Below are 72,089 nucleotides of genomic sequence, written 5' to 3'. Positions count from 1 at the left end.
AAATCGCTGCGGCACGTACGTAACGGAGAGAGACCGGCTCGGGCGCGATCGGATGCAACGGGGTAGTTGATCAGTGCTCTGCCGGTACATGTCTGAAAGTGTGAAGAACACATAAAACATAAAAGTTCCTCTGCCTGCCACTGTAATTAATAACCGTACGTGTTGTCTTAGGGGAACCACGTAATTCTCTTTCCGGGATGCGCGTACGTGCGTGTCGGCAAAGGTGACGAGTGCGTGCCACAGCTCCACGCAATAGTCCCCAACCAAACAGCCTCGTCGTCGTCGTCGATCCTTTCTTTTTTGGCAACCGGAAAGCGCCAGCTCGCACGGAAAAGACGTAGTTCGTACGACGAGCTTGCCGCGTAAGATCGACAGGCATACGTGCTGGGGCGGCCGCGGAAACAATGTGCCTGCCGTGCATACGTGCTACCTGCTACGGGTTAATCACCGCGTGCCCGGCTGGCCTAGATATTTGGAACACGTGATATAAAAAGCGCAGGAATATAAAAGTATAGGAGTACAGTACTATATCCACCTGCACAACTGTTCAAAGCGTCGTGTCCTGGACAAGTTGTGCTAGCAATTTTTGTTAGGGACACCTCATCAGTTTGTCAAATGTGGTTCCCAGTGAATCACATGGTACATAACGTGGTTGACATCGTTGCAAAAATTGAAATGCAAGTCTCACTACATTACAAAATACATGGTTCGACCAGGAATAGACTCAATTTTTTTGACGCGGTGTGGTGTACAACTATTGTACTCCCTCCGTATCAAAATGCAACACGCCTTTTGACACCATGACAGTGCAAAAAAACACGATTTCCCTTATACGTGATTTTATTTTAAATATGAAAGTTGTCGGAGACCTATTAGGAAACTACCCATGGAGGCATGGAGCACCCCTTGCCCATACATTTGTAAGATCCGAGGACCATCTGTTTAATGAATGGTCGAAAAGCTTACCGTGCAATTATGTTGGCACTATAAGAATATTCAAACAGATCGTCAACTCACCATTTCATTGGTGTAATCTCGACCCAATGAAGTCTCCTTTTTACTTTTTTTACGAGGAGACTGAATGAAGCCTATGATCAACCAAAGTCCGCCCAACTTCCCTATCTGGATAGAGAACTCATTTCATAAGTAGACACGGCTAACAAAAAAAAAGTGCACATGTGCATATCTTCAAATTAATAATCAATAAACTACAACTCCATCCGCAACTTTGGTCAGTGAATTAGGTACTCCTAGCACAGTTGTAGTATATCTTGAAATATCAAAGTCAACATCCATTGTTCTCCTGTGACGACTTATGCTATCAATAATTTTCAAAGGCAATTATTTCTATCAATTTCTAGTCTCCATCCTGGCTTTTGGCTCCTGTAGGGAGAAAAGCAGGAGACAGATATGCACAGCAGGGCCGAACCCTACAACTGAGCGGCAGAATCAATATGCATGCATTGATGCATACGCACACCTTTCTTTATCGGTTTACCAGAGAAGTCAAGAAAGCTGTTCCACTAATTGCTCTGGGCTTTCTTCCCTCCAATAGCTAACCTCGATGGATCGTCTGCTGGTACACGGACATCACGCATCACGTAGTAGTACCTTGTGGAACTTGATTTCCCTTAATTTATCACAACATCACGCATGAACATGAAAGAAAAGAGAGAAACGGCTGGTACACGGACATCTTTTACTTTCTGTGGCTTATTTTCCTCTTATAATTTATGACAACGTCAACCGTGAACATGAACGAAAAGAGAGAAACGGCCAGCACGCAAACATCATGTTGCTGTCTTGCTGATCGACGGTGCTGTTGGTGCTGTTCTCTTGCCGTGGTGGTTATGTTGGCCATGCTGTGGTGCGGAGGGGATCAGTATGGTTTGGGGTGTGGTTTTCGTGGAGATTTTTGAGGCCGCGTCTCCTTTTTTCGGACCTCTTCCTCCTCCTCCTCATCCTCCTCCCCCCTTGCCGGCGGGGACCACCGTGGCACTTCTCCTCTCGAACGAACGTAACTAATCCCATTACAAGGCTAGCTAGCTTGGCAGCAGCTATATATAACCACCCCCCGTCCGTTGCCATTGTTTCCTTGCACCCCATCACCGGCAACAACTTCATTCCCCTCGACTCGACACCATCGTCTTCCCTCCCCTCCTGCTCCCTCCCATCAATTGTTGCTAGTTGTAGGCTATAGCTTGGTGGATCATTTCACTCCAGCTACAGTAGTGTCTTCTTTATCGATCCTATAGTGATCGTTGTGTGTGTGAGGTTCACCCATCGACCATGAGCATCGCTGTGAACGGGCAGTCGGTGGTGCCGCCGGGGTTCCGGTTCCACCCGACGGAGGAGGAGCTGCTCACCTACTACCTCGCCAAGAAGGTGGCCTTGCAGCGCATCGACCTCGACGTCATCCGCGACATCGACCTCAACAAGCTCGAGCCATGGGACATCCAAGGTTTGTGAATTCCTTCCCTTTTCCATTGCGAGAAGTAGAATAGTAGTAGTGCACAATGCATGCATGTGATCGGAGTAGCGCTCAGGACTCATGGATGGTGAACTAATTTGCCATGGAAAAACGCATGCATGCAGAGCGCTGTCGGATCGGAACTGGCCCGCAGAATGACTGGTATCTGTTCAGCCACAAGGACAAGAAGTACCCCACGGGGACGCGCACCAACCGCGCCACCGCCGCCGGGTTCTGGAAGGCCACCGGCCGGGACAAGGCCATCTACTCCGCCGCCGGCTCCGGCCGCATCGGCATGCGCAAGACGCTCGTCTTCTACAAGGGCCGCGCCCCGCGTGGCCACAAGTCCGACTGGATCATGCACGAGTACCGCCTCGACGACGCCATCGCACCTGCCCCTGCGACCAACCCCGTCTTTGCTCCCGGCGACGCAAGTTCCTACTACTCCGGCATCTCATCCCCGGTACGTGTACTGTACCGCCTAGTCCACACCTCTACTACTGCAGCACGTTGCGACTGCATGCACGGTGACCGGCCGGGGCCGACAGGGATGGAGATAGCTCGCTAGTGGTGCACTGCAATCGTGCGACTAACGTACGTACTGTGCACACACATATGCGACTGTAGACGACCCACAAGGTCTAGTGAAGATTATGTCCGGGTGGTGGTTGGAAATGGGAACACACATGACATGATGCAATGGGTTAATTTCCTTTCGATGGGTCTGCGTCACGGAAAGGGTGGATCATAGTAGTGGGTACTGGGTAGTAGGTTCAGCACTTGCGAGCAGACGATAAGTTAAAATTTAAATAGCGGTGGCAGCTCAGCCAGAAGTTATAAAAAATTATGGAGCTAAGTCCCATTTAGCCTTCCTTTTAAATCATAATTTTTTTAAAAAAATAAGAACACAATCAGGTGTCATATATGTCTGCTACTACCGAGTGAGCCTTTTCTATGGTCAAACCCTACGCGCGTGCATGCATGCATTTTTTTTCTCGATAAAGGGCGTACCTGCATGCTTTCGGTAGACCTTTTGAGCTGCCTAGTCGATTGAAAATGCATGGATATATTTGAGATCCATCGACAAAAATCTTTTGACCTGGCTTTCGGTGGTAGGAGTACCTTCCATCGAAAATTTAACACCATGCATAATTAGCCTAGCTATTCTAATTACGATAAAAAATAATCGCGTGTAATTATGCACGTCGTGGTGCACTTGCCTTGCCTTCGCTGTTTGTAAGGCCAACTTCAGGGCACGACCCCAAACGAACGTCCGTTTAATCCGGATTTTTTCTGTTTGAGTAAGGCAATGGGGTCATGTCTGGGCCATTTCTGTAATGCGGTGGCCATGCGCCCAACGCGCGGACGCATTCCGGCCGCATCTCGTCCGTGTATAATTTTCTTTTGTAAGCACATATCTTTTTTTTATCATTGATTTTTGATACATGAAAATACATCACCAAATTTTGACTAAAAAGCAAGACCAGAGAAAATAAGAACCACACGAATACATTTTAGAAGATATCCAACTTCCATAACTGTTCCTGTAAGTTGGATTAGTGCTTTCTCGATGCATTCATTGTTGATTTGCGGAGGCTCGATCTTGCGTGTAAAGAAGTAGACATTGCTTCCTCGCATCTAGTCTCATATCTAGCCTCTATTCTAGCAACAAGTGTACTAGTCTCATCTCTAGCCTCTATTCTAGCTAAAAGTGCACGAACATCTACTAAATTGCGCTCTATCAATATATCGATGTAGTCTTCTACCCAGTACCAAAACTTGCATTCATTCTACACAAATCCTAGAACACAACCAAAACTAAAGTAGCACATACCCCAACGGTTGAGCACTTGATGAACACCCATCCGGAATGTTTCGTCGTTGTAGACATGCGGCGCAAGACCTTCTTTGGGCAGTCGTCGCACGTAATGAGTGGCAACGGTGCGCCGACGAGATTTTGGGCCAGCATTGAGCCCGGCCAACCGCCATTCAGGTATCTGCTGGCGGACCGCCGACGGTGTAGATCTGAGCGGCTAGAGGTGGAGTCAGTACCTGCCCGCCAGTCCATGGCGCGGCGTGGCCTCCCACAGCCGGGAGAGCTCAAGCCCGACCGGATCCGCTCCAAATCCGGCCGCCGGATGCGCAAATCAGGTGACCGTGGTTGGATAGACCGCTATACAGCTTCATCTATAATTTTTATGGCTGAGCAAGCGCGCGTCCGAGCTGCACAGCTGCAATGGCAGCGGCGGCGGTGGCGATGACGAGGGGCAAAAGTGGAGGGGGTGCGGCTGGAGAGGGAGGGGGCGGATAGAAAGAGGGATCCCTGTGCCATCGACGGGCGGGCCAGGGGAGGACACGCGCACACGGCCCGCCCGTCCGTGCGCTGTCCGTTTTACTTTAAAACGGTCCAAACTTGGGCTGGAAATGGGTCAAAAGCGGACATAAAACGTCAAAAGTTCGTTTGCGTCCGCTAGGTGGACCATTTGGTTTGTTTGTTTTACCCACGCACCCGGAGAGAATGGGGTCGCGCGCGCTGAAGTCGGCCTAAGCGACCGATCGATCTGATTGTAAATCAACTGACGGTGTTATCCGTATGATATGCGTAGGTTCGCGGCGTGGCCGGGGTCCAGTCACCGTCGGCACAGGAGGACGGGTGGGTCATCTGCAGGGTGTTCAGGAAGAAGAATATCGTCGTGCAGCACCAGAACGGCGGCGGCGCAGCGTCCAACAAGCTGGTCGGCGCCGGTGCCATGGAGTGCAGCCAGAGCAACTCCTCGTCGATGGTGACCGCCGCCGGCGACAAGGCCAAGGCGCAGATGCACCAGCAGCAGCAGCTGCCACACAGCAACGACGCGCTCGACCATATCCTCAGCTACATGGGCCGCTCATCCATGGCATCGTGCAGGCAGGAGACCAAGCCCACCAACCCATCATCGTCAGCGCTGGACCACCTGATCAACAGCGCGTGCCACGGCGACAGCAGCACCCTGTACGACAAGTTCATGAAGCTCCCGCCGCTCGAGCACGTCATCCCCGGCGGGCTCCTGCCGGCGCCGACCGAGTACGGCGGCGACTGGGACGCTCTTGACCGGGTGGCGGCGTACGAGCTCAACGGCCTCTCTGACGCCGCGACGGCCAAGACCACCAACGGCATGTCCTACATCGTGGACGATCTCGGTGGCGCCACGGCCAACTCCGGCAGTGGCACCCTACACGCTTCCTCCGTCACCGGGGCTGGCGATGGTGACCTGTGGAGCCTGGCGCGGTCGGTGTCATCGCTACACGCCGACTTGACGATAACCTGTTTTAACGCTGTCGGGTGCTAACACTGTCCTAGCCCAAACTTGCTTATTTTTTATAAGAACATTTTTTTTTTGCATATAGAGCTTATTCAATCGCACGCACTACAGGAGTGCCCAGATTATATATAACGAGATGCAGAGTGAATATGTCCAAAGAAATGTTGCCATACTACAACAGAAAAAGTAAAAGTAGATAAATAACCTAAGATGGAGGAGATCCTATCCAAAGACTACACAACCATCCATGATTGCGGAACACCTCCCTTTACTGAAGCCTTCTTCATCAACTTTGCTGCAATAATGACGATGTGGGGATAGTGCTCCTTGGACTATGGGTTGAAAACAATAGCTATGTGACATCTGCTCTCTGCCATTCTTCAATACAAATATCTCATGAGTTGTCTAAGACTACCAACAGTGGGACTAACATAATAGATGATAACATCACATATATCTAGACAAAACAGATGATGTGGCGAGTAATTAATGAGGAAAGAGGGGCATGCGGTAACATAGCTAGTTACTGTAACATCACACATGCTAAGACAAGATGAGTATATACAACCAAATAAATGAAGTGTTGCATGACACCACACATATGTTACTCCCCACTATAGAGGTAGTAACATAAACTAGAAACATATGCATGTTACTAGTCTAAGTTACTACCCATTGTGACTAGTCTAACATGATTGTGATCAATATGATGTAATTCTCGATGTGTTTGTCGTGGTGTGATGAATTTCTACTTTATTCCCAGAATATATATATAGATTATTTATCGGTTTGTTTTGGTTGTTTGCTGCATGATTATATCTGTGCACGCTCTCCTATCTATTAGTCTTGCACTAGCCATGTTTAGATAAATGATCTCCAAGAGGAAGTTCTTTATGTTGGTTGGGTTTAACCTTGTACTCCCTTCGTTTCAAAATAAGTGTCATGATTCTAGTTCAAATCTGAATTAAAACTACTACACTTATTTTGGAACAGTGAGAGTAATAGTCTATGTCAGTGATAGAAAGATAAAAAAAGGCGTGCAGTGTATTATTGCCACTAAGGATAAAAATATATCTGCCTAGTTATCTCGGTGATGAGCAAGAGATAAAAATAATATACTATCAAGATTATGTCACCTTGCTTGATGCAATGCTTTGTTTTATTACTTAATAATTTAAAATATATGATGTATTTTGGTTTGAAGTGGAGTACTAGTTATAGATGAAGCTGTATAGCGGTCTATGGATACAAGGACGTAATGCCTATATGCTGACATGTATGATCAAACATAAAAATTGTAATAATTGATACACAACTATAATTTATTTACCTTGTCTATGCTATTTGGAGAGGAGATACTAGTGAAATTATGGATTGCAGTCATTTATTCCTCATAAATTCAACTCTATATTCAGGTTGTACTATTATTTTAATATTTTTATTTTTTTCCTACTTGTCATATAAAAATCTATTTCATACACACAATACATTTTTTTTTTGTGATTATACACACGATACATTAATTCTTGTAAGTAGCAAGGTTAGTGAGAATGAAAACCTCACTAGACTACTCATAGGAGAATACCACGGGTTGATATCTTCGTTGTCAATACCGAGAGAGGATTCTTTCGATACTACAAACCCTTGATATTTAGGGCCTAACAATTATTCTTTTGTTGGTACTAGATTATTAGCGAGAGATGTCATGAATCAATCAACGAGTCGCTTCCACTATCTACCATGAACTAAACCTCTCCGCACCTAGGCTCCCCCCTTCCGCAAACACAATTACTCTTGATGTTATTTAGTTGCACTATTATTTCACACATTTCTTTATTCTCCTTTACAAAAACTCTATTTCTTCACCACATTTCAAGTTTTGTAGGTACCATCCTAATAAAGCCACTCGAGACCTCGAGTGTGATCGAAGCAGTTAGAGCATCTCCAACAGGCGCGCTACGCGCGGCGTGCTAAAAACTCACTTACAGCGCGCGGATGGCCTGTTTTTGCGCGGCGGGGTGCGTTAGCTCCAGTGTCCGCTACAAATTTTAGCGCGCACGAGCCGCTCCAGCAGCCACTGCAAAAAATTGTGTGCGCGCTTTCGCACAAACAACATATGCACTCCAAACTAATATAAAATCAAATGCATAGATAAAATAGATAAAGAATCAATACATAGATATTTCACAATGCGTACATAGTTCATCATAGATAAAAAAACTAGTCCAACACGATAAAAACTACTACGGTGTAACTAGATAAAAACTATGGTGCAAATAGAACCTACTCCGAGTCGTCCTCATCATTCTCGCTGGTGTCGTCCGAGGTATCGAGCCACGCGTCTTCCCAACGAGGATCGTCTGAGTCAAAGAACGACTCCCCACCCGCGCTAACGAGATCGCATTGCGCCTCCGCGAGTGCCTTCCGCCGACGCCTGTCTGCCCGCTCCGCGCGGCGCCTTGCCGTCCTCTCCGCCCAGAAGGCATTCTCGTCGGTGACGTCCTGCGGGTAGCGCTGGCGCCACTCTGCCATGGCTCGCTCGTCCTCCTCGGCGATGAGGAGGCGGGGCTGCGGTGGTGGCGCGTTGGTGGCGGGACGAGGAAGCGGCAGAGGAAGCAGAGGAAGCGGGGACAGAGCGCGTGGCAATGTGGATAGCGATGGGAGACCGCGTGGCTGGCGCAACAATTTATAGGCGCGCCGAAAGAGGTGGGCCAAATCTAGTGCGCGGCCTTCCGCTTTTTCCCCGCGCGCAGTCGTTTTCCGCGCGCCCGAGTTTCCTGCCTCCGCTGGAGCGCACGAAAACGTCCCCTGCATGCTAAAATGGTAGTTTACCGCGCACGCGGGGTTATTGTCGCCGCTGTTGGAGATGCTATTGCCGTAACACACGCCTTCACTTGTCATTGGGCCAATATACAGTTGGTGTATGTTGAGTGCAGAAAAAGTTCCAATGTTAAACTATGAAGCAAATGACACTTCACCTTCAAAGCTGACCCGTTTTCTTTCGAAACCTCTTTCTGAGAGATGTTTCAGTTCCCGTGTAGTATACGGCACAACTTTTGCAAAAACATCTAAATTTTTAGTACAATCTTTAGGGGACATATGATGACACCCTGCTAGTTTGCATTATTTACGGACTTTGTTCGCTTTTTCTAGTATTAAGAAACTAATAAACTCCATGTTCGGGGTCAGAGTCTTGATATCCTGATGTTTGAAATTCTTATTCATTTCTTGGATAATGCCTAAACATATACTCCTTAACACAAATATGATTTTGAACCCGCTTTTGCCAACCTTTTCATGCACTTCTAGTCTAAATTTGAATTATATCTGTTAAATGCCTCAAAAATTACTTAATGACGTAAATATAAAAGAACTAACAGTAAAAAATGTCAAAAATTACATGCAATATGTAATGGAAACTTTGCCTTCAAACTCATTCCATTCCCTCCTGAAATCACGATTTTCCTAGGAGATGGTCGGGTTTCTAAGCAGCATGCATCACTACTTTTGCAAACTTTCACAAATGTTTTTCGCATATTATAGTGGTCATGTAATGGCACAATGCTAGGTTTCACTGTTTTTAAGACTCCGTTTGCATTTTTTAGAACTAAAAACCAATAAGCTCATTTTTTAGTGGTCGAGTTTTGGCACCCTAATGTTTGGAATTCCATTTCTTTTCTTAGATAAGGCCTAAAAATAGACTCATGAAAAAAAGCAACTTATTTTTGCCAATTTTTTTCATGCGCTTGTAGTTCAAATTTTAATTATACCGTTAAATGCCAAGAAATGCACTTAATGCCTTAAAAATAGGACTAAATTTTTTTATCTAAAACATCCCTAATTTTCCCCATATGGAGCATCTTACATTACGACAGTAACGCCAAAATTTGGTGTTTCTCAGGAACCATTTTCTATTTTAAGACACTAATTGCAGTTATATTATTTACGGGTGAATATTCAATTTTGAACTGCATGTACATAAAAGGTGGGCCATTTTAGGTACTCATATATATATATTCATGCCTCTGCGAGGCTCCTGGGGCCAGATAAAAACTAAGCTGAGGTACTCGGCTCTTATGTATGCCGTGTGCATCCGATGGGCACTCGGCTAATTTTATGGCTACCTGGTGCCCACTGGTTGACCATTGACATGGACGGAAGTTGAAGCCCTGGCACTCGGCTTACACAGCGCCGTTAACATGGCCAAGCCGTCAGTTGCCTTTTTCTTTTTTGCCGTGGGCTACTACTTTTTACTCGGCAATAATGTTGCATCTACATAAGTTATTAACGTAAACTTACGTTCTTTCCTCCCTCAACCAATCACCCTCCCCCTGATTTCATGGGGTGGGGTCCGAGCGGGTTTTTTCTTCCAATTAACTTGTGCCAAGCCAGCCCGCACGTAAAATTACGTTAGATGCTTCCGTAGATGTAGCAAAGCCGTTTTACTCGGTGTACCTCTTTACCGTGTCCATAACAAAGACCTTCCGTCTATGTTTATACACTGTACGGGTATAAGCAGAGTACGCATCGCCGGGTGTCACATTCGGCGAGTTGTTGATGAGGTGAAATTACTCATCGCCGAGTGGATTGCACACCCGGCTTATAAGCTTTTATTGTTGTGTTAATTTGCCGGTCAGAATGCAGGAGAGTTCTGTTACGCGAGTTTCTGTCGATATTAAATTGTACTTCCTCTATAAAGAAATTAATCATACTCATGAGCTCTATCTTCGCTTGCTTCTGAAGGCAGATGCTAATTGCAGAGCTGATGATCTCTGTGCCGACTTTCGACCACCAGCAGAGAGGTTTTCTACACACCACATCTGATAGCACATCATTAAACATGGATAATATGTTTTCCAATAGTTGGTTAGGTTTCCTTTGTCAAATGCACCTGTCTCTTGTCTGGTTGCCTGCACGACAGAAGCTTCAGGCCATTCTGGATCACCATACAGTTGAACTAAAGCTACACCTGACCTACACCCAGCAGGGGACGCTCCAAGCAACTCTACAACTGAAGACTCCTCCAGGCTAGAAAGAAGGCAAATTTTAACATGGTCCCTCTTACCTCCTTTTTTTACATGTGAGGTAAGAAGGTAAGAGTCAATCAAGCCATTCATTGATGAGATCAACGGCTAAGATCTAGAAAGAATGTTTCCTAGATCAGGAGCGACCTCCTATATCCTGTATGCATCAGATGAAGACCGTCCCCATATCGCTGGCAATCTTCCTGATCATACATTCTGTTTCTGATGGGTTCCTGCTCTGATTTGGTATGGTGGTACCTATATGTCGTTTGGTGCGCGTCAGTCCAGAATGGTCCTCCCAAATAGCCAAGCAGGACCAGAGAATTGACGGCTCAAACAGTTGATCTTTGCCTCTTTCTGATTTTGTTTTTTACGAGGATATTGCTTCTAGGCAGGGTAGCAAATCAATGCACCCATAGACAATTCTTTTTGTTGCAGGCAATAGTACAACAGTAGACCATGGTTTTATCTTTTTCCAGAAAGAAGTGGATTTACTCATACAGTTTGTCCTTCTTTTGCAGTCCAGATTTGATCTCTGCCAGTGCGGAATAAGGCTCCGAGTATCCACTCCAGCTCAATCATTCCAGGAACAGAGCTAGTGCGAGGCCTCGCCCACGCGACCTAAGATTCCTAGGACTAGTTACGAGCGTGGTGGGGTGTCTGGTGGTGCTAATGTAATGCGGATGATTAGACGCCCGATCTCCGACGGCAACATACATAGTGGCGGCTGTCAACGGTGCATGGAGAAGTGGTTCTACATAGAAAGGCGCCGGGTGCTGGCCGCCGTGATGATTAACGCAGTCGTGGTGGTCTTGGAGATCAATCACTCTGCAAAGCTGCTGCAGGCCATGGGGGTTATGGTGGAGGAAGAATCCTTGGCCTTTGGCCTTTTGATTGTGCATGATGATTATGTCTCCTTGTAGGCCACGCCCATGCATCCGTCTGCATATGCATGATGCCATCCTGATGCCAAAACTTTGTCATAACTCCATCACGCCATCTAGTTAAACTAGACTTGATAGTTTAAACCAAACTCCATCATGCCTGTGCTTTGTTTCTTTGGATTGTTGTTGCTGCTGTTGTAATATTATTTATGCTTATGCGATTAATTTGGCTAAGCAAATTACATGCATGATTCAATTCTTTTTGTTTGAAAAAGAAGCTAGGAGCCAGCTAGTCAAACGGCAAGTACGACGAGCAATATTGGGGATGGAAATCATCACATGGAATGGAACTATTTGAGGGGGGCTGGACAGTTCTCTTTACAATGCTAGCTACGGTTCAAGTACAATATAGTATAGGTGTAAAAGTAACGACCATCTCAAGTCAAGCTACCGATCGGATGAAGTACTACATCCTGGAGTATATTCACCTGACCTCGTGCTTTAGAATCGTCTTTCACCAAAGACTCATGCATGCTGGGGATCTTTGGCCTTTAGAATCTTCTTTACACCTATATTATTGGACTTGAGATGAACATCCTCCTGCGTCGCACGCCAGTCCGCCGTCCAAAGACCATTCTATAGCACTAAAGTCAGCTGGAGCACCCACCAATCTTTTATTTCAGCTCTACAAAGCTGCTCCCGGAATTGCTTCTCGCACGCTCTTCGGATGCCAGATGTTCTAGTAGAAAGCAGGCTGCGATGTTAACCTATTTCCAGGTGTGGACCGGGTGCTGATGTGGCACAACATTAGGCAGTTTTTTGTGCCACATGCCACTCCCCCATCCGTTGCAATTCTTGTGTGTTGGAAAATCTGGCAAGAAATGAACACTAAGGCCTTCAACTACAAATCATCAGTGTCCTCTGTGTCGGCGCAAACATCAGGGGGGGTTGAGCTTGGTTCATTTTCCTTCTGTGTTTTGAGCTCTTTTTACGTTAGATCTCGGCCAACATGTTTTATTCTGCTTAATCAATGAAAAGGCAAAGCTCCTGCCATGTGTCAATTCTAACAAATTGAAGTACCCGACCGACACAATAGTTTTTGTCTCCTCATGAATTTACAATTAGCTAATGAGTACCACAATCTATCGTGGATGGAAATCAACACATAGAACGGGGTGATTTTAGGGGCGAGTGCTTCTATTTGTATGCTCGATATAGGTGTAATGTATACATCATCTCAAGTCAAGCTACTCAAATGAAGTAATCCCAGAGGATTGGGTGCCTCCTAAATGCAAGATATTCACACGGCTTGCCCTTTGGAATCGTCTTTGGGCGTCGGACCGACTTGTGACAAGAGGATAGCCTCACCAACCATTATGCTAGGTCTGCAAAGACGCTCTCGAGATTGCTTCCTACATGCTCTATGAATCTCGACATTTCAATAGAATATGAGCCGCGACGCTAACCTATTTACTAGGCATGGATCAGTTGGCTATGTGGCATACAATTGGGCTGGTTTTAGGTGCTGTCCAGGCGTCCCCGCAAAAGGATAGCCTCCATCAGTTGTGATTCTCGCGCGTTGCAAAAGCTGAAAAGAAAGGGCCTTCAACTAAAAATCACCCATGCCCTCTGTGTTGGTGGAAAAAATCACAGAAGAAGGTCGGGCTTGGGTCATTGGGAAGCAAAGCATTTTGCACAAATCATGCCTCGGCATGCCTTTTTTTTCTGAACAATGAGGGGTTAGGAGCCTCTACTGCTGCTCTTTCAGTTAAAAAAAAGAATCAATGTAAATGCCCCATTCCAATTTTTAAAAATGAAGTACCCTACGGAATATTGTAAGTGGTCAATTAATTAACAGACTTTCTCTCTGCTCACCCAATTTCTGTTAGCTAATTAACTATCAACCGGAGAAGGAAAATTCTGCCACCTGGAAAGTATATATATATGGACATGTTGTATGACATGATATCTTTGAAGTGGACTAGATCTTTCTTCTGCTCTGAGTTATGAATAAATGAATATACAAAAGCAAATCCCTACGGCTTTGGAGCGGCCACGCACGTACAGACATTCTTGCTCTTCATCATCGCCCAAAAAGATGTGGATTTTCTTTCTCTTTTCTTTGTCTTTCCTCATTCCGGAGGAGCAGCTAGCAAAAAAGAAAGCAGAAGGAATTAAGGGACAGCAACCGGCGCTTGACAAGCGTACGTCCGTCGGCATCGGTGGCCGGTCATCGCGGACGGCAGTGCTAGCCGAGCATCGGGCGTACGCATCGCAACACGTACCGCTAGTGCCACACACATCAATCAGATAGATGGATGGATGGATGGCGAGATCGTATCCATCACCACACTCCAAACACCACCAAGAAATGGCCCGGGCAAGGCCAGCAAGGAGTGAGTGCCATGGAGTGTCGGAAAGCCATGGAGATCGACGATGGGCGAGCCGGCCCACTCACCCACTCGCTCGCACTGGCCAACGACAACTCCCCGTTGATTCGGTCATCATGCCTGTGCTGTGCTTTGTATGCATGGCCCCAATCCGCACACGCGCTGACACCATGCACGTAGCTTGAACATTCTCCATTGTCTGAATATTTTTCTCCCCACCAAATCAGTACGCTACTACTACGTGCGTATGTATCCATATCCATCAATTACCAGACCTGCTTTAATAGGTGATCTTGTCGTTGCTACGTCCATCGACCGACCAGTTAGTTAGTACTCCTTTCGTTTGGAAATACTTGTCATCAAAATGAATAGAAAGGAACATGTTGGTGACTTCCGGACGGAGGGAGTATTCTCATGATTATCCCGTAGAGAAGCTCACTAGCGAGGTAAAAAAAGCTAGGATATATCCCTCCATTAGAGAGTGATCACCGGCTATAATTGCGCCCCAGAAGAAGTGTGCACAACCTCCACTAATAATCAACCAAAGAGGCAGTCGATCGAGGCAGAGAGCGAGAGATGATCATGCGTGACAATTCAGTTTTAACGGTGCACGCACTAGCTAGCAGAGCCAATGCAAGCTCCCTCACTCTCAGCGTGAGTAAGTGAACATTTCACAGCAAGCTACCTAGGCAGCTAGCTGCTAGCTCAAGTGTAGCGAGTTAGCGACAACAAAAGAAACCAACACCAACAAACAGAAAAAAAAAATGGGTAGACTGTTGTTGCCGCTGGCGTCTAGAAGGTCCAAGTGTACGTGTGCCCATGGACACTCGGACACGCACCACGGCTAATTTTGACATCATCTCCTCTTTGTTTTCATCTTATTTTCTTCACTTCCCGTGAACGAGGGGACAAATAAGTAACACAAAACGGTACACAGTCCTCCGATGCTACGTATATATTCCCAGTTAGGCAACGCAAACGGATGTGATATGATATATAGATGCATGCATGGTTCCAAACGGTGAAAATAAAAACCGTGTCTTCCAGTAGGCCACTGAGCAACAACAATATTACATCAATCAGTATGCGCCGAGGCATGCCGACTACAGTAGAGCCGATGATCGTCCACCCACCCATCCCATCCCATCCGTGTCGAAAATTATTGTCTTTCCGCGTCGCCACGATAGACGAGCAGAAATGCACCGGCAGGCCGGTGCACTTTTCTGGTAAAAATGATGAGGAAGTTCCCTTCACTCAAATCGGTCGATCATCACATGCATACGCAACGCCCATCATATAGTTGGTTCATGGGGCCAATCGAGCGTGTTGCAGGTCGACACGCTCGGGTTGGGTCGGATTAGTTTAGATTAGATGAGATATCCAGCTGCACGTCGTCCGTCGAATCCATATATCCATCCATCCGTCTGTCTGTCTGCCGTGGTTGACTCGCTTCCATTTTTGGAGATAATTTAACTCATCCTTTGGTACACACGGTGACTCGACGACTTCTGCAGCAGCATTGCAACAACAGTGATGCATGCACGGGTCGATCGTGCGATGCACGGAGACACAGACACGGGCAGGGTAGGGTAGGTAGTAGGCGAGCGCCGTACGTGATAGGGCCGTTCTAGGGTGCAGCAGCTAGTAGGGCCGTTCCGAGGCCAGCGGCGGGACACATCAAGGCCGGCCGAATCGCTGCAGTACGATTTTACGTGACAGAGAGAGACCGGCTCGATCGGGCACGAACGAATGGAACGGGGTAGTTAGTTATCTTTGGGTACAGATCCGAAAGGGTGAAGAACACACAAAACATAACAGGCCCTCTGCCGCTGCAATAACCGTACGTGTTGTCTTAGGGGAGCCACGTAGTACGTAACTCTCTTTTCTGGATGCGCGTACCGTATGTGATCGGTTGGGTCGAGCCGAGCGCGTCGGCAAAGGTGACGAGCGGGGGGACACAGGAGTCGCGCGCGAATTGACGCGCCACGCATACCACACCTCCATGCAAGCTAGTAGTCTCCAACCAAACAGGGCCGGTCCTGAGATTTTGGAAGCCCAGGAAGAAACTAAAACTCGGGGCCCCATAGTATAACCGTGATATAACAATAAGTGGCTGGGTGTCCCGCGCATTTGAGCGCACTAGCCTTATATACTTTTGTAAACTAAATCTCATATGGTTGATTACTAACATTTTATGATTTTCGTGATACTAATAGACCATGACATTATACCGATAAAACAGAGAGCTCAAAATACTCCATGATGTAAAAGTCCACAAAACCAAAATTGCAGAACCTTACTTTACACACGCTTTTACAGATTCACCTTCTGAAGGGCCCTCCAAATTCGCCAAAAATTATATGATATATGGACTTCAACTATCAAAAGATCTCTTCATATGCAAAAAGTTGATTATCTATGAAGGAGATTAAACTATTGCCTTTGGTTATCACTGCTCTACAACTCACAAATTGTTTTGTTTGCACCTCATAGATTGATAGGGTCCATTCTGCCAAGAACCACACCAAAATCCCAGCTTAAGACAGTAAAACAAAGACAACATATCATCCGTGGTCTCTCCCCTCGATTTTGACATCATGCATGTTCCGGTACTCCTTTTCAAGTGTGTTCTGTAATTACGCTCCTTAACCACCGGGAATCTCCTACAACAACCAACCAAATGGTGCTAATAACCTATCATCAATCGCCATGTTTTTCTATCGGCGCTGCAACTCTCCATGTGAAGAATGCCTGCCATTAGGCTGGCCACAGTGGGAGTAACATCACACTTTTCAAGATAATTTTGCTTATGTGGCACATATTCAATGATGAGAGAGGTGATGGTGGTAACTTAGCTAGTTACTGTAACATCACACATATCAAGACAATATGAGTCTATAGGCTAATAAATGAACCATAACATGACAACACACATATGTTACTACCCACTTTGAAGGTAGTAACATAGCCTAGTAAAATATGAAGTTACTAGTCTAAGTTACTACCCATTGTGACTAGTCTTATTAAAGAGCACAAGCATACACAGAAAAAAGTTGAAAAGTGCAAAAGCTATGCGTCCATATGTAAATGTAATAAATTACTTAGTTCGCTGATACGCAATAATAATAAGGTATATATACCTCAGATCAGTTGGATCCGCGTTGTTGATGGTCTGATAGGCCACTCAACGATCTGGACTGAGGTGTATCAGTACGTCTACACTCGGTGATGAGCGGGTGGCACCGGAGATTGGAGAGCGGAGTTCGTCGGTGAAACGGGGATTCACGATCAGAACCCGGCGACGATCGGAACCCAGTAATTCACGATCAGAACCCTGTGGCAGATTGTGATCCTCATAGAGATCCGAATTCGCGGTTGGATCTTATATCTCGGCAGGGAATTATTAGAAAACCTAACAAACAGCCGCGCCTTCGAGGCTACGACTCGCTAAAGGGAACGAGGAGTTGAGGAACGAGCGGTTGCGTGCGTGGGCTCGCCGCTGCTTGCGTCTACACGTCCAACCCATGGCCTAGTTGGCTGCATAGATACCCATTACCACCCTGGGTGGGGCCCCCTACATCTCGGGGGCCCGGGGCGGCCGCCCTCTCTGCCCCCCTCAGTGCCGGCCCTGCAACCAAGCCGCGTCGTCGTCGTCGTCGTCGATCCTTTCCTTTTTGGCAATCGGAAAGCGCTTGTACGTACGACGAACTTGCCGGCCGCGTAAGCCACCCACCGGCAAGGCAGGGCAGTGCGTGGTCACCACCGTGGCCGCGCCCGCGCCCTCGCCCGACAGTCTCCGCGGGCACGGATCTGACGTGCGTGCGTGCGTGCATGCATGCCGACGCTCGCTCGCTGGAGCGCGGGGGGCAGGCATGCACGGCCGACTTGGGGCTATCGCGGGGCTTGCACCACGGAGAAGATCGATAGGCCGGCCTCGACGACTTGTCCCTGGCGCGACTTGTGCCTGCCGTGCAGACGTGCACGTACGGGTGAAGTAGGAAAGGACAGACGCGTGCACTGCCCAGCTGCTCATGCGCATTCCGTGTGTACGTGCAACGGGTTAATCACCGCGCGCCCAGCTAGCCAGCCTAGCTATTTGGAACGCGTGATATATAAAAAGCGCAGGAATATAAAAGCATAGGAGTACTATATCCTCCACCTGCACATCTGTTCAAAGCGTCGTGTCCTGGACAAGTTGTGCTAGCAATTTTGTTAGGGACATCTCATCAATTGGTCAAATGTGGTTCCAAGTGAATTATATGGTAGAAAACCGCAAACTCAATTTGGCTCCCAAAAATAATTTTGCAACTGTCAAAAAAATCAAGACAAAAATTTTATGTGATCTTAGTCACATCCAAATGCTACCTGCAAATTTTGAGACAAACATGTTAGGCATTTTGGCCTGTGCAAAAAAACAAAAACAAATTGAAAACCAAATGTCACTCACTTTTGTATTTTTCACCGACGAAACACTCCTGCTCCGTTTCGCATTAAATTTGTCAAGCATGCTTGCGACACTAACACAAACATCTACAAAAAGTTTTAGAATTTTTTGATCTTTTTACAATTTTTTTGAATTTAGTGTTCCGGTAGTAGCATATGCTCCCGGGAGCCAAAACGCCCTCCCAAAACAAAACATGCTTCACATTATCGCAAAAATTGAGATATAAGTCTCACCACATTACAAAATACACAATTCGACAAGGAATAAACTCAATTATTTTGACGCATAGTCGTGTGCAACTATTGTACTCCCTCCATATCAAAATACAAGACGCTTTTTAACACTATGACAGTGTAAAAAACATGATTTCACCTATACATGATTTTTTTTAATATGAAAGTTGCCGGAGACGCTCTGAGAAAACTACCCATGGAGGCATGGAGCCTCTTGTTCATACATTTGTAAGATCCGACGACCACTCGTTTAATTAATCATCGAAAAGCTTACCGTGCAATTATGTCGGCACTATAAGGATATGCAAACAGATCGTCAACTCACCATTTCATAGGTGTAATCTCGACCAAATGAGGTCTTTTTTTATAACTTTTTTACGAAGAGACTGAATGAAGTCTATAATCGACCAAACTCCCACCCGTCTTCCTTATCCGGATAGAAATCTCATTTCATAAGTAGACACGGCTAACAAAAAAAATGCACACATGCAGATCTTTAAATTAACAATCAATAAAGGGGTTTTTGACTTTTTGCCATCAATTACTTTACACTTTGACAATTTACCACTCCTTACATCGTAATTGATCTATTATCATTCTTTACATTGGACTTTGGTTTTTTGCCCTCTGTCAGATGGGTCCCCCATATAATAAACAAAATACCCATGCTCCCAGATTGACCAGGAACGGCTCATCCCCTTCCTCTCGCCGGCAGCAACACTAGAAGACCGCGGCGGCTACTCGACGGCGAGTCGCGCTCGGTGGTCCTCGATGGCCGACGGCCATGGTCGTCCGCGGCGACTCCATCCCGGCGAGGTGAGTCCTCTCTGTCCTGCTCCCCCTCCCGCGGCGGCTACATTCCGGCGTGTGTTCTGCCGCTGGCCACCACATTGCCGTGATGTGCCTTGACGCTGCTGCTTGTGCTCTGCAGCCGGCCCCGCGTTGCCGCTGCAGCTCCTCTGACCACCGCTGAAGGGACGCGTCGTACACCACAGCGCGGACGGGACGGGACGACCCTTCCCTTCGCCGCCTCCGGCAGCAGCAGCTCGTCCATGGTGCAAATTGCAGAAGCCGACGCCGTGCTCTACTCCGTCGGTCTGTCCACCTGCTTGTGCAGGTCGTCCCGCGCAGTCCTCGAGCCGCATGGCCTCCGCCTCCGTGCACGTATCCAGCAGCGAGGGCCGCCGGCCTTGTACTGCTGCTGCTCCGCTACGCGACGTCAAAATGCACCATGTGGATTAACAGCGCATGCAGCCACAGAGCCTGCAACTTTCTGTTCTTTTCTTTTTGTAACGTTCTTAGAGCCCACATCTTAATCCGTCTCTTCTTTGCATGGATGGATGCATAAGTATGAGCAACATCGAGTGATATTAAATTCAGAACATCAATTTGGACAATAGTTATTTAGTAATTCCTTACATTGTTCCCTCGCTGCTGCTCCTTTTGCTCTTGCTGCTTGTCGCTTTCGCTCGGCAATTTTGACTATTTTGACCTGTGGACGAAATCAATTCACAAAATGAACTGCCCGTGAAACTATTTCACAGCACTGACCCTTTTGTGTAGCGCCCGCCATGCAGGCGCCACACCCTACGGTGCAGCGCCCAGCTCGGGGGCGTTGCACGCCAGTCCACGTGGCAGTCCTTGGGCCCGCACCCAGCAGTGCAGCGCCTCCTAGCTAGGCGCCACACATGTAATGCGCAGCGCCTAGCGTTCGGGCGATGCACTGTGACTTATCCAGCGGCTGGGCCCCCCTCCCCCACACCCCCCACCCCACACACCCCAACCCGAGCTTTGCCCCCTCTCCCACTCTCTCCCCCTCTCAAATCCTCTCCCAAAACTTGCAAATTTGAAGAATTTGTTCGTGGATTTTGAAGTCATACCCTCCCTCAAGGTAATCTTCTCCGATCCCTTGTTTTGATCCAAGTAATGCTAGTTTGGGAAACCCTAGTTTTGTTTGGATCTAGAGATTTGCATGGAGATGTGAGATCTTTGTTTGCCAATTTCCTATGATTAGGCTTTGTTAGTATGTTAGGGTTATTCTTATGGGTGTTCTTATGTTGGTGCTAGGGTTATGGTTAGGGTTATTGTTAGGGTTATGGTTAGGGTTAGGGTTATGGTTATGGTTAGGGTTAGGGTTAGGGTTGTTGTTTGATATATATATATATATTAGGGTTTGTATTCCATGTTAATCCTTAAATTAGTACTCATGGAAGCAATGTTACGATGTGTTGTTTGAATGCTTATAGGGATGGGAAGAACATGTGTGTTTGTTCATCATGAGGACAAAGACGCCTTCTTGAAAGGCAATATTGAACCGGATCCGGATGAGCTAGATATGTTGTTTGATAGTAGTCCTAGCTATGCGGAGCTCTTGCAACAAGTGAGGAAAGATTTGAATTGGATGGACCCTAGTGATATCGTTGAGTTGGAGGGAAGGCATAATGTAGGTTTTGGAATGCACATCCGTTGGAAGACAATGCGTATCAACTCGGAGCAACGTTGGGTTGCATACAAGGAAACGGTGGCCGATTCACTTGACAAGGCTCTTGAGTTATTTGCAACGAAGAAGGTTGATTCAAATTTGCATTTGGACTTGAACCGGAAACCCTCCCCTTTGGTTGCTAGTAGCCCCCCACCCTTGAAGCGAGATGAAATTGTTGAACCTCTTTTGACCCAAGAAGTGAGGCCAACATTGAGCCCGTTTACAAACAACCAAGATGAAGCTTTGCAAGAGGACAATGATGAGTATGCAGACGATGACAATGAAGTTGATCTCCATGACAACAATGTGGGTGATCTTGACAAATATCATTTGCAAGAGACAATGGACCATTCCATCCCTTTTTCCCGTGCATATGCATCGGATTCGGATGACGAAGGTCCCGATGAACAAGTTGATGAGGAGGGGTTTACGGCGAAGGAGGCCGAAGCTTTCGAGAAGGTATACGGTCGGGATTACAAGACACCATTGTTCAAGGATGTTAGTCTCGCGGATGAAGCCGTTGTGGATGGTGGCAAATCTATATCTCTTGGGGTTAAGCCAAGCTCTCACCGTGATTTGGGAGACGACAAGAACCGGATTGGTAAAGGGTGTAAGTTCGAAACCTTCTTGGAATTGAAGATGTGGCTCGACAACTACTCGGTTACGCATTATCGTCCACACAAGGTGGTGCATTCGGACGTCAATGTGCGCTACACGGTTGCATGTGCATGTGAAGATGAAATATGTCCGTGGATTGTGCGTGCAAGACCATGGAAAGGAGGTCCCGCTTGGCACGTAGTGAGTTGTGTGCCAACTCACATGTGCCGAGGCAAAAGGGTGGATGGCAAGATTGTGTCCCAAGACCACAGACAACTCACGTCTGAGTTCATCGCTTACAGGCTCTCCAACTCAATATCCACACTTCCAACAATGAGCGTCCAACATGTCATTGACCTTGTGAAAGCCATCTTTCATTACAAGGTGAAGTACGGCAAGGCATGGAAGGCGAAGCAAGCCGCATTTAAGATGTTGTATGGTACTTGGGAGGAAGCATACAACCGAATCCCTAGGTTGTTGTTAGCCATGGCCGCCACAAACCCGGGCATGGTTCATGTTGTCGAGCCTCATGGGCACCAAACAACGGTTTATGAAGGAAAGAAAGTCCGAGTATTTGGCCGTGCATTTTGGGCGTTCGAGCAATGCGTGAGGGCTTTTGAACACTGTAGGCCGGTCATCTCCATTGATGGCACGTTCTTGACCGGACAATACAAGGGCACCTTGTTGGTTGCGATAACAAGTGATGCCAATAACCGGGTGTTGCCATTGGCATTTGCTTTGGTTGAGGCGGAGAACAATGACAACTGGGAGTGGTTTATGCGTCTTTTGAGGACGAAGGTGTTACCCGCTCAAAGGAAAATTTTTGTCATATCGGATCGGCATGCAGGAATTCTTAACGCACACTAGTAGAAAACGGGCCAATAGCACCGGTTTGTAAGGGCCTTTAGTGCCGGTTATGGAACCGGCACTAAGGTTTCGGCACTAAAGCCCCCCCCCCCTTTAGTACCGGTTCAGCACGAACCGGTGCTAAAGGGGAACCACGTGGCACGAGCCAGCTCCGGGGGCCGGGAGCCCTTTAGTATCGGTTGGTAACACCAACCGGTACTAAATGGTTGTGGGTTTTTGTTTTATTTTGTATTTTTCAATTAAATTTGTGTTATCAATTTAATTTAGGATTGTTTTACGTTATAATGAGTTGTAGTCGTCATCATCATCATCATCATCATCATCACATATTAATAAATAAATAAACTCTAGCTAGCTAAAAATCATCGTAGTCGTCTAATTACCACTATTTAATCATCATAGTTATTACCGCGCTATCTATCTAATCATCATCAACGCTGGCTAGCTTAAAGAGGAAACATTCACTTTGTAATAGAAGCAAAGATATCATCAAGTTCAACATAATCGTCACCAAGATCGAAGTTCAGGACACGGACATGAGACAAGTACTAATTAAGAGCATGAACTAGTAGCTACTGATCCTGCTGCTCCCTCTCAGGTAGAATAGCATAGAACATGTATAGCTCTCCTGATTCATCATACTGGAGCATGCAGATGAATCTGTCTCCTAATCTTGGGTTGCGCTTCACCTTACTGTCCCCTAGTACTTCTCTGCGATCGTTAACAATTTTGTCCAATCTTTCACTATTAAGCATTCTTCACTTTCAGAAATCCTGAATGCACTCATGTGCAATGTAGGAAATCTTGGTCGTAAGCTAACCATTGACATGCGACCTTTTGTCTCGATCCACTGAGGCACAACTGTCATCGGAAGTCCCTGTTGAACAACATCGTATAGTAATTAATATACTAAGCAATGAAAGTTTAGCTTCAAAAATAATGTATGCAAAAGATGCACTAATTAAGGACAAATATTTAAAATCCTACCATCTTTTGATTATAGATGTGACCGTAGTTCAATACGATCACCATTGGTCGCACGTTTTGAGTACTAACATTTCTAAGTTTAGGAAAAAAATTTGTCTTGACAGTATTAAGATCCTCAAGCCATGAAACATAATGACTTATCTCCTCACAGTTTAGTTGAGCCCCGGGGCAGTAGTAGGTCCTGTCTACTAAGCGCCGGACATGTTTGCTTGAACCGAAATAAGCTGACAATACAAATTAGTTGTCAACTATTTTTGAATAAACTGTATGAAAGACATAAACATATGCATGCATGGTTGAGAAAAACTCACCAAATGGTAAAACTGGAGGCGTTTGCACATCGACCCAGATGTCTATATTACCTTCAATATCATCTTCCGGACGAATATCAAAGGTGATAACCATATCAGGCTCAAATGCATAAGCCTTGCATAGTGCTTGCCAAGTTTTGCATTCAAAATGGGTGTATGTGTCTCCATTATATAATTTGACGTTGAAAGTATACCCATGCTCCGTCTTCAAGTAAACTCTCTTTACCTCGATATCATCTATAGCACTAAAACCTATCTTATCCAAGACAAAAATTCTTGCATGGCAGGGGATGCGCTATAGTAGAATAGTGAAAATTTAAAATTATTAGTTGAAGCAAATGAAGCATAAGTTTTGCAATCAAATAATAATTGACAAAGTGACTTACTGTATCAACTTCGAATGTCTCATCCAGCTTGATGCTGAAGCGCCTACCATCAACAAGGAAATTTTGGTCGCACAGGCCGCGCTGGTCTTCACAGTGTTCGCACAAAATAAAATCTTTTTCGTCGTCAGATGACATTTCCTATGTTCATATAGGTGAAACATTAAACACCTATATCTAGCCAAATATATATTCATCTAACATTTGACATTAATATATCTAACTATATATTCAATTGACATTACTATATATTTAACTTTTCTATCTAATTCATCTAACATTCGACATTAATCTAACATTTATATAAACTCAAAATATATAAAAAATTAAATAAACAGAAAAACTCATTAACAAATAATATTTTAATTAGATCATCAAATCTCAGATACCTAAATTTTTCTTACTAAATATAAACTAGTTATATTAATTATTGAACTAGTTCAAATCTCATATACCTAAATTTTTCTTACTAAAAATAAACTAGTTATATTAATTATTGAACTAGTTCAAATCTCATATACCTAAATTTTCTTACTAAAAATAAACTAGTTATATTAATTATTGAACTAGTTCAAATCTCATATACCTAAATTTTCTTACTAAAAATAAACTAGTTATATTAATTATTCAACTAGTTCTAATCTCCAGTTCGACAATTTTTCTATCTAGCTAATTCATCTAACATTCGACATTAATCTAACATTCGATCATCTAATTAACTTTTCTGAAAAACAGAAAATAAGAAAAAAAAATGTGTGTGTATGTGTGTGTATACGTATATGTGTGTACGTATGTGTCTATGTGTGTGTATGCGTGTGTGGTATATGCATGTGTGTGTGTGTGCATGCGCGCCGTCCCGTACGTACGAGCGGGGGCGCCGGTGTACGTGGCGGGGGCGGCGGCGTACGGGGCGGGGGCGCCGGCGTTCGGGGCGGCGGCGGGGACGGACGGCGCGCGGCGCGGCGGCCGGGTACGCGCGAGGAGAGAGTGAGATACGTACGGATGGCGGCGCGGGACGACGACGGGACTGCGTCGCGGGACGACGACGTACGGCGGCGCGCGGCGTTCGGGGCGGCGGCGGGGACGACGACGACGACGACGGGCGACGGGTGGCGACGACGGGAGCGGCGCGCGAGAGGTTGACGAAAAAAGTGGGGAGATGTAACTGAAATTTCGTAAGTGCTGTATATATAGGGTGAGCCTTTAGTACCGGTTGGAGCCACCAACCGGTACTAAAGGCCTACTTTGGCCAGGCAAAGAGGCGGGAAGAGCAGGCCTTTAGTACCGGTTGGTGGTTCCAACCGGTACTAAAGGGGGGGGGGGCCTTTAGTACCGGTTGGAGCCACCAACCGGTACTAAAGGCCTTGCGCTGCCACCCCAAAGTTTAGTCCCACCTCGCCCGGCGAGGGGCAGCCGCACTGGTTTATAAACCCAACCGCGGCTACCTTTTCGAACTCCTCTATATAGCAGGCTTCTAGGCCTAATTAATTAGGGCACGCTGCCCTGTGGGTCTGCTGGCCCTCCTGGGCCTGCATTTTGCACACCCTAGGTCTGGTAGACCCACAGGGCAGTGTGCCAACAAATTTGCTATATGGTTTTTTTTCTTTTCTGCATTACTTATTTTCTTTTATTTAATTTTGAGTAGTTTTTATATAGTTTTTTCTTTTCTGCATTATTTATTTTCTTCTATTTATTTTGAGTAATTTTTTGTATGGTTTTTTCATTTTCTGCATTATTTATTTTTGTATAGTCTGAAACCCTGATACTCGGAAAGAGTTTGTCCAATTTGTACACGAAGTGCGTCCAGTTTTTGCCGTGACCCTCTCTACTCTTTCGCGCATGCTATGCGGGTGATATGATGATACCATGTCAAGTTTCAACATTTTCAGGATTCATTTTGTAGTGATTTTCAATTTTACGGTCATTTAGCTCTCTTAACAATTAGGTAAATGACCGAAAAACAACAAATGATGTCAGAACATGTTCGAAATTGATGACGCCGCTTTAAATGCTGCATACTGAACACAAAAGAAGTCCGGAGTTTAAATAAGTTATTAAAAATAAAAAAGAGGTGCAATGCTGGTTAATTTGCTTCAAGCCATTCAGAATAGTGTAGACTGCACTGCACATAGCTCAGTGCAATCTATGCTATTCCGCAAGGCTTGAAGCTAATCAACATGTAGGTGAGCATTGCAACTCTTCGTCATTGTCTGTGCACTCACGGCTTATAAACCGCTCATACTGCCTCTCTCTTGGCGAAGATCACAAGATAGTTTGCATTACTTGTAAGTCCAGTTAACATGGATGCTTATGGTGCAAGAGCAACAACAAAAGTGAAAATTTGGCACAAATAAGTAGTTGTGTAACTAAAACAGGTAGGAGGAGAGATAGCTCTTTTGTCACAAAAAAAAGTTGTATCAAACCTTTTATGTCGGATCTAGAACAAACCAATCGGTATCGCCATCATACAGCCCAACCGTGGCTCGTGATGCATATATATGCATATCAAATGCACGGTTGGACGTATGATGGCGAATCCGAATGATTTGTATTCAGTCGATGAACTGGTAGATGTATGCAGTCGATGAACTGGTAGATGTATGTAGTCGATGAACTGAAAGACTTATGCAGGGAAGGCGAGAGGTGGGCTAGCTATATATAGGGTCATCTGGCTCACAAAGTGATTGTGGTAGTTTCGATCCAACGACTCACATGAGCTAGGAAGAAACACACCCTTGATCCAACGACTCGCAAGAGCTAGAAAGAAACACACGATCCGTGTGATTCTTCCTGATTGGTGGGATGCACATTAGTATCCACTCCGGACTCCGAAACCCTGATACTCGGAAAGAGTTTGTCCAGTTTGTACACGAAGTGCGTCCAGTTTTTGCCGTGACCCTCTCTACTCTTTCGCGCATGCTATGCGAGTGATATGATGATACCATGCCAAGTTTCAACATTTTCAGGATTCATTTTGTAGTGATTTTCAATTTCACGGTCATTTAGCTCTCTAAACAATTAGGTAAATGACCGAAAAACAACAAATGATGTCAGAACATGTTAGAAATTGATGACGTCGTTTTAAATGCTGCATATTGAACACAAAAGAAGTCCGGAGTTTAAATAAGTTATTAAAAATAAAAAAGAGGTGCAATGCTGGTTAATTTGCTTCAAGCCATTCGGAATAGTGTAGACTGCACTGCACATAGCTCAGTGCAATCTATGCTATTCCGCAAGGCTTGAAGCTAATCAACATGTAGGTGAGCATTGCAACTCTTCATCATTGTCTGTGCACTCACGGCTTATAAACCGCTCATACTGCCTCTCTCTTGGCGAGGTGGGACTAAAAACAGCTTGCCATAAACTCATTAGTACCGGTTCGTGGTAAGAACCGGCACTAAATGGTGATGGTGGGGCCATAGCCTGACCGCAGGCTGATACAGCCTCTTTAGTACCGGTTCGTGGCATGAACCGGTACTAAAGGTTCACCACGAACCGGTACTATTGATCGCCGCCACGAACCGGCACTAATGTACACATTAGTGCCGGCTCTAATTCAAACCGGCACTAATGTGCTTCACGTTTGACCCTTTTTCTACTAGTGGCAGTGGAGATTGACATTCCCGGGCATGCTCCGTTGCACCATCGATGGTGCATGAGGCACTTTTGTTCGAACTTCTATAGGGCATGTGGCCTTAAGGAGTTGGCCGATGATCTTCAAGATTGTTGTCTTGCTTTCTCCGAGAAGCGGTTCGCCACTTTGTTGAACAAATTGTTCGCACACAAAAAACTTGATCACGGGGGTCAAGACTTTATGAATAGGCACATTCCCCACCGGAACAAGTGGGCACGTGCTTTTGATGAAGATGGCCGAAGATACGGTCAAATGACAAGCAATATGGCCGAATGCTTCAATAGGGTGCTCAAAGGTGCACGTGGATTACCCATGACGGCAATAGTTCAATACACATTTGACAAGATGAATGCGTACTTTCTAAAGTACTCAATGGAAACTGATGCACAGATAGCGGGTGAGAACCCGCGCAAGTACAAGTACAAGTTCCCACCCAAGGTTGATGAATGGTTAGAATTTCAATCACGAAAGGCGGACTCAGAAGAAGCTATATTATATGACAACGAAGAGTGGAAGTATGAAGTGAAAGAGCCAGGAGGAACCACAAACGATGGCCGGCAACATGGAGGTCGGGCTTTGAAGGTGTCGTTAACACAATGTGATTGCTCTTGCGGGAGGCCATTGTTGCTTCATCTCCCATGCTCACATTTGTATACCGCCGGCCGCGTTAGAAATGTGGACATCAATCACCCACGCACCGTGAGGGAGTTGGAGTTCTCAATCATGACGGTCAAGAAAACATGGGCTCCCCGCTTTCACCCATACTTTGACCAATCACAATGGCCAGAGTACCATGGAGTTCAACTATGGCCGGATCCGGAGTTGAAGGTTGTTAAACGTGGTAGACGTAAAACAAAGCGTTTCCATATGTTCTTTTTTTTCATATGTTCCATTTGTTTGTATTGTCTTTACTAACCATTATGTTTCACTCATTGTAGGTATGGCAGCTTCCCAACCCAACAAACCAACAATGAAGGAGGATGGCGAAGATGAGATGGCGGGATGGTGGGAGAAGGCTGCGAAGAAGCTTAGAGAGGAGGATGCAGCCAAGCTAAAGAAGAAAAAGGAAGAGGAGCTTGAGGAGAAGAGGAAGGAAGAAGAGAGAGCGTCAAATGCGATGCGCGCTAGGGAGCAAGCATTGGTGAGGAAATGTGAGGAGGCACAGAAGAAGCGTCAAAAGGATTTTGAAGAAGGAACCATGAAGCTTTGGGCAATTGCAGCTGAAAAAAAAGAGAGGGAGGAAAAGATATTCATGGAGAGGGTGGTTAAGGAGGCCCACCTCATAAGGAAAAGGGAGGAGGAAGAGGAAGAAGAGAAGAAGAAGAAGAAGGGAAAGGGGCCTTGCTCTACGCAATAGAGCTATGTCATCTTCAACTTGCTTGTGGACGATAATCGTGTTATCCTCTAAACTATGCTCTTCGATTTGGTTGTGAACTACTATGTGTCATGAACTACTATCTCTCCTCTTCGATTTGGTTGTGATCTACTATGTGTCATGAAGTACTATGTATTATGAATTAGTATGTGTCATGAAGTACTATGTGTCGTGAACTACTATGTGTCGTGAAGTACTATGTGTCGTGAACTACTATGTGTCACAGTTCTTTGCTTGCTATGTGTCGTGAGCTACTATCTCTCCTCATCGGAATATGTGTGCGTGTGTCAAAAAATTTGCTAAGTACAGGTGCAACGCCTAGCTACTGGGCGTTGCACTGCACAGTGTGGCGCCTCGGTGCCAGGCGCTGCATGGGCTGTAGCTTGCAAACAGAGTCATTATCAGGTAGAGATGAGGAAGGGAGAGGGAGACTTGGTGCACCCAGAGGGTGATTGTCATGGTTCAGAGTTCAATGTGGTTGAGCAGGGAGTTGAGGTCACCCTCGAGGATCCAGACCAGTTCAAACATGTCGAGACTGCCAATGTGAATGATCAAGATGAGGGCTTTACTGGTGAAGCTAATGAAGATCAATTTCAACATTATTAAGACAACAAGTGCAACATAGAAGATCAAGTTCAACATTGCTAAGACGTCAACTCCAAGTTCAACATAACTAAGACATACAAAGAGGATCAAGTTCAACATAGAGCTACCACAAATAAAGGACTATGGCTGGTTCCTAAGAAGAGCTAGTTCCTTGAGCGCTTTTTGGCTGCTCCCCCCCTCTTGCTAGCTAACTTCTTGACCTTCCTAGGAAGAGGAACACGCTCCCGCTCCGGCTCCGATTCCTCCACGTCATCGACATCGTCATCCAAATAGTCATCCAAAGCCGCCATCCGTGAGGTGTCGACCGTCCTTTTGCCTCTTTCGGTGAAGTCTTCAGGTGTGTACTTGTTGATTTCCTTTCTAGGCTTTAGCATGTATCTAGACCTAACCTGATACGTCCCCAAGGTCATATCATCATCAGCAACCTATGCATCAACAAAAGATATGGAAAGACCATGTGTGAGGATATAGTTAGCAATGCATCAACAATTGGATATATGCTCATGCCATACCTCTTGGGTGACCACACCCACATCCTCATCCTCCAAATGATCACCATGGCTCTGGCCCGAAGCGGGATCTGATGGTGTCGCCGACCTAGACCGTTCTGGTGATACATACTCGGGGTCACGACAACCAAAAAGGTTTGATAGCCGCCTTAACTTTTGGCCCTGGAGCTGCAACATGTACAAGTGAATGAGACATCGAACGTAGCAACACATGTTAAGTGCTAGTTTGAAGGAGATGTGAACCTTGATGAATGCTCGAAGTGCACCTTCTCCATCGCTTTTTCCAGCCGGGGTTATTTCAAGAATAGTCTCGGTCTCATCAGCTGCTTTCTTGATCTGGGCACGCTATGAACAAAAATGGTATTAACGTGTTAGGCAAGCGAAGATGTGAATAGTGTGAATGAAAAGCAAAGAGGGCAAATACCACAAAGTTCATCATTGGAGCTGAAGGGATCACTGAGTTGCCTTTCCTGACTAATGCGTTGTACTGGTGTTGGGCTACCTCATCAAAAACAGTGGGTTCTTCCAAAATCTCCTCAGCATACGCCGGCTTGCATACCTCCACACGGGTACTTGCAAGAAACCATGTGAGATAGTTGTTGAACGCTACAGGGCAGTGCTCACGAAGCTAGACTCCTTTTCTAGCCCTAGCTTGCTCCACACTAAGCGCAAACTGTACGACATACTTTCTGTGATGCTTGGCCCAATCCTTAATCTTCCGCTGCCTTTTCCTATCCAACCTGCAAGTTAGAAACATAATATTAGTAGCATCGAAACCGCCGAGAAGCTGCTAAGTACTCAAGGTTAATTATATCTTATGCGTGTAGCAACTTGTCCGTGTCCTCCCACTCCGGCGGATGTGCCTGGAACAAACCAAACTGACGGCGCACTCGATGTGGGAGGTGAAGCTCCACCGCCCAGTTGCATATGAGTGGGCACCGCATACGCCAGAGATCCCTATCCCTAGTGCACATCGGATTCAGCCTGAACTCTAAAGGGTTACCAAAACTATCTCATGTTCCATACGGCTCCCATATCACCTGCAAAATGGGATAGAATGCAAAATTGATATCGAGTTGCAATAGAAGCATCATAATCACTTATGCCATGTCAATTCACCTGCTCAGGCGTGATCGCGTCAAGCTCACTCTGGTACAACTTGTACATGACCGAGGGATCATCTGTCGTCTCATTTATCACATCCCACTTGTAAGCCCAAGTGGGTAGCCGTAGTAGGTCGCCTTTGTCGTCCCAATCATCGTACTTCACCTTCTTCGGACGTCCAACCGGCAAACGCTCCCAGCTCCATATGGAAAGTGCGAGCAAACAACCACCAATACCTCCAGATGACCTACAACAGGCTTCGTCCAACTGCACATAAAAGAGAACATGGTTCAATTAAGAGCAAGATCGCATTCATAATGTAGCAATGAAGCGAAAAAGAAACAACTTCATACCTGTCTATACAAGTAAGCCAGTGTCGCCGAACCCCAACTCCATTTGCTATCGAAGACGGTCAACGCCTTCAGCCACATCCATGGAGCATTCTTGCTTGTGCCATCAGCAAACATGGTCCTGGATATCACATACCACATGTAGACACGAGCATATATCTTGACCGTGTCCTCATCAGCTTCCGGTGGGCAAGTACCAAAGTGCTCAGTAATCCACGTGAAAGTAGCACTGGCTGCGACTCTTTCCTTCTTCTTGTTTTCTGCTGCTGGTTCCGGAGGCTCCGGAGGAACCATACCGATAAGGGCATGCATCTGCGCGCGCCACCCATCGGAGTCGGTGCTCATACATAGAGGATTCCCATCAATAGGAAGACCGGTGATCATAGCAATATCCTGGAGCGTCACTGTCATCTCCCCGGTCCGTAGATGGAAACTATGTGTCTCCGGCAGCCAATGATCAATAAGCGCGGTGAGTGCTGGAGCATTGTTGGGTGGCGTCGACCGTCTGACCATATGAATGAAAGGGAGAAGTCCTGTCTCCCTTACATACGGTGTGTATCGCTCATCATAGCGCATCCACCCAAGGGTGACCCCGTGAGAACGAAGCTTCAAAAGTGCAAGCGCCTACAAACAAACAATTCATAACATTACATATGGGGCATTTGTGTTTGAAATAAATACGAAATTCATAAAACAGGCCACTTTCATTATTACCCGCTGCTCCACCGCCATAGCGTACGACCGGTGTTGTTTGTCCCAGTGATCATCGAGAAGCCAAACCATCCTAACAATTTTGAAAGAAAGCTTTCTTGTCAACACGATTATCTTTTCAATACAAATAAACTAAAGTACGCCTACTAGATGCAAAATACAAAGCATATGTATCCAAACCATTCTTGCCAATACAAATGTAATTTCAATAAACTAAACTAAGCCTACCTCATGCAAGATTCAATACAAATATCTTTTCCATATAAATAAAATGTCAACCTATGTATCCAAACTATATAAATAACATGTCAACCTATGTATCCAAACCAAATTCTAGTCTAACAAGGGTTCCCCAAATCTAATACATGCAAGATTCAAACAAAAATTCCCTAAATCTAATACACACAAGATTCAAACAAGGGTTCCTCAAATCTCCGAAATAGCATACATTCTATGGATAGAAAGAAGGGGATCGGAGAAAAGTACCTTCTAGGATGGATTGGTGAAGGAATCCACGGGCCAAATCGTCAGATTTGAAGATTTTTTAAGAGGGGATTGAGAGGGGGAGAGGAGGAAGCCGCCGGCCGCCTGTTCTGTAACTCCTCTGGAACGAAGGGGGGGGGTGGGGGGGGGCAGCGGGCGGCTGGCATCTAAGTCACAGTGCAGCGCCTGCGGGCCGGGCGCTGCACATTACGGTGCAGCGCCTAGCTCTGAGGCGCTGCACTGCTGGGTGCGGGCCCAGGGGCTGCCACGGTGGACTGAGGTGCAACGCCCCCGAGCTAGGCGCTGCACAGTAGGGTGTGGCGCCTGCGTCGCGGACGCTACACAAAAGGGTCAGTGCTGTGAAATAGTTTCACGGGCAGTTCATTTTGTGAATTGATTTCGTCCACAGGTCAAAATAGTCAAAATTGCCCTTTCACTCCTCTCTGCAGCAGAACCCCGGCGGCGGGAGCAGCACGAGCAACAAGGGAGGCAGGGAGCAGCACGGCTGTGCCACCGACGCCAGCCACCTACGGCATTTAGTACTCCGGTGGCGGTGAGCCAGTTCATCCCTGCCGTTTTGATTTCAATCGGTGAATTGACTGGATGCACTTGTAAAACTAGCAAAAAGGGTAGTTTCGTCCATTGTTTTATGCATATACTATGTTTATCATTTGCAATTATTGTTTTTATGTGAAAAAGTGGCAAAATATCAAAGTCCAATGTAAAAAGTGGCAGAATATCAATTACAATGTAAGCAGTGGCAAATTGTCGAAGTGCAAAGTAAGTGGTGGCAAAAAATCAAAAAAACCCATCAATAAACTACAAACTCCATCCGCAACTTTGGTCAGTGAATTAGGTACTCCCAGCACAGTTGTAGTGTACCTTGAAATATCAAAGTCAACATCCATTGTTCTATCAATAATTTTCAAAGGCAATTATTTCTACTACCTTGTGGAACTTGATTTCCCCTTAATAATTTATGACAGCGTCACGCATGAACATGAAAGAAAAGAGAGAAACGGCTGGCACACACACATCTTTTACTTTCTGCTGCTTAATTTCCTCTTGTAATTTATGACAACGTCAACCATGAACATGAACGAAAAGAGAGAAACGGCTGGCACGCACACATTGATCGACCGTTCCTGTTGCTGTCTTGCTGATCGACGGTGCTGTTCTGTTGCCGTGGTGGTTATGCTGGCCATCCCGTGGTGCCTGATGATTTACCCGGCGATGGCGGTGGGGATCAGCTCGGTTTGGGGTATGGTTTTCGTGGAGATTTTTAAGGTCGCTGTCCTTTCTCGGAGCTCCTCCTCCTCCTCCTCTCTCTCTCTCTCTCTCTCTCTCTCTCTCTCTCTCTCTCTCTCTCTCTCTCTTCTCTCTCTCTCTCTCTCCTTGCCGGTGAGGACCACCGTGGCCTTGGCGTTTCCTCTCAAGGTTGGTGGCACTTCTCCTCTGGAACGAACTTAACTAATCCTATTACAAGGCTAGCTAGCTTGGCAGTAGCTATATATAACTACCCCCCGTCCATTGCCATTGTTTCCTTGCACCCCATCACCGGCAACAACCTCATCCCCCTCGACTCGATCGACTCCATCGTTTCCCCTCCCCTCCTGCTCCCTCCCATCAATTATCGCTAGTTGTGTGTAGCATTTCACTCCAGCTATAGTAGTGTCTTCTTTATCTATCCTATAGTGATCTCTGTGTGCGTGAGATTCACCCCCCGTCCATTGCCATTGTTTCCTTGCACCCCATCACCGGCAACAACCTCATCCCCCTCGACTCGATCGACTCCATCGTTTCCCCTCCCCTCCTGCTCCCTCCCATCAATTATCGCTAGTTGTGTGTAGCATTTCACTCCAGCTATAGTAGTGTCTTCTTTATCTATCCTATAGTGATCTCTGTGTGCGTGAGATTCACCGATCCACCATGAGCATCTCCGTGAATGGGCAGTCGGTGGTGCCGCCGGGGTTCCGGTTCCACCCAACGGAGGAGGAGCTGCTCACCTACTACCTCGCCAAGAAGGTGGCGTCCCAGCGCATCGACCTCGACGTCATCCGCGACGTCGATCTCAACAAGCTCGAGCCATGGGACATCCAAGGTGAGTGCATGAGTTCCTTTGTTCATCTTCTACACTACCGTTTAGTTTCAAGAATGCTCTTATATTATGAAACGGAGAGAGCAGTTTGCATCTTGATACTTCTCCTGTATGGATGGTGAACTAATCGGCCATGGAAAAAACGCATGCAGAGCGGTGCCGGATCGGAACTGGCCCGCAGAACGACTGGTATCTGTTCAGCCACAAGGACAAGAAGTATCCGACGGGGACACGCACCAACCGCGCCACCGCCGCCGGGTTCTGGAAGGCCACCGGCCGGGACAAGGCCATCTACTCCCCCGCCGGGTCCGGCCGCATCGGCATGCGCAAGACGCTCGTCTTCTACAAGGGCCGCGCCCCGCACGGCCACAAGTCCGACTGGATCATGCATGAGTACCGCCTCGACGACGCCGCCCCCGTCAACCCCACGGCCGGCGAGGCCACCTACTACTCCAGTGACTCATTCCCGGTATGTGATCTACTAGTACAGTCCCTCTCTCCAGACTGTACAATACTGTAGTACGTCGCAATTGCATGCACGGCGGCCGGCCGACAGGGATGGAGATCGTTCGCTAGTGGTGCATGCGTGCGATCAATGTACGTACTGTATGCACACTTTCTATGTATCTACACGTGGCACATATGCGACTGTAGACGACAAAGTCTAGTGAAGATTATGTCCGGGTGGTGGTTGGGAATGGCGACACACATGACACATGATGCAATGGAATTAATTGCAATTTGCGAGTGGGGACGGATGTTATACTACTCCCTCCGTTTCTTCTTAGTCCGCATATAAGGTTTGGTCAAAGTCAAGTTTGACTAACTTTATATTAAAAAATATATACATTCACAATATGAAATCAATATTATCAGATGCACCATTTAACTATGGGTAGAAGCTATGAAAAAATATAGCAAAGTTAAGTCCTTGGTCCCTTGGTACTACTGCTGCTACTGGTATGTCCAAATAATCGAATAGTGGACCTTTGTGCACGGAGACACCGGCATATGACAAACTACTAACAAACCTCCATTACCGAGCGAGCCTTTTCAAGGGTCAAACACTACGTACATGCATGCATGATGATGAATCGACATGCCTTTTGAGCTGCCTTAGATAGTTAGCTTGAAGAACATTTTTATATTATGAGATGGAGGGAGAAGTTTCTTTGAAAATGTAAATCTAGTCTCAACAAAAAATTGCAGGTAATTAAGCTCGTCACGCGCGCTTGATTAGTCAATTGATGGTGTCTATCCGTATCATATGAGCAGATACAAGGCCTAGCCGGCGAACAGCCGTCGGCGCCGGAGGACGGGTGGGTCATCTGCCGGGTGTTCAAGAAGAAGAACATCGTCGTGCAGCGCCAAGCTGGCCAGAACCGCGGCGGTGGCGGCGCAGCGTCCAGCAAGCTAGTCGGCGCCGGTGCCATGGAGAGCAGCCAGAGCAACTGCTCGTCGACGTTGATGGCCGGCAGCGACCGCGCCAAGGCGCAGATGATGCACTGCTCCGCCAGCGACGACGGGCTCGACCACATCCTCAGCTACATGGGCCGCTCATCCACGGCATCGTGCAGGCAGGAGACCAAGCCCACCAACCCATCATCGTCAGCGCTGGACCACCTGATCAACAGCGCGTGCCACAGCGGCAGCAGCACCCTGTACGACAAGTTCATGAAGCTCCCGCCGCTCGAGCACGTCGTCCCCAGCGGGATCCTGCCGCGCCGGCCGAGTACGGCGGCGACTGGGACGATCTTGACCGGCTGGCGGAGTACGAGCTCAACGGCCTCATCGCACCAAATGAATGTGTAGATTCTAGTACTCCTGAACTAAAACCACAACGAGAATTATCATATGGAGGGAGTACATAGGAAGATGCAAGAGTCAGTGCGTCTAAACGAAAGGTGTCATACAGAAAAAGTAAAAGTGGATATAAATAACCTAAGACAGAGGAGGTCCTATCCAAAGACAATATTACATGTCCTACGGAAAAGTAGAAGTAGATATAAATAACCTAAGATGATGGAGAACACCTCCCCCTAATGCCTCTTCATCCTGACCCCTTTATATATCCCCTCCCCAGCCCATCCATGAATATGCGGGAACTTTCGCACCCCTGCCCCATCAACTTTGTTGCACCGATGACCATGTGTGGGTAGCGCTCCTTGGACTATGGGTCCAAAGCAATAGCTTTGTGGCATCTACTCTCCCCCGTTCTTCAATACAAATATCTCATGAGCTGTCTAACATGATTGTGATCTATCAGATGTAATTTTGGATGTTATGAATTATAACTTTAATACCAGAATATATATAGATTATTTATTATTTTGTTTTGGTTCTTTGTTGCATGATTTGTATATGTACATTCTCTCTAATCTATTAGTTTTGCACTAGCCATGTTTGGATGATTGATCTCTAAGAGAGAGTTTTGTATGTTGGTTGGGTTTAACCTTCCAAATAACCTATCTGAGTGGCAGAAAGACCAAACAAGCTTGTACTGTGTTATTGCCACTAAAGAGAAACAAGATAGTTGCCTACTAGGGAGTAGGGCGTTTTGGAGCTCGGCCTCCATGGAGGCCGGATTATTTGAAAAATTCAAAATTCACACTTTTCAGTTTCAAAAAAATCTGAAAACAATCATACAAGTAAACAAGGATGTTATGAGTATGTATGTAAAATTTGAGGATGAAATACCCGAAAATGCGATCTGTGCAAAAAAAACAAATTCATGGACTTTGAGAATGAATAGTGCATCTACTAAAAAGCCTCAGATTTGTTCTTTTTGTGTAGCACTCATTTTAAAGTGCTTCGTCCTGAAAATTTACACACATATGCTTTATGTCTCTAAGTATGTGTGTATTTTTTTTCAATTTTTTTTGAAACGTGAAAATTTGAATTTTGATCAAGTCAAACTCGGGCTCCATGGAGCCCGAGCTCTAAAGAGCATTTTCGACAACTTCTCGTTGATGGACCGAAACTAAGGAGAATAATATTGTCAACATTATGTCACCTTACTTGATGCAATGCTTTGTTTTATTACTTAATACTTTGAATTGTATTGACGAATTTCGGTCTTGAAGTGGAGTATTAGCAATAGATAACAGTCTATGGATATAAGGACGAAATTTTTATATGCTGGCATATATGATGAAAGTCAAACATGAAAACGACAATTTAACTGATACGCAACTGTAATTTGTTTACCGTGGTATACGCGGAGTGGGCATGGACACTCGGCATAGCTTTTGCCGTGGTGAAATTAGTCTTCGACGAGTAGTTTGCACACTCGGCTTATAAGCGTTTTCCTGTAGTGTTAATTTGCTCGCCAGAATGCAGGGGAGTTCTGTTCTCTCGATGAGACGCGAGCTCTTTCGAGATTAAATTGTAATAATCTTACTCACGAGCTCTATCTTCGCTTGTTTCTGAAGCAAGATGCTAATAGCAGAGAGGTTTTCTACACACTACATCAGGCATCACATCATTAAACATAGATAAATATGTTTTTCAATAGTTGGTTGGGTTTCCTTTGTCAAATGCACCTGTCTCTTGTCTGATTGCCTGCACGACAGAAGCTTCAGGCCATTCTGGGTCACCATACAGTTGAACTAAAGCTACAACTGACCTACACCCAGCAGGGGACACTCCAGACAACTCTGGAGCTGAAGCCTCCTCTGGCTAGGCTAGGAAGAATGTTGCCTAGATCAGGGGCGACCACCTATATGTCCTGTATGCATTAGATGGAGACCGTCGCCGTATGGCTCGCAATCTTCCTGATCATACATTTTGTTTCTGACGGGTTGCTGCTCTGATTTGGTATGGTGGAACCGGTCGTTTGGTGCGGGTGAGTCCAGAATCGTAGAATGGTCCTCTGAAATAGCCAGGCAGGGCCAGAGAATTGACGCTTCAAACAGTTATTCTTTGCATTAATTTTCTTTTCTGATTTTCATTGTTTGCCGGAATTGCTTCCTCCGTTCAGGACAAGGCGTCGACGCAGCCTACCAAATCATGTAGAGTACATCCTGTAGGTAACCTCGTGGCGTGTGCAACACATGTAATAGTAGTATACACAAGCAAACCACTAGAAAACACCTAAAATTTTTCTCACAATTTATCCTTCTTTAACAGTGCAGGTTTTATCAAAGGAAAAAAAGACACAGTGCAGAGTTGATATGTAGCAGTGCCGAAGAAGGATCTGATTATCAACCCAGCTCAAGCATAACTCAATCATTCACCCACTAGCTGCTGCTACCTAGGATTCCTAGTACTATTATTCTGTCCATATACGAGTGTGGTGGGGTGTTAGGTGCTGCTAATGCAAATCATTAGATGCCCGATCCCCGACGGCAATGTAGTGGCGGCCGATGGTGCATGCGGGAGCAGTAGTACTACGTGGACAGGCGCCCGGTGCTGGGCGACGTGATGACTTGGGAGCTGACCACTTGAACGAGATCACGCAGCAAAGCTGCTGAAGGCCAGGGGGGTCATGGTGGAGGGAGAATACTTGGCCTCGGCCTTTTATATCTAGCATACACGAGTTAGGGCAACTTCGATCAACGGATATGGGAGTTGGTTATCCAACTATGTGCATCAAATTCAGACAACAGGGGTGGGTCAGGCCGACCTAGAGGACAAAGTACATGGGCTGCCAGGACATGTGATTGACAGTGGGCCAAGCAGACCCCGCATGGTGTCTGGATTTCAACAAAGCTCCCCAATTTTGCTTTCAGTTTAGTAAAATTCCTACATGCGAACTGATAGGTTGAGGTACCACATTGGATGACAAAAAGTGTTTGTACCTCGTGGGCTGGACCTTTACAGGCATTTTGAGGCACCACACCCTTAGGACGTTAGCGCACGCATGATAATGCCTCGTAGGCCACACCCGGTCCGGCCAGTCCATGCATCGTATGCATATGCACGATGCTATCCTGATGCCAAAACTTTTTCACAGCTCCATCACATGATCTAATTAAACTAGACTTGATAGTTTAAAGCGAACTCCATCATGCACGTGCATTTGTTTCTTTCGCTTGTTGATCTTGCTCCTGCTGTTGTGGTATATACTCATGAGTAGTATTGCTTGTGCTCATGTGACTGATTAATTTGGCTAGGCAAAGTGCATCCATGATTTAACCCTTTTCGTTTGAGCGAGAAATGGGAGTCAAATGGCAAGTATAACGAGCAAATAAGTCATATCAAGGATGGAGATCATCATATGGAATGGAACTATTTGAGGGGCTGGTCATTTCTCTTAATTTGCCAGGTTCATGTTCAATATAGCTGTAAAGTATTACTGATCATCTTTGGACTGCGGACCTACTTGTTGTTGGGGAACGTAGTAATTTCAAAATTTTCCTACGCACACGCAAGATTATGGTGATGCACAACAACGAGAGGGGAGAGTGTAATCTATGTACCCTCGTAGACCGACAGCGAAAGCGTTATGACGACGCGGTTGATGTAGTCGTACGTCTTCACGGCCCGACCGATCAAGCACCGAAACTACGGCACCTCCGAGTTCTAGCACACGTTCAGCTCGATGACGATCCCCGGACTCCGATCCAGCAAAGTTTCGGGGAAGAGTTCCGTCAGCATGACGGCGTGGTGACGATCTTGATGTTCTACCGTCGCAGGGCTTCGCCTAAGCACCGCTACAATATTATCGAGGATTATGGTGGAAGGGGGCACCGCACATGGCTAAGAGAACGATCACGAAGATCAACTTGTGTGTCTATTGTTGAGAAACGTAGCATAAATTCAAAATTTTCCTACGCATCACCAAGATCTATTTATGGAGTCATCTAGCAACGAGGGAGGAGTGGATCTACATACCCTTGTAGATCGCGCGCGGAAGCGTTCAAGAGAACGGGGTTGATGGAGTCGTACTCGTCGTGATCCAAATCACTGATGATCCTAGGGCCGAACGGACGGCACCTCCGCGTTCAACACACGTACGGAGCAGCGACGTCTCCTCCTTCTTGATCCAGCAAGGGGGAGGAGAGGTTGATGGAGATCCAGCAGCACGACGGCGTGGTGGTGGAAGTAGCGGGATTCCAACAGGGCTTCGCCAAGCGCTGTGGGAGGAGGGAGATGTGTCATGGGAGGGAGAGGGAGGCGCCAGGGCTTAGGTATGGTTGCCCTCCCTTCCCCCCACTATATATAGGGCCAAGGGAGAGGAGGGGGGGGGGGCGCAGCCTTGGTCCTTCCTCCAAGGAAGGTGCGGCCAAGGGAGGAGTCCATCCTCCCCAAGGCACCTAGGAGGTGCCTTCCCCCTTTAGGACTCTTCCTTTCCCCTCTTCTCTTGGCGCATGGGCCTCTTGGGGCTGGTGCCCTTGGCCCATATAGGCCAAGGCGCACCCCCTACAGCCCATGTGGCCCCCCGGGGCAGGTGGCCCCACCCGGTGGACCCCCGGGACCCTTCCGGTGGTCCCGGTATATTACTGATAAAACCCGAAACTTTTCCGGCGACCAAAACAGGACTTCCCATATATAAATCTTTACCTCCGGACCATTCCGGAACTCCTCATGACGTCCGGGATCTCATCCGGGACTCCGAAAAACATTCGGTAACCACGTATATCTATTCCCTATAACCCTAGCGTCATCGAACCTTAAGTGTGTAGACCCTACGGGTTCGGGAACCATGCAGACATGACCGAGATAACTCTCCGGTCAATAACCAATAGCGGGATTTGGATACCCATGTTGGCTCCCACATGTTCCACGATGATCTCATCGGATGAACCACGATGTCAAGGACTTAATCAATCCCGTATACAATTCCCTTTGTCTAGCGGTACGATACTTGCCCGAGATTCGATCGTCGGTATCCCGATACCTTGTTCAATCTCGTTACCGGCAAGTCTCTTTACTCGTTCCGTAACACATCATCCCGTGATCAACTCCTTGATCACATTGTGCACATTATGATGATGTCCTACCGAGTGGGCCCAGAGATACCTCTCTGTTTACACGGAGTGACAAATCCCAGTCTCGATTCGTGCCAACCCAACAGACACTTTCAGAGATACCCGTAGTGTACCTTTATAGCCACCCAGTTACGTTGTGACGTTTGGCACACCCAAAGCACTCCTACGGTATCGGGAGTTGCACAATCTCATGGTCTAAGGAAATGATACTTGACATTAGAAAAGCTTTAGCATACGAACTACACGATCTTTGTGCTAGGCTTAGGATTGGGTCTTGTCCATCACATCATTCTCCCAATGATGTGATCCCGTTATCAACGACATCCAATGTCCATGGTCAGGAAACCGTAACCATCTATTGATCAACGAGCTAGTCAACTAGAGGCTTACTAGGGACATGGTGTTGTCTATGTATCCACACATGTATCTGAGTTTCCTATCAATACAATTCTAGCATGGATAATAAACGATTATCATGAACAAGGAAATATAATAATAACTAATTTATTATTGCCTCTAGGGCATATTTCCAACAGTCTCCCACTTGCACTAGAGTCAATAATCCAGTTCACATCGCTATGTGATTAACACTCAAGGTCACATCCCCATGTGACTAACACCCAAAGAGTTTACTAGAGTCAATAATCTAGTTCACATTACCATGTGATTAACACTCGATGAGTTCTGGGTTTGAACATGTTATGCTTGTGAGAGATGTTATAGTCAACGGGTCTGAATCTTTCAGATCCGTATGTACTTCGCAAATCTCTATGTCATCTTGTAGATGCAGCTACTACGCTATATTTGGAGCCATTTCAAATAACTGTTCTACTTGGAGCTATTCTAAATTGTTGCTCCATTATACGTATCCGGTATCTCTACTCAGAGCTATCCGGATAGGTGTTAAGCTTGCATCGACGTAACTCTTTACGTCGAACTCTTTATCACCTCCATAACCGAGAAACATATCCTTATTCCTCTAAGGATAATTTAGACCGCTATCTGGTGAATCTACTCCTAGATTACCTTTGTACCCTCTTGCCAGATATGTGGCAAGGCACACATCAGGTGCGGTACTCAGCATGGCATACCATGTAGAGCCTATGACAAAAGCATAGGGGACGACCTTCGTCCTTCCTCTTTCTTCTGCCGTGGTCGAGCTTTAAGTCTTAACTTCATACCTTACAACTCAGGCAAGAACTCCTTCTTTGACTGATCCATCTTGAACACCTTCAAGATCATGTCAAGGTATGTGCTCATTTGAAAGTACCATTAAGCGTTTTGATCTATCCTTATAGATCTTGATGCTCAATGTTCAAGTAGCTTAATCCAGGCTTTCCATTGAAAAACACTTTCCAAATAACCCTATATGCTTTCCAGAAATTCTACGTCATTTCTGATCAACAATATGTCAACAACATATATTCATTAGATATTCTATAGTGCTCCCACTCACTTCTTTGGAAATACAAGTTTCTCATAAACTTTGTATAAACCCAAAATATTTGATCATCTCATCAAAGCGTACATTCCAACTCCGAGATGCTTACTCTAGTCCCTAGAAGGATTGCTGGAGCTTTGCATACTTATTAGCATCTTTCAGGATTGACAAAACCTTCCGGTTTGTATCACATACAACCTTTCCTAAAAAAAACGTCGAGGAAACAATGTTTTGACATCCTATCTGCAAGATTTCATAAATAATGCAGTAATCGCTAATATAATTCCAACAGACCCTTAGCATCGCTACGAGTGAGAAAGTCTCATCATAGTCAACTCCTTGAACTTGTCGGAAAACATCTTAACGACAAGTCGAGCTTTCTTAATGGTGACATTTACCATCATTGTCCGTCTTCCTTTTAAAATCCATCTGCACTCAACAGCCTTACGACCATCGAGTTGTTCTGCCAAAGTCTACACTTTGTTTTCATACATGGATCCTTTCTCGGATTTTATGGCCTCGAGCCATTTATCGGAATCCGGGCCCACCATCGCTTCTCCATAGCTCGTAGGTTCATTGTTGTCTAGCAACATGACTTCCAAGACAGGATTACGTACCACTCTGAAGTAGTGCGCATCCTTGTCATCCCACGAGGTTTGGTAGTGAGTTGATCTGAAGTTTCATGATCACTATCATAAGCTTCCACTTCAATTGGTGTAGGTGCCACAGGAACAACTCCTGTGCCCTGCCACACACTAGTTGAAGAGACGGTTCAATAACCTCATCAAGTCTCCACCATCCTCCCACTCAATTCTTTCGAGAGAAACTTTTCCTCGAGAAAGGACCCGATTCTAGAAACAATCCCTTATTGCTTTCGGATCTGAGACGGGAGGTATACCCAACTGTTTTGGGTGTCCTATGAAGATGCATTTATCCGCTTTGGGTTCGAGCTTATCAGCCTGAAACCTTTTCACATAAGCGTCGCAGCCCCAAACTTTTAAGAAATGATAGCTTAGGTTTCTCTAAACCATAGTTCATACGGTGTCATCTCATCGGAATTACGTGGTGCCCCTTTTAAAGTGAATGTGGTTGTCTCTAATGCCTAACCCATAAACTATTGTGGTAATTCGATAAGAGACATCATGGTATGCATCATATCCAATAGGGTGCTGTTATGGTGTTCGGACACACCATCACACTATGGTGTTCCATGCTGTATCGGTTGTGAAACAATTTCCACAATGTCTTAATTCTGTGCCAAACTCGTAATTCAGATATTCATCTCTACGATCATATCATAGACATTTTATCCTCTTGTCACGACGATCTTTCAACTTCACCCTGAAATTACTTGAACCTTTCAATAATCCAGACTCGTGATTCATCAAGTAAATATACTTAACATCTACTCAAATCATCTGTGAAGTAAGAACATAACGATATCCACTACATGCCTCAGCACTCATTGGACTGCACACATCAAAATGTATTACTTCCAACAAGTTGCTTTCTAGTTCCATTTTACTGAAAACGAGGCTTTCAGTCATCTTGCCCATGTGGTATGATTTGCATGTCTCAAGTGATTCAAAATCAAGTGAGTCCAAACGGTCCATTTGCATGGAGTTTCTTCATGCATATACACCAATAGACATGGTTCGCATGTCTCAAACTTTTCTCAAAAACGAGTAAGTCCAAAGATCCATCAACATGGAGCTTCTTCATGTGTTTTATACCGATATGACTTACGTGGCAGTGCCACAAGTAGGTGGTACTATCATTACTATCTTTTGGCATGAACATGTGTATCACTACGATTGAGATTCAATAAACCATTCATTTCAGGTGTAAGACCATTGAAGATATTATTCAAATAAGCAGAGTAACCATTATTCTCCTTAAATGAATAACCATATTGCGATAGACATAATCCAATCATGTCTATGCTCAACGCAAACACTAATCTCGATAGTAGAGGGAGCGTGCGATGCTTGATTACATCAAGCTTGGAAAAACTTCCAACACATATTGCCAGCTCACCTTTAGCTAGTCTCCGTTTACTCCGCAGCCTTTTATTTCGAGTTTACTAACATTTAGCAACCGAACCGGTATATAATACCATGGTGCTACTAGGAGTACTAGTAAAGTACACATTAATACAATGTATATCCAATATACTTCTATCAACTTTGCCAGCCTTCTCATCTACCAAGTATCTAGGGTAATTCTGCTCCAGTGGCTGTTCCCTTTATTACAGAAGCACTTAGTCTCGGGCTTGGGTTCAACTTTGGGTTTCTTCACTAGAGCAGCAGCTGATTTGCCGTTTCATGAAGCATCCCTTTTTGCCCTTGCCCTTCTTGAAACTAGTGGTTTCACCAACCATCAACAATTGATGCTCCTTCTTGATCTCTACTTTTGTGGTGTCAAACATCGCGAATATCTCAAGGATCATCATATATGTCCCTGATATATTATAGTTCATCACGAAGCTCAAGCAGCTTGGTGGTAATGACTTCGGAGAACCATCACTATTTCATCTGGAAGATTAACTCCCACTCGATTCAAGCGATTGTTGTACTCAGACAATCTGAGCACAAGTTCAACAATTGAGCTTTTCTCCCTTAGTTTGCAGGTTAAGAAAATCGTCGGAGGTCTTATACCTCTTGACGTGGGCACGAGCCTGAAATCCCAATTTCAGCCCTCGAAACATCTCATATGTTTCGCGACGTTTCAAAATGTCTTCGGTGCCTCAACTCTAAGCCGTTTAACTGAACTATCACGTAGTTATCAAAATGTGTATGTTAGATGTTCGCAATATCCATAGACAACGTTCGAGGTTCAGCACACTGAGCGGTGCATTAAGGACATAAGCCTTCTATGAAGCAATGAGGACAAACCTCAGTTTACGGACCTAGTCCGCATAATTACTACTATCAACTTTCAACTAAATTTTCTCTAGGAACATATCTAAACAGTAGAACTAAAGCGCGAGCTACGACATAATTTGTGAAGACCTTTTGACTATGTTCAGGATAATTAAGTTCATATTATGAACTCCCACTCAAATAGACATCCCTCTAGTCATCTAAGTGATTACATGATCCGAGTCAACTAGGCCGTGTCCGATCATCACGTGAGACGGACTAGTCAACATCGGTGAACATCTTCATGTTGATCGTATCTTCTATACGACTCATGCTCGACCTTTCGGTCTCTTGTGTTCCGAGGCCATGTCTGTACATGCTAGGCTCGTCAAGTCAACCTAAGTGTTTTGCATGTGTTCCGAGGCCATGTCTGTACATGCTAGGCTCGTCAACACCCGTTGTATTCGAACGTAAGAATCTATCACACCCGATCATCACGTGGTGCTTTGAAACGACGAACTTTCACAATGGTGCACAGTTAGGGGGAACACCTTCTTGAAATTTTAGTGAGGGATCATCTTATTTACTACCGTCGTTCTAACTAAACAAGATGCATAAACATGATAAACATCACATGCAATCAAATAGTGACATGATATGGCCATCATCACTTTGCTCCTCTTGATCTCCATCTTCGGGGCTCCATGATCATCATCGTCACCGGCATGACACCATGATCTCCATCATCATGATCTCTATCATCGTGTCTTCATGAAGTTGTCTCGTCAACTATTACTTCTACTACTACAGCTAACGGTTAGCAATAAAGTAAAGTAATTACATGACGTTTATGTTGACACGCAGGTCATAAATAAATTAAGACAACTCCTATGGCTCCTGCCGGTTGTCATACTCATCGACATGCAAGTCATGATTCCTATTACAAGAACATGATCAATCTCATACATCACATATATCATTCATCACTTCCTTTTGGCCATATCACATCACATAGCATACCCTGCAAAAACAAGTTAGACGTCCTCTAATTGTTGTTTGCATGTTTTACGTGGCTGCTATGGGTTTCTAGCAAGAACGTTTCTTACCTACGCAAAAACCACAACGTGATATGCCAATTGCTATTTACCCTTCATAAGGACCCTTTTCATCGAATCCGATCCGACTAAAGTGGGAGAGACAGACACCCGCTAGACACCTTATGCAACTAGTGCATGTCAGTCGGTGGAACCAGTCTCACGTAAGCGTACGTGTAAGGTTGGTCCGGGCAGCTTCATCCCACAATGCCGCCGAATCAAGATTGGACTAGTAACGGTAAGCATATTGAACAAAATCAACGCCCACAACTACTTTGTGTTCTACTCGTGCATAGTAACTACGCATAGACCTAGCTCATGATGCCACTGTTGGGGTACGTAGCATAAATTCAAAATTTTCCTACGCATCACCAAGATCTATCTATGGAGTCATCTAGCAACAAGGGAGGAGTGGATCTACATACCCTTGTAGATCGCGCGCGGAAGCGTTCAAGAGAACGGGGTTGATGGAGTCGTACTCGTCGTGATCCAAATCACCGATGATCCTAGCGCCGAACGGACGGCACCTCCGCGTTCAACACACGTACGGAGTAGCGACGTCTCCTTCTTCTTGATCCAGCAAGGGGGGAGGAGAGGTTGATGGAGATCCAGCAGCAGGACGACGGCGTGGTGGTGGAAGTAGCGGGATTCCAACAGGGCTTCGCCAAGCGCTGCGGGAGGAGGGAGATGTGTCATGGGAGGGAGAGGGAGGCGCCAGGGCTTAGGTATGGTTGCCCTCCCTTCCCCCCACTATATATAGGGCCAAGGGAGAGGGGGGAGGCGCAGCCTTGGCCCTTCCTCCAAGGAAGGGTGCGGCCAGGGGAGGAGTCCCTCCTCCCCAAGGCACCTCGGAGGTGCCTTCCCCCTTTAGGACTCTTCCTTTCCCTCTTCTCTTCTCTTGGCGCATGGGCCTCTTGGGGCTGGTGCCCTTGGCCCATATAGGCCAAGGCGCACCCCCTACAGCCCATGTGGCCCCCCGGGGCAGGTGGCCCCACCCGGTGGACCCCCGGGACCCTTCCGGTGGTCCCGGTACAATACCGGTGACCCCGAAACTTGTCCCGATGGCCGAAATAGCACTTCCTATATATAATTCTTTACCTCCGGACCATTCCGGAACTCCTCGTGACGTCCGGGATCTCATCCGGGACTCCGAACAACTTTCGGGTTACCGCATACTAATATCTCTATAACCCTAGCGTCACCGAACCTTAAGTGTGTAGACCCTACGGGTTCGGGAGACATGCAGACATGACTGAGAAGACTCTCCGGTCAATAACCAACAGCGGGATCTGGATACCCATGTTGGCTCCCACATGTTCCATGATGATCTCATCGGATGAACCACAATGTCAAGGACTTAATCAATCCCGTATACAATTCCCTTTGTCTAGCGGTACGATACTTGCCCGAGATTCGATCGTCAGTATCCCGATACCTTGTTCAATCTCGTTACCGGCAAGTCTCTTTACTCGTTTCGTAACACATCATCCCGTGATCAACTCCTTGATCACATTGTGCACATTATGATGATGTCCTACCGAGTGGGCCCAGAGAAACCTCTCCGTTTACACGGAGTGACAAATCCCAGTCTCGATTCATGCCAACCCAACAGACACTTTCGGAGATACCTGTAGTGTACCTTTATAGTCACCCAGTTACGTTGTGACGTTTGGCACACCCAAAGTATTCCTACGGTATCCGGGAGTTGCACAATCTCATGGTCTAAGGAAATGATACTTGACATTAGAAAAGCTTTAGCATACGAACTACATGATCTTGTGCTATGCTTAGGATTGGGTCTTGTCCATCACATCATTCTCCTAATGATGTGATCCCGTTATCAACGACATCCAATGTCCATGGTCAGGAAACCGTAACCATCTATTGATTAACGAGCTAGTCAACTAGAGGCTTACTAGGGACATGGTGTTGTCTATGTATCCACACATGTATCTGAGTTTCCTATCAATACAATTCTAGCATGGATAATAAACGATTATCATGAACAAGGAAATATAATAATAACTAATTTATTATTGCCTCTAGGGCATATTTCCAACAGTCTCCCACTTGCACTAGAGTCAATAATCCAGTTCAAATCGCTATGTGACTAACACTCAAGGTCACATCCCCATGTGACTAACACCCAAAGAGTTTACTAGAGTCAATAATCTAGTTCACATTACCATGTGATTAACACTCGATGAGTTCTGGGTTTGATCATGTTATGCTTGTGAGAGATGTTACAGTCAACGGGTCTGAATCTTTCAGATCCGTATGTACTTCGCAAATTTCTTATGTCATCTTGTAGATGCAGCTACTATGCTATATTTGGAGCCATTTCAAATAACTGTTCTACTTGGAGCTATTCTAAATTGTTGCTCCATTATACGTATCCGGTATCTCTACTCAGAGCTATCCGGATAGGTGTTAAGCTTGCATCGACGTAACTCTTTACGTCGAACTCTTTATCACCTCCATAACCGAGAAACATATCCTTATTCCTCTAAGGATAATTTAGACCGCTATCTGGTGATCTACTCCTAGATTACCTTTGTACCCTCTTGCCAGATATGTGGCAAGGCACACATCAGGTGCGGTACTCAGCATGGCATACCGTATAGAGCCTATGACAAAAGCATAGGGGACGACCTTCGTCCTTCCTCTTTCTTCTGCCGTGGTCGAGCTTTAAGTCTTAACTTCATACCTTACAACTCAGGCAAGAACTCCTTCTTTGACTGATCCATCTTGAACACCTTCAAGATCATGTCAAGGTATGTGCTCATTTGAAAGTACCATTAAGCGTTTTGATCTATCCTTATAGATCTTGATGCTCAATGTTCAAGTAGCTTAATCCAGGCTTTCCATTGAAAAACACTTTCCAAATATGTCGACAATGCTCTGCACGGAGCTACTCTAACTAATTGCTCCCACTTTTCAATATGTATCTAGATCGAGACTTAGAGCCATCCAGATCTGTGTCAAAACTTGCATCGACGTAACTTTTTACGACGAACCTTTTGTCACCTCCATAATTGAGAAATATTTCCTTATTCCACAAGGATAATTTTGACCGATGTCCAGTGATCTACTCCTAGATCACTATTGTACTCCCTTGCCAAAATCAGTGTAGGGTATACGATAGATCTGGTACATAGCATGGCATATTTTATAGAACCTATGGCTGAGGCATAGGGAATGACTTTCATTCTCTTTCTATCTTCTGCCGTGGTCGGGCTTTTAGTCTTACTCAATTTCACACCTTGTAACACAGGCAAGAACTCTTTCTTTGACTGTTCCATTTTAAACTATTTCAAAATCTTGTCAAGGTATGTACTCATTGAAAAAACTTATCAAGCGTCTTGATCTATCTCTATAGATCTTGATGCTCAATGTGTAAGCAGCTTCACTGAGGTCTTTCTTTGAAAAACTCCTTTCAAACACTTCTTTATGCTTTACAGAATAATTCTACATTATTTCCGATCAACAATATGTCACTCACATATACTTATCAGAAATGCTGTAGTGCTCCCACTCACTTTCTTGTAAATATAGACTTCACCGCAAGTCTGTATAAACTATATGCTTTGATCAACTCATCAAGGCGTATATTCCAACTCCGAGATGCTTGTGCTAGTCCATAGATGGATCGCTGGAGCTTGCACATTTTTGTTAACACCTTTAGGATTGACAAAACCTTCTGGTTGCATCATATACAACTCTTCTTTAAGAAATCCATTAAGGATTGCAGTTTTGTTATCCATTTGCTAGATTTCATAAAAATGCGGCAATTGCTAACATGATTCGGACAGACTTTAAGCATCGATAAGAGTGAGAAAATCTCATCGTAGTTAACACCTTGAACTTTGTCAAAAACCTTTTTCGATAAGTCTAGCTTTGTAGATAGTAACACTACTATCAGCGTCCGTCTTCCTCTTGAAGATCCATTTAATCTCAATGGCTTGCCGATCATCGGGCAAGTCAACCAAAGTCCATACTTTGTTCTCATACATGGATCCCATCTCAGATTTCATGGCCTCAAGCCATTTTGCGGAATCTGGGCTCATCATCGCTTCCTCATAGTTCGTAGGTTCGTCATGGTCAAGTAACATGACCTCCAGAACAGGATTACCGTACCACTTTGGTGTGGATCTCACTCTGGTTACCTACGAGGTTCGGTAGTAACTTGATCTGAAGTTACATGATCATTATCGTTAGCTTCCTCACTAATTGGTGTAGTAGTCACAGGAACAGATTTCTGTGATGAACTACTTTTCAATAAGGGAGCAGGTACAGTTACTTCATCAAGTTCTACTTTCCTCCCACTCACTTCTTTCGAGAGAAACTCCTTCTCTAGAAAGGATCCATTCTCAGCAATGAATAACTTGCCTTCGGATCTGTGATAGAAGGTGTACCCAACATTTTCTTTTGGGTATCCTATGAAGATTTACTTCTCCGATTTGGGTTCGAGCTTATCATGTTGAAACTTTTTCACATAAGCATTGCAGTCCCAAACTTTAAGAAACGACAGCTTAGGTTTCTCGCCAAACCACAGTTCATACGGTGTCGTCTCAACGGATTTGGATGGTGCCCTTTTTTACGTGAATATAGCTGTCTCTAATGCATAACCCCAAAACGATAGTGGTAGATCGGTAAGAGACACCATAGATCGCACTATATCTAATAAAGTACGATTATGACGTTCGGACACACCATTACACTGTGGTGTTCCAGGTGGCGTGAGTAGTGAAACTATTTCACATTTGTTTTAACTGAAGGCCAAACTCGTAACTCAAATATTTTACTTCTGCGATCATATCGTAGAAACTTTTATTTTTGTTACGATGATTCTCCACATCACTCTGAAATTCTTTGAACTTTTCAAATATTTCAGACTTGTGTTTCATCAAGTAGATATACTCATATCTGCTCAAATCATCTGTGAAGATCAGAAAATAATGATACCTGCCACGAGCCTCAATATTCATCGGACCACATACATCAGTATGTATGATTTCCAACAAATCTGTTGCTCGCTCTATTGTTATGGAGAACGGAGTCTTAGTTATCTTGCCCATGAGGCATGGTTCGCAAGCATCAACTGATTCATAATCAAGTGATTCCAAAACCCATCAATATGGATTTTCTTCATGCTCTTTACACCAATATGACCTAAACGGTAGTGCCTCAAATAAGTTGCACTATCATTATTAACTTTGCATCTTTTGGTTTCAATATTATGAATATGTGCATCACTACGATCGAGATCCAACGAACCATTTTCATTGGGTGTGTAACCATATAAGGTTTTATTCATGTAAACAGAACAACAATTTATTCTCTTACTTAAATGAATAACCGTATTGCAATAAACATGATCAAATCATGTTCATGCTCAACGCAAACACCAAATAACACTTATTTAGGTTCAACACTAATCCCGAAAGTATAGGGAATGTGCGATGATGATCATATCAATCATGGAACCACTTCCAACACACATCGTCACTTCACCCTTAACTAGTCTCTGTTCATTCTGCAACTCCCGATTCAAGTTACTAATCATAGTAACTGAACTAGTATCAAATACTGAGGGGTTGCTATAAACACTAGTAAAGCACACATCAATGACATGTATATCAAATATACTTATGTTCACTTTGCCATCCTTCTTATCCGCCAATCACTTGGGGTAGTTCCGCTTCCAGTGACCAGTCCCTTTGCAGTAGAAGCACTTAGTCTCAGGCTTAGGATCAGATTTGGGCTTCTTCACTTGAGTAGCAACTTGCTTGCCGTTCTTCTTGAAGTTCCCCTTCTTCCCTTTGCCCTTTTCTTGAAACTAGTGGTCTTGTCAACCATCAACACTTGATGCTCTTTCTTGATTTCTACCTTCATCAATTTTATCATCATGAAAAGCTCGGGAGTCGTTTTCGTCATCCCTTGCATACTATAGTTCATCACGTAGTTCTACTAACTTGGTGATGGTGACTAGAGAATTCTGTCAATCACTATCTTATCTGGAAGATTAACTCCCACTTGATTCAAGTGATTATAGTACCCAGACAATCTGAGCACATACTCACTAGTTGAGCGATTCTCCTCCATCTTTTAGCTATAGAACTTGTTGGAAACTTCATATCTCTCAACTCGGGTATTTGCTTGAAATATTAACTTCAACTCCTGGAACATCTCATATGGTCCATGACGTTCAAAATGTCTTTGAAGTCCCGATTCTAAGCCGTTAAGCATGGTGCACTAAACTATCAAGTAGTCATCATATTTGAGCTAGCCAAACGTTTATAACGTCTGCATTTGCTCCTGCATTAGGTCTGTCATCTAGCGGTGCATCAAGGACATAATTCTTCTGTGCAGCAATGAGGATAAACCTCAGATCACGGATCTAATCCGCATCTTTGCTACTAACATCTTTCAACTTAGTTTTCTCTAGGAACATATATAAAACATAGGGAAGCAACAACGCGAGCTATTGATCTACAATATAGATACACTAATACTACCAGGGCTAAGTTCATGATAAATTAAAGTTCAATTAATCATATTATTTAAGAACTCCCACTTAGAAAGACATTCCTCTAATCTTCTAAGTGATTACGTGATCCAAATCAACTAAACCATAACCGATCATCACGTGAAATGGAGTAGTTTTCAATGGTGAACATCGGTATGTTGATCATATCTACTATATGATTCACGCTCGACCTTTCGGTCTCAGTGTTCCGAGGCCATATCTGCATATGCTAGGCTCGTCAAGTTTAACCTGAGTATTCTGCGTGTGCAAAACTGGCTTGCACCCGTTGTAGATGGACGTAGAGCTTATCACACCCGATCATCACGTGGTGTCTGGGCACGACGAACTTTGGCAACGGTGCATACTCAGGGAGAACACTTTTATCTTGAAATTTAGTGAGAGATCATCTTATAATGCTACCGTCAATCAAAGCAAGATAAGGTGCATAAAAGATAAACATCACATGCAATCAATATAAGTGATATGATATGGCCATCATCATCTTGTGCTTGTGGTCTCCATCTCCGAAGCATCGTCACGATCACCATCGTCACTGGCGCGACACCTTGATCTCCATCGTAGCATCGTTGTCGTCTCGCCAATCTTATGCTTCTACGACTATCGCTACCGCTTAGTGATAAAGTAAAGCATTACAGGGCGATTGCATTGCTTACAATAAAGCGACAACCATATGGCTCCTGCCAGTTGCCGATAACTCGGTTACAAAACATGATCATCTCATACAATAAAAATTAGCATCATGTCTTGACCATATCACATCATAACATGCCCTACAAAAACAAGTTAGACGTCCTCTACTTTGTTTGTTGCAAGTTTTACGTGGCTGCTACGGGCTTAAGCAAGAACCAATCTTACCTACGCATCAAAACCACAACGATAGTTTGTCAAGTTGGTGCAGTTTTAACCTTCGCAAGGACCGGGCGTAACCACACTCGTTTCAATTAAAATTGGAGAAACTGACACCCGCCAGCCACCTGTGTGCAAAGCACGTCGGTAGAACCAGTCTCGCGTAAGCGTACGCGTAATGTCGGTCCGGGCCGCTTCATCCAATAATACCCCCGAACCAAAGTATGACATGCTGGTAAGCAGTATGACTTATATCGCCCATAACTCACTTGTGTTCTACTCGTGCATATAACATCAACACATAAAACCTAGGCTCTGATATCACTGTTGGGGAACGTAGTAATTTCAAAATTTTCTACGCACACGCAAGATCATGGTGATGCACAGCAACGAGAGGGGAGAGTGTAATCTACGTACCCTCGTAGACCGACAGCGAAAGCGTTATGACAACGCGGTTGATGTAGTCGTACGTCTTCACGGCCTGACCGATCAAGCACCGAAACTACGGCACCTCCGAGTTCTAGCACACGTTCAGCTCGATGACGATCCCCGGACTCCGATCCAGCAAAGTGTCGAGGAAGAGTTCCGTCAGCATGACGGCGTGGTGACGATCTTGATGTTCTACCATCGCAGGGCTTCGCCTAAGCACCGCTATAATATTATCGAGGATTATGGTGGAAAGGGGCACCGCACACGGCTAAGAGAACGATCACGAAGATCAACTTGTGTGCCTATTGGAAGCCCCCTGCCCCCGTATATAAAGGAGTGGAGGAGGGAAGGGCCGGCCCTCTCTATGGCGCGCCCTAGGGGAGTCCTACTCCCACCGGGAGTAGGATTCCCCCTTTCCTAGTCCAACTAGGAGTCCTTCCATGTAGTGGGAGTAGGAGACAAGGAAGGGGAAGAGGGAAGAGAAGGAAGGAGGGGGCGCCGCCCCTCCCCCTAGTCCAATTCGGACTAGTCAATGGGGGGGCGCGCGGCCTGCCTCTCCCTCTCCCCTAAAGCCCAATAAGGCCCATATACTTCTTCTCCCGTATTCCCGTAACTCCTCGGTACTCCGAAAAATATCCGAACCACTCGGAACCTTTCCGATGTCCGAATATAGTCGTCCAATATATCGATCTTTACGTCTCAACCATTTCGAGACTCCTCGTCATGTCCCCGATCTCATACGGGACTCCGAACTCCTTCAGTACATCAAAACTCATAAACTCATAACATAACTGTCATCGAAACCTTAAGCATGCGGACCCTACGGGTTCGAGAACAATGTAGACATGACCGAGACACGTCTCCGGTCAATAACCAATAGCGGAACCTGGATGCTCATATTGGCTCCTACATATTCTACGAAGATCTTTATCGGTCAGACCGCATAACAACATACATTGTTCCCTTTGTCATCGGTATGTTACTTGCCCGAGATTCGATCGTCGGTATCTTAATACCTAGTTCAATCTCGTTACCAGCAAGTCGCTTTACTTGTTCCGTAATACATCATCTCACAACTAACTCATTAGTTGCAATGCTTGCAAGGCTTATGTGATGTGCATTACCGAGAGGGCCCAGAGATACCTCTCCGACAATCGGAGTGACAAATCCTAATCTCGAAATACGCCAACCCAACATGTACCTTTGGAGACACCTGTAGAGCTTCTTTATAATCACCCAGTTACGTTGTGACGTTTGGTAGCACACAAAGTGTTCCTCCGGCAAACGGGAGTTGCATAATCTCATAGTCATAGGAACATGTATAAGTCATGAAGAAAGCAATAGCAACAGACTAAATGATCGGGTGCTAAGCTAATGGAATGTGTCATGCCAATCACATCATTCTCCTAATGATGTGATCCCGTTTAATCAAATGACAACACATGTCTATGATTTGGAAATATAACCAGCTTCGATTAACGAGCTAGTCAAGTAGAGGCATATTAGTGACACTTTGTTTGTCTATGTATTCACACATGTATTATGTTTCCGGTTAATACAATTCTACCATGAATAATAAACATTTATCATGAAATAAGGAAATAAATAATAACTTTATTATTGCCTCTAGGGCATATTTCCTTCACTTGTGACAAGAGGATGGCCTCACCAATCTTTTATTCCAGCTCTACAAAGATGCACCCGAGATTGCTTCTCACATGCTCTTCCAATTTCAGACATTCCAAGAGGATATAGGGAACTTTGGATCAGGTTGTGATGCTAACCTATTTGCAGGTATGGATCAGGCAGTTTTGGTGCCACTGAGGTGTCCGTGCAAAAGGCCACTCCCTGGCCCTTTGTGATTCTCGTGTGTTGGAAAATTTCAAAAGGAAGGAATATTGAGATCTTCATCTAAATCACCAGTGCCCCCTGTGCTAGCGCAAACATCAAGGAGGAAGATCGAGCTTGGCTCATTGGGAAGCAAAGCATTTTGCGCAAATTACATTGTAACATGTCCTTTCGTTATTTGAGCTCTTTTTATTTGGGTCTCTGCCAACTTGTTTCCTTCCCATTAATCAATGAAGAGGCAGAGCTCCTGCCCTTTGTTTCAATTCAAAAAATAAATAAAAATGAAGTGCTCGGCCCATGGAATAGTTTAAGACGTGAACAAAAAGAGTTGTGTGCTCATGATCTTTCAGTTAGCTAATAGTAATAAGTATCACTATATATCGTTGATGGAAATCAACACATTGAATGGAACTGTTTTAAGAGAGCTGCTATACGTACAGAGAAGTACGTTCAATTCATGTACGACATGTGATAAGAACCATTGATTGCCTCTCTAATTTGGCCCCGAAGCCCATCATATTTGTGGTATGTAACCATCATACTAAGTTCGGGCAAGAATATGTCACACATGAAGCTATTCCGCTGTTTTAGAAGCCAGATACTTCTATTTACATGCTCCCTGCTCACCAGATTGTAGTTAGCTAATTGACTATCAACTGGAGAAGGAAAAATGTGCAACCTGGGAAGTATATATAAGGAATATTGCATGATACCTTTGAACTGGACTAGATCTTGTTCTGTTCTAAGTAATGAATGAATTAAACCCATTAAGCATCGCAAGGTTTGCGGCCAACCAGCTAGGCCACGTGGCACAAGCTGGTTGGCTGCAATGATAAAGCTTTTGGAATATTTTTTAGATAGAGGTGGGGATTTTTTTAAATGTTTTTTAGACGGTGATCAGAAACCCACGTATTTTTCTAAAATGGAGGGTTATATAAAGTGATGCTCGTCGGTAGGCTACGGTGGTATTTTTTTTCATTTCTCTTTTTAGACAGAGATGATGATTTTTTTAGATGGTTTTTTAGATAGAGGCGAGGACCATATGTTTTTCTTAAGGATCACGATATTTGGCACACGTGTGCCACATAGCAAAAACTACCACACACCTTATTTCTCTCATTTAATTATATGCATGATTGTATTAGAATGAATCAGTGTCTTCTTTCACATATGCTCCTTTCTCTAATTACATGCATGCACTAGAGGACAAAAAAGATGATGTCATTTTAGATTCTTCTTATTCCGGAAATTCAAAATGTTTTGTAGCTCAAACCATCAGTCCGACGCAAAAATTGTTTTCACATAAAAGATTCGTCACGATGAGTTCTTTAAAACTACATCACATGTTGGTATGTTCCGACAATATTTTTTCAGGTCAAAAGTTACCACATTTGGGTTACATAAGTTACCAGCCCTGTGATATGCAACTTACCATGTTATTTCCACATAAGTTACCGATGGTATAAACATGGCTCTCCACCCTTCTCCACATGCACATGCATATATGCACTAGAGCACAAAAAGGTTGATGTCATCATAGATTCTTCTAGTTTCAAAATTTTAAAATGTTTTGTAGCCTAAATCGTCAGTCCTATGCAAAAATCATTTTCGCATAAAAGATTCATTGCGACGAGATCTTTGAAACTAGATTCCATGTGGATATGTTTCAATGACTTTTTTTGGATCAATAGTTAACACACATGGGCTACATAAGTTACCGCGCCTGTGATCTGCAAGTTATCATACTATTTACCATGTTATTTTCGCATAAATTACTTGAATATGTTTTCGACCAAAAATTTCCCTTGGTCAAAATTACCATGGTGTTTGTATGTAAGTTATCGGATATGCGGTTCGTATATTACCGTGTTATTTTCACATAAGTTACCGGAGTTATGTTTTTTAACAACATTTTACTCCTTGATCAAAGTTACTGCGTATGATTGTGTGTAACTTATCGGATGCGAGGTTCATATATTACCGTGCTATTTTCACATAAATTACCGGTGGTATGTTTCGACAAAAATAGTTTCCTTGGTGAAAATTACTGTCGTATTTATACGTAAGTTATCGGGTATGCCGTTCGTATATTATCATATTATTTTCACATAAATTATCAAGGGTATATTTTCAACTAGTTTGCCCCCTTTGTCAAAGCTACCATGTTATTTATACAAAACTTATCGGGTATGCGGCTTATACATTACCATGCTATTTTCACATAAGTTGTCGGGTATGTTTCAACAACTTTTCCCTTCTTGGTCAAAGTTTTCGTGGTGTTTGTATGCAAGTTGTCGGGTATGTAGTTCGTATATTACCGTGCTATTCGCACATATGTTATCGGAGGTACATTGTTCAACAATTTTTTCCGCGTTGATCAACGCGACCATAGTGTTTGTATGTAAATTATCAAATATGCGGTCCGTGCATTACCATACCATTTTTTACACAAGTTACCAGGTATATTTTTCAAAAACTTTTTTCTTCTTTGGTCAATGTTATAGCGATGTTTGTATGCGTTTTATTAGGCATGTTGTTCGTATATTACCATGTTGTTTTCATACAACAATGCCCCCCCCCCCCCCCCCCCCCCCCGAAAAAAATTAACGTGGTGTTTGTATTTAAGTTATCAAGTCTGCGATGGATAAGTTATCATGCTATTTACATAGAAGCTACCGGGGTTATGTTTTCAATAACTTTTTTTCCCGAGTCAAAATTACCGCGATGTTTGTACCGAAATTATCAAGGTTGTGGTGCATAAATTACCGTGCTATTCATACAAAAGTTCATGTTGCACGTTTCAACATTTTTCCCCTGGTGAAAATACCACAATGTTTGTATGTGTGTTATCAGACATTCCGTGTGTATATTATCATGCTATTTTAAGGGGGTATATTTTCAACAAGTTTTTTCCCGAGTCAAAATGACTCATCAAAAATACAAGATCATGCCAAATTACTCATCTTGTCAAACAAACAAAATCATGCTTCTCTCATATAGTTCAGATGCATAGTTAACTGGAAAAGGAAACCATGCTTGATGCATATAATTCAGGTGCATAAATAACCAAAGAGGAAAATCATGCTTGACTCTTATTGTCCAGATGCATAATTTTTCTTGACTCGTATAATTTAGATGAGTAATTTTGCTTGAGTTGATGAAAGCAAAATTACGAGCCAACGAACAAAACCATGCTTTAGTCGTATATAATTCAGTAGTTCAGATGTATAATTTTCCTTGTTGAACTAGGTCTTAACTATGAGTCATGCAGGAATCATTCATCATGCTCATATGAACCCAAATTCTGCTGAAGTTCCTTTAGCGACCCAACAAGGAATGCAGAAAAAAATACTCACAGGACCGAGAACACAAGTAACTGAAGAACACCAGAATTTATAGGTGAAGAAGAGAAACCAGTCAAGATGCATATCAGTCACTCGCTTCTGCAAGGAAATCATCCGAATAATCCTAAAAAATAACCAGGAGCCGAACCCTTGCTCACTTTGCCAGCCCCACACGAACTGCTTGCCTGCTTGTCAGCTGTCGCCGCCCTTCGTTCAGTCCGCCGGAGATCCCCTGCGACGCCCGGATCCGGTCTCCGCCGTCCCCGACCTTGGTCTCCCTGGATCCGGCAGGTGCACCGCCGGCCGCCTTGAGTCAGTCGTCTCCGTTTCCATCGCTCGGCTTCAAGTCGTCCCTAGCGCGTGGACTGCAACGTCGGCCATCGCCTCCTCTCTGTTCGCGCCGTCAGGGATGAGGTATGCAGCTGCCGGAGCCACTTGTCGCCGTCCCTCCTGATCCTCTCTAGCCCGCACCTCCAGTGAACGTCCGCCCAGCCGCGTCTCCCTCTCCTCCACTTCTTCCTCGTCCCACGTTTCAATCTGTCTCTGTCGGGATGCAGCGCGCGGGCGACGAGGCGGGGCCATAGTTGTTGCAGTTGCCGGAGACGAGGCTGTAGGTGACCTCGAGATCTCGATCGGGTGGCTCCCGATGCATGAGGTCGTTTTGGCAATCTACCATACAGTTGTCACATACATATTTCATTTTTTTAAATGAAAACATGCGCACAAGTTTCTCTCAAACGGCGTCACGGGATGGCATCCCAACCACTAGCGAATATACAAAAGCAAATCCCTATGGCTTTGGAGCAGCCACGCATGCAGAGGGCCGGCTCCATGCATGCAAAGTTAATTAAAAACCAAGCAAAGCAAGCAATCATCCATCCATAACACCAATCTACTATAGATCCATAGCTGACCTAGTGTCCCGTGGAGCGACGGAATTCGGTCGCCGTCCGGTGGTGGTAGCTGGCGTCGGAAAGCCATGGAGATCGACGATGGGCGAGCCGGCCCACCCACTCACGCACGTTGGCCGACGAGGCGACCCGCTGATTCGGCCATCATGCTTGCATGGCCCCCAATCCGCACACGCGCTGACACCATGCACGTAGCTCGACTATCCTAATATTTTTCTCCCCACTAAATCAGTACACTACTACTACGTGCGTACGTATCCATATCCATCCTTGTCGCACCAGCTTTAATAGGTGATCTTGTCGTTGCTACGTCCATCGACCGATCAGTTAGTTAGTTGCAGTGGTATTCCCATGCATGATAATCCCGTACGTAAAGAAGTTCATTAGTTAGAGAGGTAAATAAAGTTAGCATATATACCTTCATTAGAGGAGCGAGATTCCGGGTTATAATTACGCTCTAGAAGAAGTGTGCACAGCCTCCACTACCGGTCGAAGGCGAGAGATTATCATGCCTGACAATTCAGTTTTAACGGTGCCCGCACTAGCAGAGCCAATGCAAGTTCCCTCAGTCTCAGGAAGTAAGTGAACATTTCACAGGAAGCAACCTTAGCTAGCGGGCCAGTTCAAGTGTAGGAACAACAAAAGAAACAAACATGAGAAGTAGGTAAATTGTTGTCGCCGCTGGCGTCTAGAAGGTCCAAGTATGCGTGTCCATGGAGACTCGGACACGCACCACGGCCGCGACGGCCACGAGCGACGACCGGCTGGGGAGGAGGCAAAGCGAAATCCGGCGTGGTAGCTACGTGCTGACGCGGCTGACAAACATCCCCGGCGTCCGGCGGTCGAGACAAAGCCCGTGTTTGGTCGCTAGCTTTCGGTGCCTGGAGAGGATAGATACCCAGTCTACTCGGCCGGCCGGGACGCCGGGTGGAGCCGTGGAGACGCTGTCGGATGATGGATGTGTGCTGCGTCTGGATTCCAGCTAGCATGAGTTGAACGCCCCGTCGGGTGCTACCGTCGGTAAACCGGAGTGTCTCCTCGGCCTCGCTGGACTCATCTCTGCCACCAGCGACGGCTCTACTTTACTTTGTTTTCCACACGCTAGTTTTCACATAATTTCCTCTTCTTCTTTTTTTGCGGGGACATCGTTTCCTGTTTTTATCTTGCCTTTTTTTTGGATCCAACATTATGTGCTGGTTCTATATCTTGTTCAATAAAAGAGGCATACGTTAGTATTAAGCTTAAGCTGACACCAGCATACTGCAACAACACTAGAGCCCGCCAACACATTTAGAGAAAGGGAAAGTGATGACACAAAAGTAAAACAACGCCGAAGCCACGAGTAACAAACTCTCCCTTGACAACACAAAGACAACAGTAATAGTTACGTGAAAACATCGCCTCAATGAAGGGAATGTCACGCAAGCTTGCTATCGCCGGATCCAGCCATGAAAAGGTAGGTCATGTATTCCCATCCTAAAGATCAAGCCCAAGCAAACTCCAAGTGATGACTTCAACCAGGTAATGGCATGAAAAACCGCATCTACCAGTGCAACCAACTAAGGTTACATTTAGGGTTTTCTCCTTAAACTCAATACCGGATACCCGAACACTATTAGGAAAAACCTTATACACAGAATATTAGCAGCAGCGCTTGTTAAAAAAGGGCGCTAGTGGTAAATAGCAGTAGCGCGTGAAGGTTAAACGCGCTACAAATACGCACGTAGCAGTAGCGCGTCCTCGTTTAAATGCGCTACTACTAAAGCTCTCACTACTAAGCCGATAGGTTACATATAGTAGTAGCGGTCTTTTAAAAACAACGCTGCTGCTAAGCTTGTTGTAATAGCGTGTTTCGCTCAGAGAGCGCTATTGCTAATTAAAGAAAAATAAAATGTAAAACATATAGAAAAATAAATGAAAATGAAAGAAATAGAAAAAGGGGATGAAAAAAAAGAAAATGTGAAGGAAAACAAATGAAAAAGGAAAACAAATAAAAATGTTGTAGCAGCAGCGTGCTTTCCGGAAACACGCTATAGCTAACTTAGCAGTAGCGCATTGTGTGAGCCAGTGCTATAGCTAATGTAGCAGTAGCGCTTTTCATGAAAAGCGCCAGTGCTACGTTTGACTTAACCGCGCACTCCTTCTTCCCCACGGCCACTCCCCCCAAATCGAACTCATCCATCCGCTCACGCCGCCATCGTCGCCTTGCGTCGCCGTCGGCCGCCGCGCGCTCCCTCATCGCCCCCCGCACACCCTCGACGCCGCCTCGAACCCGACCTCGACGCCGCCCCCGACCCCGACCTCGACGCCGCCCCTGACCCCGACCTCGACGCCGCCCTCCGCCGCGCGCCCGAGCCCCGACCCCGACCTCGATGCTGCCTGCCCCTCCCTCGCCGCCGGCACCCGAGGTGAGCACACCTCCTCCTCCCCTCCCCTACCTCTGCCTAGCTAAAGTTCCTAGGGTTCATCAAATTCTAGATTGCATGAAATTAGTTAGAGTTCAGAAAATTAGATGCTAATTAGGGCAGTAGTTCCTAGGTAGGTTCATCTAATTAGTTAGTAAGAACTAGGGAAGTAGTGTTTAATATAATTAGTAAGAAAATTAATAGAACTAGTTGAACTAGTTTATTTTTAGTAAGAACTAGTTGAATTAGTAGAACAAGTGTATTTTTAGTACGAAAATTAATATAACTAGTTGAACTAGTTTATTTTTAGTAAGAACTAGTTTATTTTTATTTATAGTAAGTTTATTTTTAGTAAGAACTAGTTGAATTAATAGAACTAGTTGAACATGTCACATTTATTGTTATTTTTTTAGTTAAAGCAATTATTCCCGCATTGACGTTGATGATGCCTATCCTGTATCCTCGTCGTTGACTTGGCGGAGGACACCTGCTTGATCAGATGGGCCATGTCCGGGACTGGGTCCCGCCGGGCTGGTACTGGGAGGCGCTACCTACCGGGGGGGGGGGGGGGCCGGTGGGGGGCCCCCCGGGGGGGGGGGGGGGGGGCAGCTTGGTGAGGAGCCATCCTGTCGTTGACCCGGACCATCTTTGGTGGCGATCGCGTGGGCCAGTGACGGTGCAGAGGCTTGAGGACCCCGTGGAGGTGGTACGTCACCGTGTCAACGAGGAGGACACGCACGTCCGTCGCTACATGGTTGCGTTGGAGCGCAGGTTCTCTAATACCTGGCAGGTTCTCCAGGGATCTCACTGGAGCTATGATCCTGTGATGATTCCTTCTCTTTGGGTGTCCACTGCCCGCGCCGATACCCGTCGTGCGCTAGAGTTTTAGTTGTATAAATGATGTTATATGTATGATACTATTCGGGGTGTATTAATGATAATATTCGACGATCTGCGGACGCAAGAGATGATTTACTTTTTCTTATTGAATGCATGCTAATTTGAATACTTATTTATTTTATGATTTGGTTTTGCTTATTGAATGCTCAAATTGGAGAAGTACTCATATTTTGAATGCTCAAATTGGACACCACTATGCAAGGCGTATGCATTTGATTAATTGATAGCTTATAGGTTTTTGTTTTTACATAAATCTAGGAGCCCCTCCATCATCCCCGCCGTCGTCCCCCTCCCCCCCCCCCCCCCCCCCCCCCCCCGACCTCGAGGTGAGACCAGCCAAATCTCCATGTCAATATGAGTCATATAAGATATTTTGAAATGTTTTTGCTCAAATTTTCAACAATTGAAATGCAATGACCATCAAGTTTGAATGCTCATATGATGTAGATAAAAACATGTATATCTTGTGTTGCTCAAATAGGATATGTGGTTGCCCCAAGTGGCCGGTCATGTTTAGAGGTTACACCTTCGAGTGGCCTATGTTTTGCCGGAGTGTTGATTAATTTCCATTCCGGGAAATTTCAGGCGCTCGATATGTCCTTTTTAGCAAAGGTCATGCCGGATTTTTCTATGAATTCTGGCATGACTTGTGCTAGAATATGTAGGAAATATCGAGTGGACTGGATTTTCTAGAAAAATAATTAAACGGCATTTCGGGTTGACTTTAAGAAAAAGACTCGGCAGACCGATAGTCAACCCGTGATGAATAATAATGATCTAATTGTTGGGGAACGTAGTAATTTCAAAAAAATTCCTACACACACGCAAGATCATGGTGATTCATAGCAACGAGAGGGGAGAGTGTAGTCTACGTACCCTCGTAGACCGAAAGCGGAAGCGTTAGCACAAAGCGGTTGATGTAGTCGTACGTCTTCACGATCCGACCAATCAAGTACCGAACGCACGGCACCTCCGAGTTCAGCACACGTTCAGCCCGATGACGTCCCTCTAACTCCGATCCAGCCGAGTGTTGAGGGAGAGTTTCGTCAGTACGACAGCGTGGTGACGATGTTGATGTTCTACCGACGCAGAGCTTCGCCTAAGCACCGCTACAGTATTATCGAGGTGGACTATGATGGAGGGGGGCACCACACACGGCTAAGGGAAGATCAACTTGATCAACTTGTGTGTCTAGAGGTGCCCCCTGCCCCTGTATATAAAGGAGCAAGGAGGGGTGCGGCCGGCCAAGGGGAGAGGCGCGCCGGGAGTAGGACTCCTCCCCTTTTCCTAGTTGGATTAGGACTTGGGAGGGAGGAAGAAGGAAAGAGGGGGGTCGGCCCCCTTTGCCCTAAACCAATTCGGTTTGGGCCTTGGGAGGGGGGGGGGGCGCCCCACACTTCCCTTGCTTCCCTCCTTTTCCACTAAGGCCCATGTAGGCCTATTAAGCCCCGGGGGGTTCCGGTAACCACCGGTACTGCGGTAAAATCCCGATTTCACCCGGAACACTTCCGATATCCAAACATATGCTTCCAATATATCAATCTTCATGTCTCGACCATTTCGAGACTCCTGCTCATGTCCGTGATCACATCCGGGACTCCGAACAACCTTCGGTACATCAAAACATAAAACTCATAATATAACTGTCATCATAGCGTTAAGCATGCGGACCCTACGGGTCCGAGAACTATGTAGACATGACCGAGACACGTCTCCGGTCAATAACCAATAGCGGAACCTGGATGCTCATATTGGCTCCTACATATTCTACGAAGATCTTTATCGGTCAGACCGCATAACAACATACGTTGTTCCCTTTGTCATCGGTATGTTACTTGCCCGAGATTCGATCGTCGGTATCTCAATACCTAGTTCAATCTCGTTACCGGCAAGTCTCTTTACTCGTTCCGTAATACATCATCCCACAATTAACTCATTAGTTGCAATGCTTACAAGGCTTAAGTGATGTGCATTACCGAGAGGGCCTAGAGATACCTCTCCAATAATCGGAGTGACAAATCCTAATCTCGAAATACGCCAACCCAACAAGTACCTTCGGAGACACCTGTAGAGCACCTTTATAATCACCCAATTACGTTGTGACGTTTGGTAGCACACAAAGTGTTCCTCCGGTAAACGGGAGTTGCATAATCTCATAGTCACAGGAACATGTATAAGTCATGAAGAAAGCAATAGCAACATACTTAAACGATCGTGTGCTAAGCTAACGGAATGGGTCATGTCAATCACATCATTCTCCTAATGATGTGATCCCTTTAATCAAATGACAATCCATGTCAATGGTTAGGAAACTTAACCATCGTTGATCAACGAGCTAGTTAAGTACAGGCATACTAGTGACACTCTGTTTGTCTATGTATTCACACATGTATTATGTTTTCGGTTAATACAATTCTAGCATGAATAATAAACATTTATCATGATATAAGGAAATAAATAATAACTTTATTATTGCCTCTAGGGCATATTTCCTTCAGTCTCCCACTTGCACTAGAGTCAATAATCTAGATTACACAGTAATGATTCTAACACCCATGGAGCCTTGGTGCTGATCACATTTTGCTCGTGGAAGAGGCTTAGTCAACGGGTCTGCAACATTCAGATTCGTATGTATCTTGCAAATTTCAATGTCTGCCACCTGGACTAGATCCCGGATGGAATTAAAGCATCTCTTGATGTGCTTGGTTCTCTTATGAAATCTGGATTCCTTCGCTAAGGCAATTGCTCCAGTATTGTCACAAAAGATTTTCATTGGACCCAATGCACTAGGTATGACACCTAGATCGGATATGAACTCCTTCATCCAGACTCCTTCATTTGCTGCTTCCGAAGCAGCTATGTACTCCGCTTCACATGTAGATCCTGCCACGACGCTTTGTTTAGAACTGCACCAACTGACAGCTCCACCGTTCAATGTAAACACGTATCCGGTTTACGATTTCGAATCGTCCGAATCAGTGTCAAAGCTTGCATCAACGTAACCGTTTACGATGAGCTCTTTGTCACCTTCATCAACGAGAAACATATCCGTAGTCCTTTTCAGGTATTTCAGGATGTTCTTGACCACTGTCTAGTGATCCACTCCTGCATTATTTTGGTACCTTCCTGCTAGACTTATAGCAAGGCACACATCAGGTCTGGTACACAGCATTGCATACATGATAGAGCCTAGGGCTGAAGCATAGGGAACATCTTTCATTTTCTCTCTATCTTCTGCGGTGGTCGGGCATTGAGTCTTACTCAACTTCACACCTTGTAATACAGGCAAGAACCCTATCTTTGCTTGATCCATTTGAACTTCTTCAAAACTTTGTCAAGGTATGTGCTTTGTGAAGTCCAATTAAGCGTCTTGATCTATCTCTATAGATCTTAATGCCCAATATGTAAGCAGCTTCACCGAGGTCTTTCATTGAAAAACTCTTATTCAAGTATCCATTTATGCTATCTAGAAATTCTAAATCATTTCCAATCAGTAATATATCATCCACATATAATATCAGAAATGCTACAGAGCTCCCACTCACTTTCTTGTAAATACAGACTTCTCCAAAAGTCTGTATAAAACCAAATGCTTTGATCACACTATCGAATCGTTTATTCCAACTCCGAGAGGCTTGCACCAGTCCATAAATGGACCGCTGGAGCTTGCACACTTTGTTAGCTCCCTTTGGATCGACAAAACCTTCCGGTTGCATCATATACAACTACTCTCCCAGAAATCCATTCAAGAATGCAGTTTTGACATCCATCTGCCATATTTCATAATCATAAAACGTGGCATCGCTACAGGTGAGAAGGTCTCATCGTAGTCAATCCCTTGAACTTGTCGAAAACCTTTCGCAACAAGTCGAGCTTTATAGACAGTAACATTACCGTCAGCGTCAGTCTTCTTCTTAAAGATCCATTTATTTTCAATTGCTTGCCGATCGTCGGGCAAGTCAACCAAAGTCCATACTTTGTTCTCATGCATGGATCATATCTCAGATTTCATGGCCTCAAGCCATTTATCGGAATCTGGGCTCATCATCGCTTCCTCATAGTTCGTAGGTTCGTCATGGTCAAGTAACATGACCTCCAGAATAGGATTACCGTACCACTCTAGTGCGGATCTTACTCTGGTTGACCTACGAGGTTCAGTAACAACTTGATCTAAAATTTCATGATCATCATCATTAACTTCCTCACTAATTGGTATAGGTGTCGCAGAAACCGTTTTCTGTGATGAACTACTTTCCAATAAGGGAGCAGGTACAGTTACCTCATCAAGTTCTACTTTTCTCCCACTCACTTCTTTCGAGAGAAACTCCTTCTCTAGAAAAACTCTGAATTTAGCAACAAAAGTCTTGCCTTCGGATCTGTGATAGAAGGTATACCCAACAGTCTCCTTTGGGTATCCTATGAAGACACATTTCTCCGATTTGGGTTCGAGCTTATCAGGTTGAAGCTTTTTCACATAAGCATCGCAGCCCCAAACATTCAGAAACGACAATTTTGGTTTCTGACCAAACCACAGTTCATAAGGCGTCGCCTCAACGGATTTCGATGGTGCCCTATTTAACGTGAATGCAGCCGTCTCTAAAGTATAACCCCAAAACGATAGCGGTAAATCTGTAAGAGACATCATAGATCGCACCATATCTAGTAAAGTACGATTACGACGTTCAGACACACCATTACGCTGTGGTGTTCCGGGTGGTGTGAGTTGCGAAACTATTCTGCATTGTTTCAAATGTAGACCAAACTCGTAACTCAAATATTCTCCTCCACGATCAGATCGTAGAAACTTTATTTTCTTGTTACGATGATTTTCAGCTTCACTCTGAAATTCTTTGAACTTTTCAAATGTTTCAGACTTATGCTTCATTAAGTAGATATACCCATATCTGCTTAAATCATCTGTGAAGGTGAGAAAATAACGATATCCGCCACGAGCCTCAACATTCGTCAGACCACATACATCTGTATGTATGATTTCCAACAAATCTGTTGCTCTCTCCATAGTTCCGGAGAATCGCGTTTTAGTCATCTTGCCCATGAGGCACGATTCGTAAATACCAAGTGATTCATAATCAAGTGGTTCCAAAAGTCCATCAGTATGGAGTTTCTTCATGCGCTTTACACCGATATGACCTAAACGGCAGTGCCACAAATAAGTTGCACTATCATTATCAACTCTTCATCTTTTGGTTTCAACATTATGAATATGTGTGTCACTATTATCGAGATTCAATAAGAATAGACCACTCTTCATGGGTGCATGACCATAAAAGATATTACTCATATAAATAGAACAACCATTATTCTCTGATTCAAATGAATAACCGTCTCGCATCAAACAAGATCCAGATATAATGTTCATGCTCAACGCTGGAACCAAATAACAATTATTTAGGTCTAATACTAATCTCGAAGGTCGATGTAGAGGTAGCGTGCCGACTGCGATCACATCAACTTTGGAACCATTTCCCACGCGCATCGTCACCTCGTCCTTAGCCAATCTTCGCTTAATCCGTAGCCCCTGTTTCGAGTTGCAAATATTAGCAACAGAACCAGTATCAAATACCCAGGTGCTACTGCGAGCATTAGTAAGGTACACATCAATAAAATGTATATCACATATACCTTTGTTCACCTTGCCATCCTTCTTATCCGCCAAATACTTCGGGCAGTTCCGCTTCCAGTGACCAGTTTGCTTGCAGTAGAAGCACTCAGTTTCAGGCTTAGGTCCAGACTTGGGTTTCTTCTCTTGAGCAGCAACTTGCTTGCTGTTCTTCTTGAAGTTCCCCTTCTTCTTTCCTTTACCCTTTTTCTTGAAACTAGTGGTCTTGTTGACCATCAACACTTGATGCTCCTTCTTGATTTCTACCTCCGCAGCCTTTAGCATTGCGAAGAGCTCGGGAATTGTTTTATTCATCCCTTGCATATTATAGTTCATCACAAAGTTCTTGTAGCTTGGTGGCAGTGATTGAAGAACTTTGTCAATGACACTATTAACCGGAAGATTAACTCCCAGCTGAGCCAAGTGATTATGGTACCCAGACATTCTGAGTATATGTTCACTGATAGAACTATTCTCCTCCATCTTGCAGCTATAGAACTTATTGGAGACTTCATATCTCTCAATCCGGGAATTTGCTTGAAATATTAACTTCAACTCCTGGAACATCTCATATGCTCCATGACGTTTAAAACATCGTTGAAGTCTCGGTTCTAAGCCGTAAATCATGGCACACTGAACTATCAAGTAGTCATCAACACGCAACTGCCAGGCATTCACAATGTCTGTATTTGCTAGCGCAGGAGGTACACCTAGCGGTGCTTCCAGGACGTAACTCTTCTGTGCAGCAATGAGGATAATCCTCAAGTTACGGACCTGATCCGTGTAATTGCTACCATCATCTTTCAACTTTGCTTTCTCAAGGAACGCACTGAAATTCAACGGAACAACAGCACGGGCCATCTATCTACAATCAACATAGACAAGCAAGATACTATCAGGTACTAAGTTCATGATAAATTTAAGTTCAATTAATTATAATACTTAAGAACTCCCACTTAGATAGACATCCCTCTAATCCTCTAAGTGATCACGTGATCCAAATCAACTAAACCATGTCCGATCATCACGTGAGATGGAGTAGTTTCAATGTTGAACATCACTATGTTGATCATATCTACTATATGATTCATGCTCGACCTTTCGGTCTCCGTGTTCCGAGGCCATTTCTGTTATATGCTAGGCTCATCAAGTTTAACCTGAGTATTCCGCGTGTGCAACTGTTTTGCACCCGTTGTATTTGAACGTAGAGCCTATCACACTCGATCATCACGTGGTGTCTCAGCACGAAGAACTTTCGCAACGGTGCATACTTAGGGAGAACACTTATACTTTGATAGTTTAGTGAGGGATCATCTTATAATGCTACCGTCAATCAAAGCAAGATAAGATGCATAAAAGATAAACATCACATGCAATCAATATAAGTGATATGATATGGCCATCATCATCTTGTGCTTGTGATCTCCATCTCCGAAGCACCATCATGATCACCATCGTCACCGGCGCGACACCTTGATCTCCATCGTAGCATCGTTGTCGTCTCGCCAATCTTATGCTTCCACGACTATCGCTACCGCTTAGTGATAAAGTAAAGCATTACAGGGCGATTGTATTGCATACAATAAAGCGAGAATCATATGGCTCCTGTCAGTTGCCGATAACTCGGTTACAAAACATGATCATCTCATACAATATAGCATCACGTC

General features: G+C 45.0%; 2 protein-coding genes and 1 pseudogene across 2 annotated transcripts; 2 read left to right on the top strand and 1 right to left on the bottom strand.

Annotated features, from left to right (window-relative positions):
* Positions 1-2,238: 2,238 nt before the first annotated feature.
* On the top strand, positions 2,239-7,184 carry LOC125523266 (NAC domain-containing protein 43-like). Its single transcript, XM_048688311.1, has 3 exons — positions 2,239-2,461; positions 2,596-2,933; positions 5,077-7,184. Exons 1-3 carry the CDS (start codon positions 2,290-2,292, stop codon positions 5,794-5,796), a joined length of 1,230 nt encoding a protein of 409 aa, XP_048544268.1. The 5' UTR covers positions 2,239-2,289; the 3' UTR covers positions 5,797-7,184.
* Positions 7,185-30,017: 22,833 nt separating this feature from the next.
* LOC125523265 lies at positions 30,018-32,958 on the bottom strand. The gene is made up of 7 exons (XM_048688310.1): positions 32,664-32,958; positions 32,460-32,573; positions 31,953-32,228; positions 31,615-31,866; positions 31,318-31,358; positions 30,923-31,097; positions 30,018-30,411 (listed from the first exon to the last, which is right to left on the bottom strand). Exons 1-7 carry the CDS (start codon positions 32,730-32,732, stop codon positions 30,130-30,132), a joined length of 1,209 nt encoding a protein of 402 aa, XP_048544267.1. The 5' UTR covers positions 32,733-32,958; the 3' UTR covers positions 30,018-30,129.
* Positions 32,959-34,873: 1,915 nt separating this feature from the next.
* LOC125518255 lies at positions 34,874-37,112 on the top strand (annotated as a pseudogene).
* The last annotated feature ends 34,977 nt before the right edge of the window (positions 37,113-72,089 follow it).

Source organism: Triticum urartu, chromosome 7 (assembly GCF_003073215.2).
Source record: "Triticum urartu cultivar G1812 chromosome 7, Tu2.1, whole genome shotgun sequence".
NCBI classification, from domain to species: Eukaryota; Viridiplantae; Streptophyta; class Magnoliopsida; order Poales; family Poaceae; genus Triticum; species Triticum urartu.
Note: the sequence above shows the minus strand (reverse complement) of the source record. Positions and strands in the feature narration are given on the sequence as shown.

Coding starts and splice junctions, on each gene's coding strand:
- LOC125523266 (XM_048688311.1), top strand. CDS start 2,290: ATGAGCATCGCTGTGAACGGGCAGTCGGTGGTGCCGCCGGGGTTCCGG. Junction 2,462..2,595: donor CGAGCCATGGGACATCCAAG/GTTTGTGAATTC, acceptor GCATGCATGCAG/AGCGCTGTCGGATCGGAACT. Junction 2,934..5,076: donor ACTCCGGCATCTCATCCCCG/GTACGTGTACTG, acceptor TGATATGCGTAG/GTTCGCGGCGTGGCCGGGGT.
- LOC125523265 (XM_048688310.1), bottom strand. CDS start 32,732: ATGGTTTGGCTTCTCGATGATCACTGGGACAAACAACACCGGTCGTAC. Junction 31,359..31,614: donor ACGCGATCACGCCTGAGCAG/GTGAATTGACAT, acceptor GGTTTGTTCCAG/GCACATCCGCCGGAGTGGGA. Junction 30,412..30,922: donor CAGCTCCAATGATGAACTTT/GTGGTATTTGCC, acceptor GTTGATGCATAG/GTTGCTGATGATGATATGAC.